Below are 72,089 nucleotides of genomic sequence, written 5' to 3' on the forward strand. Positions count from 1 at the left end.
AGAGTTAAGAGATAAAATCATTCTGAGTTAACCTCCCTCTTTCAGTTTTTTTAGAGAAAATTGACTGTTTTCTCTAAAAGTAATGGTCTTGTCCCTTAAGTCCAAACAAGCTTTTGTTCTTCTGAACTGTTCCAGACTTCATGAATCTAAATATTACATACTTCCAAACAGAAAAACAGTAAGAGGTAAAAAGTACAATTACATCACCAACATCAAGTTATACACCTTAAATGTGTACATTGTTTATTTGTCAATTATACCTCAGTGAGGCAAAAAAACAAGGTGTTAGCTGCTGTATACTATATTTTCAGTATATAGCAAATGACAATATTTTATGTACTTTTAAAATTATTTCATGGCCTGTATTATATTCTCTGTAATATTGATACCAGATTTTTTCTTTTTTCATTCAATGCTATTTTGCATGTGCTTTATTTGGTTGAAATTTATCTATTTAAATGGTTTTACAACTTTGGTAAGAACATTTAACATGACATCTATTTTGTGGCTCAGTAGTAAAGAATCTGCTTGCCAGTCCAGGAGACGAAAGAGCTGCAGATTCAATCCCTAAGTTGGAATGATCCCTTAGAGGAGGAATTGGCAACCCACTCCAGTTTTCCTGCTTGGAAAATCCCAGGGACATAGGGGCCTGGTGGGTTACAATCCATGGGGTGACAAAGAGTCACACATGACTGAGTATGAGCATGCACACACTTCAAAACTTAAATGTACTATTTTGTTAACTATGTTTTACAGCAAATTTCTAAGATGAAATTCATTAAATAAGAATTTAGTTTTAACACATTTTTATGAACTATTAATACAGCTCAGTTTATTAATTCAATTGAGGCTATAAATTATCTCTTGGCATTTTCAAATGAGCAAAAATATCATGTGTTATGCTTAGTCACTCAGTGGTGTCCAACTCTACGTGACTCTATGGACTGCAGCCCACAAAGCTCCTCTGTCCATTGGGATTCTCCAGGCAAGAATACTGGAGTGGGTTAAAATGCCCTGCTCCAGCAATCTTCCTGAACCCAGGTCTCCCTTATTGCAGGCAAATTCTTTATCATCTCAGCCACCAGGGAAGCTCATGAATACTGAAGTAGATAGCTTATTCCTTCTCCAGAGGATTTTCCTGACCCAGGAATTGAACCAAGGTCTCGTACCTTACAGGCTGATTCTTTACCAGTTGAGCCACCAGGGAAGCCCATACTTTCTTTCTTAGATTTCATGCATTTACAATTTTGAATTTGAAGGGTACCAAGCATACATACAAGAAAAGTAAAATGCAGAAAAAGCTTATTTTTCCATTTACTGAAGTTTGTGTCTGATCATTGTTTCCCAGCTCCTTCTTGGAGTAGAAGAGGCTTGTGTGTGACATGGCATTGCTTTCAGCATGGGTGCTGCCTCAGTGGTAGCACTTCTGTCTCTTGGCAGAAGGTTGTTCAAGGGACCGGGAGCTGAACTCATGATGAACTAGGCTGGGACACTCATTTTGGGGATTGTCGGGAAATTTTTTTTCTCAGTTGAAAGGTGGTATTTGGCAAGGTTGAGGCTCAGATTATGGTATAATTTTCTTGTTTTGAGCAACTTTATTGAGGTGTAATTGGTATACAAACCTGCACTTATTTATACAGTCTGATGAGTTTGGACATACGCATTTACCTGTGAAACTATCACCACAATCAAAGCAATAGGTATATCCATCACATGCAAAAATGTCCTTGTGTTCCTTTTTTTTTTTTTTGTAGTAAGACACTTAATCTTGACCAATATTTATGTCTATAGTACAATGCTGTTAATTATAAGGACTCTCTCTGCATTCTCATTTTAACTAAAGCATTCTCACTACTGCCAAGATACAGAAACAGCCTAAATGTTCACTAACAGATGAATGGATAAAGAAAAAATGATGTATACACATCATGTGACAACATGGATGAACCTTGAGGACATGATGCTAAGTGAAATAAGCCAATCACAGAAGGCCAAATACTGCATGATTTCACTTATATGAAATGTTTAAAATAGCTAGTCTCATAGAAGCAGAGAACGGTGGTTTCCAGGGCCTACGGCAGGGGCAGAGTGATGGGGGGAGGAATGTGAAGTTGTTGCTCAAATTATAAATTTCAGTTAGGCAAGATAGTAATTTTTTGCTATTTGGGATTGTACTTTTAGATGAATTTTCTGATACATCCACTAAAATTAATATGTGCAGGAGTCTTGAGTTTTCATAGCATAAAGAGAAAATTAAGTGAATAACAACCTTGTTTATTTTTTTTAAATTTTTAAATGAAATTTAAATTTAAATTTAAATTAAATTTAAATTTTTAAATGAAACATTATTTGACACACTCCAGGGAAGATTTTTGTTTTTATGGTGTTCCATCCTCTTATTCAAGACTGACAGTTATAATAAAGCTGTATTTGGGAAGAATGTCTACAGACAGCTTCCTGAAGCCAGATTTCATTCATTAATGAATATTCTATTTCTTGAGAAGGTTAAAATGTAGCAGCTGCTCTGAAGTTCAGGTCAGAACATGTCCACTCAGTGGCCAGTGATCAGGACACATAAAGCAAGTCCTAACATGGTGAACTTGCACAAGCCAGATGTAAGCTATTAGATACAATTAGTGATTCTGAGTCCAAAGAGTATTTTTCTGTGCTGATGGCAAAAATGGAAGATATTAATTGCGCTGCTTAGAGTTTGAGCCTCTTCAGCTAAATGAGATGTTTTGCGATTTCCCCAGGAGCATGCAGGCTTGAAGCTGAAATACATTTCATGACAGATTGACAAATAGGGCAGCTTTTAAAAACATATTTTAGATTCCAGAGTATAAAACAAGAACAAATAATAAAGGGTTTTATTTTCTCTCTCCAGTACAAGTAAATTATTTGTGAAGAATTCTTTCCTTTTATAACATTTTCAATTTTCTTTTTTGCAAAAAGGTACTTGTTTTTCATCTATTTTGCTTATTTATGGAAGTACATTAACACCATATTTTAGGAGTTTTAAGGGAAGCAGTAATCAGCTATAATTATAATTTATGGATATTCAGGTTGGGAGTACATATGAAAAATAGTCCAGTGTTTTACCTTATATGATATTAGTTGTGGTATTTGTTATGAAATATGTGCTGTATAGCAACTACCAAAGATGTCCAAATAGAATCAGTGGAACCTGTGAAGATATTACATTATATGGCAAAAGGGACTTTGCAGATGTCATTAAGGTTATAGACCTTTAGATAGAAAATTATCCTGGATTATTTAGTTTGAACAATCTAATGGTATGAATCCTTTAAAGCAAAGGAATTTCTCTGGCTGGAGTAGAAGAGAGATGTGGTAGAAGTCAGGTATATTCCAAGATAAAGGGAATAGGGGGAATGGCTATCCTATCCAGTATTCTTGCCCGGAGAATTCCATGGGAAGAGGCTACAGTCCCTGGGGTCTCAAAGAGTCAAACACAACTGAGTGATTAAAAAAATGTGACTTTGGGATTTAGGGGCTTAGGAGCCTATGCTCAAGGACTGTAACATGACTTCAAGGGATTAATCATGGTTCCCAGATGGTATGGGCAAGAAATGAGATTCTGCTAACCAAAGGCTTCCCTGGTGGCTCAGACAGTAAAGCATCTGCCTACAATGCGGGAGACCCGGGTGTGATCCCTGGGTCAGGAAGATCCTCTGGAGAAGGAAATGGCAACCCACTCCAGTACTCTTGACTGGAAAATCCCATGGGAGGAGGAGCCGGGTAGGTTACAGTCTATGGGGTCACAAAGAGTTGGACACGACTGAGCGACTTCACTTTCTTTCTAACCATGTGCATGGACTTTAAAGTAGATTTTTCCCCCCAGAGCATCTTGATAACAGACCAGTAGTAGACACCTTGATTTCCTATAACCTGTGTAACCTCCAGAGGAAAAACTAGCCCAGCCAACCCAGACTTCTGACCTATGGAACAGTGAAATAATGAATCTGTTGTTTGTAGGTGCTAAGCTATGGGTAATTTGTTATGTCAGCTATAGAAAACTGACACTAATTTATGTCTTACCTCCTTTCAAAAATGATATGAGGTCAATTTTAATAAACAGAAGCATGAATAGGTTATAATGAAATATTTTAATAATTTAAGGTTAATGAAATATTTAATATTGATAAGGGGATAATTGATTTAATGTAAAATCAGCAATAAATGCAGTTAACTGTAAACATATCAATTTTTCAGAAGGAATGTGCTTTTCCTTAATTTGAAAGTCAAAAAGCATATTTTTCATTAATTTTAATTAGTTTATTTTAACATAATTGTCAAAGAGCGCATAATGGGCTTTACCTATTGGTAGGATACACAGGAATCATGAAATAGCTACTTTTTACAGAGTTTCTCAGTAGATTTAAAGATGATAACCACAATTCAGAGATAGTTCTTCATGAAGTATAAATTGGCTATGGTTTTTCCAGTGGTCATGTATGGATGTAAGAGTAGGACTGTGAAGAAAGCTGAGCTCTGAAGAATTGATGCTTTTGAACTGTGGTGCTGGAGAAGACTCTTCCGAGTCCCTTGGACTGCAAGGAGATCCAACCAGTCCCTCCTAAAGGAGATCAGTCCTGGGTGTTGATTGGAAGGACTGATGCTGAGCCTGAAACTCCAATACTTTGGCCACCTTATGCAAAGAATTGACTCATTGGAAAAGACCCTGATGCTGGGAGGAATTGGGGGCAGGAGAAGGGGATGGCAGAGGATGAGATAGTTGGATGGCATCATCGACTCGATGGACGTGAGTTTGGGTAAACTCTGGGAATTGGTGATGGACAGGGAGGCCTGGGGTGCTGTGATTCATGGGGTTGCAGAGAGTTAGACATGACTGAGTGACTGAACTGAACTGAATATACATGCTTTATTGGGCCTAGTAAAAGGTAAACTGATAGTGGAGAAACTTATTTCAAGTGCTTTTACCTGGAGTTTCCCAGATAAATTGATATAATTTAATAGTAAAAAATAGCAAGCATAATGATCATTCAATAGGGTTGTCATTTTTAGTGAAATAAGATGCTAAAACCAATTTTTCACTGATGAACATTTTTTCATGACCAAAAGAGAATTAGCATCAAAATGTAGATACTTAATCACATAAAGAAATAAAGCAACATTTATAACTTTAAAACATTTAAATATATATATTTATATGTGTTCTTTGTTCAACTATATAACATAAGTATATGATAAGTATTAATAAGACCTAAAAAAGTATAAATTGAAAAGTCTACTCTTGCTCTTGTGTCCATATACCCCACAATCCCTTTCCTTAAATAGGACCTCATCACTGTTTTTATGCAGATTGAGGCAAGTACAAATATGCTGTACATTCCTTTGTGCTCCTATCTTCTTTCACATAAGGCAGGACACTATGTACTTTCTATACCTTAAGTTTTATTTGTCATTTAACTGTTCATATGAGTACAAAAATTTTATGGATTCTTTCTATAGCTACATAGTATTCTATTGTATGGATGTAGCTTAGATCTTTCATCACTATAATTAAAGATGCAACAATTGCTTTGTATATATATTTAAGTGGGTTTTTAATTTGTTTTTGGTTTTGTTTTATTTTTTATTTATACTGTTGTGTCGGAAAGATAAAACTCCAGAAGAGGGACTCTTGAGTCAAAAAATAATTGGGTTAGGCTAACAAACACATGAAATGATGCTCAACATCACTCATTATCAGAGAAATGCAAATCAAAACCACAATGAGGTACCATTTCACGTCAGTCAGAATGGCTGCCATCAAAAAGTCTACAAGCAATAAATGCTGGAGAGGGTGTGGAGAAAAGGGAACCCTCTTACACTGGTTGGTGGGAATGCAAGCTAGTACAGCCACTATGGAGAACAGTGTGGAGATTCCTTAAAAAAGTGGAAATACAACTGCCATACGACCCAGCAATCCCACTGCTGGGCATACACACCAAGGAAACCAGAATTGAAAGAGACAAGTGTACCCCAATGTTCATCACAGCACTGTTTATAATAGCCAGGACATGGAAGCAGTCTAGATGTCCATCAGCAGATGAATGGATAAGAAAGCTTTGGTACATATACACAATGGAGTATTACTCAGCCATTAAAAAGAATACATTTGAATCAGTTCTAATGAGGTGGATGAAACTGGAGCCTATTATACAGAGTGAAGTAGGCCAGAAAGAAAAACACCAATACAGTATACTAACGCATATATATGGAATTTAGAAAGATGGTAATGATAACCCCATATGCGAGACAGCAAAAGAAACACAGATGTATAGAACAGTCTTGTGGACTCTGTGGGAGAGGGTGAGGGTGGGATGATTTGGGAGAATGGCATTGAAACATGTATAATATCATATGTGAAACGAATCTCCAGTCCAGGTTTGATGCATGATACAGGGTGCTCAGGGCTGGTGCACTGGGATGACCCAGAGGGATGGGATGAGGAGGGAGGTGGGAGGGGGTTCAGGATGGGAAACACATGTACACCCGTGGCAGATTCATGTCAATGTATTGCAAAACCACTACAATATTGTAAAGTAATTAGCCTCCAATTAAAATAAATAAATTGATATTTAAAAAATAAAACATCAGACCTAAAAAAAAATAATTGAGTTAGTCATTTTGATAGTAGTTCCTCATGTTTCTTCCCAAAGACTATGAAGAAATTGTGCAATTCTAACAGCAACATATTAGAGCATCTAATGCACCATACATTGATATCGAGAAACTTTTGCAGTTTTTCCTTAGATTTGGGGGAAATGGCATGTCAGTTTAGTTTTAATTTTTCTTTTTTCTTAATTGTGAGTGAAGTGTCCATCTTTGCATATATTAGAGATTCGTGCATTAAAAACTTTTCCCTATCACTTGTTTATGGATTTGAAGTTCTTTATATTCTAAATACATATTCTTTCATGTATGCTCAGTCACATCTGACTCTGTGACCCCATGGACTACAGCCCACCAGGCTCCTCTGTGGAATTCTCCAGGCAAGAATACTGGAGAAAGTAGCCATTCCTTTTTCCAGTGGATCTTCCAAACCCAGGAACTAAACTCAGGTTTCTCACATCGCAGGCAGATTCTTTACCATCTGAGCCACTAGGGAAGCCTCGCTTTCATGTATATATGTGTATGTAAATACAAGAGTAAATAAATAAACATATATATAAAAACAAAACTAGCAGCATCTCCCTGTGTGGCTTGTTTATTGTGTAATTGAATAATTTTCTTCCTCTGGGTGGTTGAACATTTTCTTCTAATATCTAAGACTCCAGACACTTACATTCCACCATCCACTTGTAATGCAGTAAATACTACCAATCAATTTTCAAATATTAAGCCAATACGGCATTACTAAAATAGAGTTCATAAGATAAGGATGTATTATATTTGGTTGTAGTTACCAAATTTAATAAAATTTATATTTGAGGAGGTTATTACATTTGTAATCATAAAAGAGATTTGTTGGTGTCCATCTGAAAGAGATGGGAATACCAGACTACCTGATCTGTCTCTTGAGAAATTTGTATGCTGGTCAGGAAGCAACAGTTAGAACTGGACATGGAACAACAGACTGGTTCCAAATAGGAAAAGGAGTACGTCAAGGCTGTATATTGTCACACTGTTTATTTAACTTATATGCAGAGTACATCATGAGAAACACTGGACTGGAAGAAACACAAGCTGGAATCAAGATTGCCGGGAGAAATATCAATCACCTCAGATATGCAGATGACACCACCCTTATGGCAGAAAGTGAAGAGGAACTAAAAAGCCTCTTGATGAAAGTGAAAGTGGAGAGTGAAAAAGTTGGCTTAAAGCTCAACATTCAGAAAACAAAGATCATGGCATCCGGTCCCATCACTTCATGGGAAATAGATGGGGAAACAGGGGAAACAGTGTCAGACTTTATTTTTCTGGGCTCCAAAATCACTACAGATGGTGACTGCAGCCATGAAATTAAAAGACACTTACTCCTTGGAGGGAAAGTTATGACCAACCTAGATAACATATTCAAAAGCAAAGACATTACTCTGCCAACAAAGGTCCGTCTAGTCAAGGCTATGGTTTTTCCAGTGGTCATGTATGGATGTGAGAGTTGGACTGTGAAGAAGGCTGAGCACCAAAGAATTGATGCTTTTGAACTGTGGTGTTAGAGAAGACTCTCGAGAGTCCCTTGGACTGCAAGGAGATCCAACCAGTCCATTCTGAAAGAGATCAGCCCTGGGATTTCTTTGGAAGGAATGATGCTAAAGCTGAAACTCCAGTACTTTGGCCACCTCATGTGAAGAGTTGACTCATTGGAAAAGACTCTGATGCTGGGAGGGATTGGGAGCAAGAGGAGAAGGGGATGACAGAGGATGAGATGGCTGGATGGCATCACTGACTCGATGGACGTGAGTCTGGGTGAACTCCGGGAGTTGGTGATAGACAGGGAGGCCTGGTGTGCTGTGATTCATGGGGTCGCAAAGAGTCGGACATGACTGAGCGACTGATCTGATCTGATAATTGCTTTTTCATCTTGCTTGGAATTTGATGTTGAATTTTTTGCTGCTTTCTGAAATGAGTTGGAATTGGTCCCTATTTTCTGTATTATAGAATAATAATTCTATATATTAATACATATTATTAATTAATAATATATGATATTAATTATTATAGAATAATTTGTGTATAATGTTGTTTTCAAATGTTAGCAAGAATCCATTGAGCAAATGTATATTGAGTCTTCTGTGGGAAAATATTTAAAAGAAATTCAGTTTTTCTAGTAAGTACTGGACAATTTCTAGTAATTATTGTACAATATATTAATATACATATCATATTAATAATATAATAATGTATAGATAATAATTTGGGTATAATATTATTTGTTTTCAAGTGTTTGCAAGAATCCGTTGAGTAAAGGTATATTGAGTCTTCTGTGTGGGAAAATTTTTAAAAGAAATTTAGTTTTTCTTTTAAGTATTGGACAATTAATTTTGGAAAGTAGTATTTCTCTGAAAATTTGGACATATCATGGAATTTTTAAAAGCAAATTGACATAAAGTTGTTTTATATACTCTGGTTAACTATTTGATGTCTAAGAATAGTAGTGATATACTCATTTTTGTTCTTGACTTTGATGAACTATATTCTCTCCTTTCTTGCTATAAAATCTTTCAATATTAATCAAATTTGTGAGCCTACTCAACTTTTTTTTTTTGCTTTCATATGTTTGTTTCTATTTCATTTTTGTCTTCTATTATTTTTCCTACTTTATTGTGAGGTTGTTTTCCCCCTGTATCTTAAAATAATATATGACTTCCTTCCTTTTGATTTATTTTCTAACATCTGTTTAAGGTGATTCACTTGATTATATCACTACTTTTAGCAACATGTATAATGTTTGAGGCTTTTTTTTTTTTTAATTTACGCTGTGAAGAATTTTTTATTTGTCATACATTGTTTACATTTCTTTTACTGTCTGCCTTGCCTTCTTTTGGATGAGCCAGTGTTCTAATATTCTACTTTTCTCTTCTATTAGCTTGATGCAATATACGTCATATAGTCTTTAAGAGGCTTCCTAGAGATTAGAACATTCATCATTGACTTGTGACAATCGAATAAAAAGTACTATTTTTGACAAAAAATACACTTTTCAAAATCAGATTTCCAGGGTTATAGGAGCTCTTTACCAAAAATCAAGCAACAGAGAACAATATACATATGCATTTTATATGATTTTTTTTGAGCAAGTTGTTTTCTTTAAGAGCTTATATTTCAAGTTGGGGGTTAGCTTATTAGTTATTGCCTTTGTATTTTCCAGGCTTTTTATTAATTTCATTTTTAAATATATGATTGTTCTAGAGTTGTTGCTGTTCAGTTGATAAATCATCTCCTACACTCTATGACCCCATCAACTGTGGCATATTAGGCTCCTCTGTCCTCCACTCTCTCCCAGAGTTTGCTCAAATTCATGTCCATTGAGTCAGTGATGCCATCTAACCATCTCATCCTTGGTCGTCTCCTTCTCCTCCTGCCTTCAATCTTTCCCAGCATCAGGGTCTTTTCCAATGAGTCAACTCTTTGCATCAGGTGATCAAAGTATTGGAGTTTCAGCTTCAGCATCAGTCCTTCCAATGAATACTCAGGACTGATCTCCTTTAGGATGGACTGGTTGGATCTCCTTGCAGTCCAAGGGACTCTCAAGAGTCTTCTCCAACACCACAGTTCAAAAGCATCAATTCTTCGGTGCTCAGCTTTCTGGTCCAACTCTCACATCCATACATGAGTGCTGGAAAAACCATAGCTTTGATGAGACAGACCTTTGTTGGTAAAATAATGTCTCTGCCTTTTTTTTTTTTTTTGGAGCCCAAGCAAATAAAGACTCAGTTTCCATTCTTTCCCCATCTATTTGCCATGAAGTGATGGGACTGGATGCCAAGATCTTGGTTTTTTGAATGCTGAGTTTTAAGCCAACTTTTTCACTCTCCTCTTTCACTTTAATCAAGAGGTTGTTTAGTTCTTCACTTTCTGCCATAAGGGTGGTGTCATCTGTGTATCTGAGGCTATTGATATTTCTCCCAGCAATCTTGATTGCAGCTTGTGCTTCATCCAGCCCAGTATTTCACATGATGTTCTCTTCATATAAGTTAAATAACCAGGATGACAATATACAGTCTTGGCATACTCCTTTCCCAGTTTGGAACTAGTCTATTGTTCCTTTGACTATATGGACCTTTGTTGGCAAAGTGATGTGTCTGCTTTATAATATGCTATCTAGTTTTATCATCGCTCTCACCAAGTTAGGTCAAACCAAGTCAACCTGTAAGTTTCTGGCATTGTGAGCATGTGGTGACTGTTATTGGCTTAGTCAATATTTTTATTTTTTTTTCCATAAGATAGGACAGAAAAACCCAAACAAAGTTTTTGGCTAATCCAATGAAACAGAACACTTCTGGGATCTACCTGAATGCTTTGTGTGTTTAATACAGTCTCTCCAGTTTGAGTTTTAAGAGTTAAAGTATCTCCTGGTCCTGTGTGTGCTGGAGAAATTATTTTATTTTTTATATCCCCTTGTTATTTCCCTGACATCTTTCACCCTAAATATTATAATTTATTATTCACCAGCACACTCTGACAGGAGACTTCTGTCTGTGTAGGTCCTTTCTCCACACTAATCTTCCCCATCAATTCTAGCCACTTTAGCCTCCAAGGATTTTGAAAATCTGGCTCTTCACTCAGTCAGAGCATCATCCATGCTGACTTTCCTCTCCCTGTGGTGCAGTCAAAAATTGCCTCTAAGAAAAAATTCAATAGTCATACACCTCACTCATTTATTTCCTTTATATCATGAAATGAAGTTCTGCAATGCCTTTGCCCTATATCTTAAAGTTTTTGCACCTGTCAAATTGTTTACAATGGGCCAGCAAATCCTATAGTGGATCCCCCATCATAGCAGAAGGGGAAGCCCCCACAGCAGGGTAATTTTTAATTGGAATTTTTTACAGCCTCTTCTTTGAAATAACGCTTACATCCTTATTGTTTGGAACTTTGTTCACGCTGTTGCCTTTTCCAAGGATGAAAAATGATGAAGAGATTTGTTTTGAAAATTTATCTACACCTTTGAGAAGTCTTGGCCAATGTGCGACTTTTGAACCTGCAATGGGAGAATTATTTCATTGCCATCGTGATTAAAGTCTTTCACTGACTCCTCTCCCAGGTAGAACAATCAGGGACTTAGGTTCAATAGAATTGTAATGGCAAATGTCAGGCTATAAACATGAAGGAACAATGAAATGTGAGGAAGTGGGAGCATTATATATTGACTACTGCTTTTATGAAATTTTTTACAAAAATGAAGGAGAGTGGTACCTTTTGATGGGATATCTGAAGTGGCAGGATTGGAGAAAAATTGCTTCTGTTTGAGGTAAGAGGACATGTATATGCTTTTAGACTGAGGGAGTAAATCATCTGAAAGCAAGGTAGGAGATGGGGAGACAAATATTTGACAGAGGAGAACCCAGCAGAGTTAGAATCAAAGAGGGAATAGGGGTTAGGAGTGAAATTCACTTTGAAAGGAATAAGAATATTACTTTATCTCACTCAAGAGGGAGAAATACAGAAAAGAAAATATTTGTTACTGATATCTTACTATGTATTAGATATCATGCATACTAATTTAGTCAATGCTCATGGGACACCCTAGGTAACAGTATTCCTATTTCAAACATGAGAAACTGAGATTGGAGAGTTTAAATAATTTGTACATTCTCTAGTAATAACCAGTGTGAACCTTTTACTGCAACAACTACAGTCAGGCCATTTTTCTACTCAACACCTCCATAGATTCCCCATCCTGAAAGAAAAAAAGTTGAAGTGTTTGTCGCTCAGTCACGTCTAACTCTTTGCAACTCCATGGACTGTAGCCCACCAGGCTCTTCTGTCCATGGAATTCTCCAGGCAAGAATACTGAAGTGGGTACCATTGCCTTCTCCTAGGGATCTTCCCAACCCAGGGGTAAAACCCAGGTCTCCTGCATTGCAGACTGTTTCTTTACCATCTGAGCCACCAGGGAAGCCCTCTCCATCCGACACAGAATCAAAACCAATATGGTCTGGCTTACAAGGCTCACACAACCTGGCTTCCACAAGTTGGTCTGAGCTCATCTGCCCACTCTTTTCCATGATGCATTCTGCTTTTGACATTCTTTCTTTCTCTTCTTCAAACTCCCAGAGCCCCAGTCCTTCCAGACCTTTACACTCACTCTTCCCTCTACCAGGAATTTCTGTGAACTTTTTTTCACTCCTCAGTTGTGTTTTGGCTCAAATACTATTTCCTCAGATAGGCTTTTTTCTGCCCATTTTATTAAAAATTGTATTCCTATCATATTTTCCCAATGTATTTCACTTTTGATATCTATCTAGCTGCCCATGTAATGGATTTGTTTCATTTCTGTCATATCCACTAGAATGCATGTTTCACAAGGAAGATGATATATTGTTTGATTGGTTCACTATTGTGACCCCAGAATCTGGTGGGGTACCTGGCACATGGTAGCTACTCAATAAAAACACACTGGATGAATAAATGAAATGAGACCCATACCAAATAAATCACAAGAACCTTAATTCTATTTATTTTTATTCCAGCCAAATAAGGGAGAGTGAGGATTCTCATATCAGGTGAAAAAAGTATGAAAAATTTTAAATAGCAAAATCAGGAATAGCATTTTCCTTATGGGAACAGAAGCAGAAAGTTCAGTTCAGTTCACTTGCTCAGTCGTGTCCGACTCTTTGCAACCCAATGGATTGCAGAACATCAGGCTCCCCTGTCTATCACCAACTCTCAGGGTTTACCCAAACTCGTGTCCATTGAGTTGGTGATGTCATCCAACCATGTCATTCTCTGTTGCCCCCTTCTCCTCCTGCCTTCAATCTTTCCCAGCATCAGGGTCTTTTCAAATGAGTCAAATCTTCACATCAGGTGGCCAAAGTATTGGAGTTTCAGCTTCAGCATCAGTCCTTCCAATGAACACCCAGGACTGATCTTTAGGATGGACTGGCTGGATCTCCTTGCAGTCCAAGGGGCTCTCAAGAGTCTTCTGTAACACCACAGTTCAAAAGCATCAATTCTTCGGCACTCAGCTTTTTTTATAGTTCAACTCTCACATCCATACATGACCACTGGAAAAACCATAGCCTTGACTAGACGGACCTTTGTTGGCAAAGTAATGTCTCTGTTTTTTAATATGCTGTCTAGGAAGAAAGTTTGTGACAACTTTTTTTGTTATGGTGGTCACAATAAAAGCTAAACTTAATTGAATGTTCCACATAATATGGCCTTTAAAATGGTGATTAATAGATATGTAAGAAATTATTAGCTTTGTCGACTGGGAAAGAAAATGAAAGGGCAGAATCCAGGTATCTGAACAAAGAAGCTATATTCCAAATTTATATTATGGGAAAATAAAAATTTTGTTTTAGGATTTAATTTGAAAACAAAGTGTTTCAATAAACTTACTTTTCAATTTGTAGCACTCTGAAGGTTACTTAGATTGCTTAATTTTTTTTCATATATATATATATATATATATATTTTTTTTTTGCATAGGAAGATACTGCTTTGGCATAAAATGTATTTTCCTAGATAATGTTTATCGCATTATATGAGGGTTTGCAGAGGACAGGTCAGGCTGACAAATAAAAAAGCTATACTAGATTATACATCTGCAGAAATCAGTAAGTACATAAACAAAATCACCTTTCGAAACTAGGCAGATCTGTTAACACATCAGTGCTTCATTTACATTTCGGTTTTTTTATGATAAATTTACCTTGAGGTACTCACCACCTTAATAATCTTTTCTACTTCAAAAAAGAACAAAGAATTTGCTTAGCATATGAAATAAAATTGTTTTACTTTTCATGTGCTTTGATTGTTTTTGAATTTGGGTGTTATTGATTATGGTGGATAAACACTAAGTCACAAAGCAGTTTATCCATGAGCACAGTAATTCTTCATCCTGTTTATTGAGGGCAGGTTTGAAATTGAAATGCCATACGCCATTATAAGGAACCAGCGGTTTATGCATGAGGGCAGGCTAGAATAGTTTGCTGGGATTAATGTCATGGAAACTCTTGGAACTCTGAAGAAATTTGTAGTTTTTCTACTCTCATATTTTATCCATTGTTACATATTGATTTAAAAAACTAAACTTAAGAATAATAATCATAAAGATAACATTAGATTAATAATCATTCTTGCTATTTCATTATTTCACAAATTTATCAAGGGAGGAAAAAGTTAGTGCTATATCTTTCTATTGACTTCTTGGGCTCATAAAAAGCCATAATATTATAGCCATATAATCAGCACAAATCAGGAGAAGTTAAGTAAATCAGAAATAGACTGAGGTCAATTTGAATTTTCTTTTGAAACTTTAAAGAATTATTGACTTTACCTGACCTGATTTAGAGAAAAAGCTAAGAATGTGTTTTTCCATTCATAAGAGATCTCACATATATATATATATATATATATATACACACACACACACACTACCAAACTTCAGGGAAAAATGCATTTCTAAATACTGTTCCTGATTCATGTAAATGACCAAATAAATTTAAGGAAGGGAAAAGAATATATGTTAATTACTATTCAGTTAAAAACTAATCCTAGGTGTTTACATCTGAGGGAAAAAAATGTTAAAATACAAATTCTAGTTGTCACTTGTTCAGGTTAAATTTGATTTCTTTGGTACTAGAAATATTTTCTTAGATCCATACTCAAGAAAAAATTTGAAACCTAAATGTTTTGTTCTCAAATTATGGTTGAATTGATTCTGATGTTATATAGATCTATTAAAACATTATATTAATCAGAGTGTAAACAAAGAGCTATAGATATAAACTACCAAAAAACGTTGGTCATAATTTTTTAAAAGGGGGTGGGAAAGGGAAGGGTTGGGAGTTTGGGAAGGGATCGAACCCAGGTCTCCTGCATTGCAGGCAGATTCTTTACTGTCTGATCTAAGAGGGAAGCCCATGTATATATAAATTTAATTACTTTGCTGTACAGCAGAAATTAACAGAAAATTGTACACCAACTATACTTCAGTAAAAACTTTAATTCCTGAGATAAGGGTTACCTGGACTATGACTGTCACCCCTTAAAAAGGTTACTTTTAATTCATTTTCACCTTGGGAAAATTATTAAGTATCTCTCTACCTGTTACCTCATCTGAAAACTGGGTACAATAATATTTTTGCATTTCAATGATATCTTTAAGAGAATCAAATAAAACTTTTTCAAAAGATGTGAATAAAGACTCAATGAGGACATAGCTGTAAACGCATTGATAACAGGTGGCCATGGAGGTATTATAGCAGCTCCAGCAGATGGATTTCCAGGAGGTGCTGAGAAAATAGAGAACATTCATGGAAAGAAAACCTTCAGAACAATGGTTAAGATGTCCTCTCTTACCCATCAGAAGAAAATATGAACCTTAAAGGGTAAAAAAAAGATAAAACTGAGTTAAGATGGAGGAAAGGAATAAAAAAGGGATGTGGAGAAATGTGAGCAAACAAAAGAAAAATATTATGTTGCAGATTATTGATAATGGAAGAAGAGGAAAAGAGAAACAAAAGTAGCAGTGTTGATGAGTGTCCAAGAGTCTGTGAAGTGATGAGTGTCCAAGAGTCTGTGAAGTGATGAGTGTCCAAGAGTCTGTGAAGAGCCAGTTTTCTGAAAGCGCCATGAGATACGGTAGGTCCTTCATCATTGTAAACTGAAGTGAACCAAAGGAAAATGTTTGGTTACAATTTCTTTAAAAATTATTTATTCATCTGTTGCAAGTATATATAATCATTAAATTGAATTAGGGAAATATTTAAATCACTTAAGTTTTCATGTATTTTGAGAGGTTACTGTCTTTCTTAGCTGGAATGGATTACTATATTTAATGGTTTCAATCACAGCATGTATTTAATAATTTGATTTTATGCAGAATGAATTAATATTTTCAAAAGCTTCAATCGTAATGTGCATTTATAAGGATTTTTAAAATAAGTTATTCACTTATTTCGCACAGTTTGATTTGAGGTTGGTTTCTGCAAATCTTAAGTGTTTTTCAGTGTCAATAGTGTCTTTTAGAAAAGGCAGAGGAACCAGATATCAAATTGCCAACATCCGCTGGATCATGGAAAAAGCAAGGGAGTTCCAGAAAAACATCTATTCCTGCTTTATTGACTATGCCAAAGCCTTTGACTGTGGGATCACAATAAACTGTGGAAAATTCTGAAAGAGATGGGAATACCAGACCACTTGATCTGCCTCTTGAGAAATTTGTATGCAGGTCAGGAAGCAACAGTTAGAACTGGACATGGGACAACAGACTGGTTCCAAATAGGAAAAGGAGTACATCAAGGCTGTATATTGTCACCCTGTTTATTTAACTTATATGCAGAGTACATCATGAGAAACGCTGAGCTGGAAGAAGCACAAGCTGGAATCAAGATTACCGGGAGAAATATCAATAACCTCAGATATGCAAATGACACCACCCTTATGGCAGAAAGTGAAGAGGAACTAAAAAGCCTCTTGATGAAAGTGAAAGTGGAGAGTGAAAAAGTTGGCTTAATGCTCAACATTCAGAAAACGAAGATCATGACATCTGGTCCCATCACTTCATGGGAAATAGACGGGGAAACAGTGGAAACAGTGTCAGACTTTATTTTTCTGGGCTCCAAAATCACTGCAGATGGTGACTGCAGCCATGAAATTAAAAGACACTTACTCCTTGGAAGGAAAGTTATGACCAACCTAGATAGCATATTCAAAAGCAGAGACATTACTTTGCCAACAAAGGTTCGTCTAGTCAAGGCTATGGTTTTTCCAGTGGTCATGTATGAATGTGAGAGTTGGAATGTGAAGAAAGCTGAGCACCGAAGAATTGATGCTTTTGAACTGTGGTGTTGGAGAAGACTCTTGAGAGTCCCTTGGACTGCAAGGAGATCCAACCAGTCCATTATGAAAGAGATCAGCCCTGGGATTTCTTTGGAAGGAATGGTGCTAAAGCTGAAACTCCAGTACTTTGGCCACCTCATGCGAAGTGTTGACTCATTGGAAAAGACTCTGATGCTGGGAGGGATTGGGGGCAAGAGGAGAAGGGGACGACAGAGGATGAGATGGCTGGATGGCATCACTGACTCGATGGATGTGAGTCTGAGTGAAATCTGGGAGTTGGTGATGGACAGGGAGGCCTGGCGTGCTGCGATTCATGGGGTCGCAAAGAGTCGGACACGACTGAGTGACTGATCTGATCTGAGTGTCTTTTATGGCATCACACACAGTAGGAATTAAGATATTTCAGTATGCATATGGACACAAAAGTAAATCAAGGTGGCAGAGTGATAAAGAATAGGACAAGGAGAAAACTGTCAAGCTGTGTGACATGTTATTAATAGAACAGGTTCTGGGTGGGGCAGGGATGGGGTGGGGAAAAGGGGCTATGGTTAGTTGTTTTTTGTGCTGGCTCTTTCAAGTATTATCTACTAATTTGAGTAAACATTTTAATCTCATTGAACCTCAGTCTTGCCATGCGTAAAATGGGAAAATGCTTTATGTGCCCTCTACCAGCAAGAGACAGATGATGTGTATTGAAAATACTTTGTAATCTATGAAACACTATATGTATGTAAGATGACATAATCTTTCCTGGAGCAACTTTGTGCTGCTGCTATTTAGAGGCAGTATGAAAAGTTTCTGGTAGTCTCTTTAGCATGAACTCGTTGCTAGAGATGGCATTCTTATAGTGCCATGACAAAATGATCCTCTAATATTTTGGAAATTCCAGAGAAAAGATAGGATAGTTTGAGATTTGAAATGGAGATTATACATGGGAAAGAAAATTTGTGCACAGCACGTGAAGGATGGAGTTAACCACCTGTCAGGTTTGAGCCCCATAAGCAGAGAAGGATTATGGTTCTACAGGGGACACTCAAAGACATGCTGTAAATGTGACTCAGAAAATCATTTGAGTGTAAATGTGAATTCAGGAGAAGTGTTCCAGTGTGGAGGACAATATGTAGCTGTGCTTTCTGGGAAAGAGATTTTGGGATAATCTCTGTGAGGAAGGAAGGTCATACATAAGCAAACTATTCAAAAACTTATTTTAATCACCCTTCCTCTAGTCGTTCATGTTTAATGAATTGCAATTCTTGAAAATCCTCTTTTGACTTAGATTGACTGACATTAACTGTTTAAACTAGGGAAACTTTCATAGGATCCTATCTGGTAAACCAAATTGTAGGTGCTGAAGACAACTTGATTTCAATTTATAACTCATTGCTGCTAAGTCACTTCAGTCGTGTCCAACTCTGTGCAACCCCATAGACGGCAGCCCACCAGGCTTCCCTGTCCCTGGGATTCTCCAGGCAAGAACACTGGAGTGGGTTGCCATTTCCTTCTCCAATGCATGAAAGTGAAAAGTGAAAGGGAAGTCGCTCAGTCGTGTCCGACCCTCAGCGACCCCATGGACTGCAGCCTTCCAGGCTCCTCCATCCGTGGGATTTTCCAGGCATGTATACTGGAGTGAGTTGCCATTTCCTTGGTAATGCCCTGGGGGTGGCATGGTTATTCTTCTCTATAACCCTGAGGATCAGAACCTTATTTCAGCAGTGCCATAGGCAGCAGTGGCAGCAACTAGGGCATTTTGTAGGGTCTTAATGAGTCGTGTGATTTCATAAGCATGGCTCTCAGTAATTTTCACATGGTGACTGTTCCTCAAAAGTACCTGCTCTTCCTACACATGAGCCACCATCTGAGAGTCCCTGCCATTGCACAGGGCTTGGTCTTTCCTCTTCAGCAACTCTATTAGAAGGGGGGCCAGTGCGTGATTGAGACACAGTCTGTCACAGAGTGAAAGTCATTCCCCTGACTCTGGCATATTTACCGCTTATGCTACAATTAACATACATGGTTCATTCTAAGACATGTAGTCCTAGACCAGAAGATACGGCCCGGGCCACTTTTAAGAGAGATCCAATCCCATACTCTTATCCCTACATGTTAATTTGTTATCAAAACTCATGACATAGCTCAGTTAGATTTATAATAGAGGATCAGTAAAACCCAGGAAATGCAGCACAAAACACCACAATGTGAGGCTCCAGCCATCATGCAACAGGTATATGCTTGTCACCAGGCCAAAATGAGCCAGTTTGCAAGTCAGCATAAGAGAAGAATGACCCTGGTGGTCATGGCTGTTATGTAGACAATCATGTTCACAATGCCAATTGTTGTGACCACTCTGAAGAATTAGAATGCTCTCCGCTTCAAAATTTGGTTTGGAAATGAAGAATTATGACATATACTAGGAAGATCTAAAAAGGTTTACCACTTTCATGATGAAACTTTGGAGAACAGAGTATGTCTCCTAAGTCACTCTGAGAAAGGGTGGAGAAGACTGAGAAGAGAGATGGACCTGGGTTTTTATTGTGAATGAAGTGAAATGAAAGTCACTCAGTTGTGTCTGACTCTTTGCGACCCCATGGACTACACAGTCCACAGGCCAAAATACTGAATTAGGTAGCCTTTCCCTTCTCCAGGGGATTTTCCCAACCCAGGGGTCGAACCCAGGTCTCCCACATGGCAGGCAGATTCTTTACCAACCGAGCCACAGGGGAAGCCCTTTAGGTGCTGCATTTGACCAGAGGGTTCCTTGGCACAGGCTGAAGCTTCTGTCCTTGGAAACTCCCACTGACACCACAGGAGGAAGCACTCAGGCTTTCTGAAGAGCTTGCCAAGATGTGAGGCAGAGGAAGAAGAGGGAAGAGGGGTGCTAAAAAGCTGTTAGCAAACATCAAAAATAGAGTCAGACTCTTTTTTACACCTCTAAAGTGATTCAGAGATTTTATGCATGCACAGTCAAAAACCTATCAGGGTTTTTGGTAAACATCTAAAAACTAGTTGTGTTCAGTCACTTAGTTGTGTCTGACTCTTTGCTGCCCCAAGGACTGTAGCCCTTCAGGCTGCTCTGTCCATGGGATTTTTCCAAGCAAGAATACTGGAGTGGGTTGCCATTCCTTTCTCCAGGGGATTTTCCTGACCCAGGAATCAAACCTGTGTCTCTTGCACTGGCAGGCAGATTCTTTACCACTAGTCCCACCTAGGAAGCCTCAGACCTAGTTATGTATAGGAAAAGCCAAAGTACCTAAAAAGGGAAAAAAATTTTTTTTAAAGAATAAAATTAGAGGGCTTACATTCGCTGATCTCAAGACCTAATATACAGTGATTAAGAACACAGTATGGTATTGGCATGGACAGAGGAGCCTGACAGGCTATAGTCCATGGGATTGCAAAGAGTCAGACACGACTTAACCATTAAGCACGCATGCAAGCATGGTGTTGGTGTAAGGCTAGACATACAGATTAATGGAACAAAATAGACTTTCTTGAAATAGGCCCGCATTTGTATGATCAAGTAATGTATGATCAAGATGCCAATGTAACGCAATTAAGAAAATATAGCTTTTTCAACAAATGGTGCTGAAACAACAGGCTATGTATATGACAAAAAGTAAACTTGACCGTCACCTAGCATCACCCATAAGAGTGTGAATCACAGCCCTAATTGTAAGAGAGAGAATTTTTACATTTCTGAAAGAAAACTTTGGAGAAATCTTGGTGACATTGAGTTAGGTAAAACTTCTTACATAAGAATAAGAGATGTATATGAGCTATAAACAGAAAAACAGTTGTTAAGTAGATTTCATCAGGATTAATGACTTTTGTTCTTTAAAAGATATATTTGATAAATGAAAAGGCAAGCCATAGAATATATTTCCCAGATTACATTAAATAAGAGCCTTTTATCGAAAACATACCATTGATAAATGCAGAGTTCAAGGGTACTGATCATGTGTTATAATTATAGTTAGCCCTCTGTATCCAGGGTTTCTCAAAGTGATAATCCCACAATATCTTTGGTTTCACATCCAGGGATTCAGGCAACTGCTAATCCTGTACTACTGTAGTATTTACTATTAAAAAAATTTTGCGCATCAGTGGAGCTGTGCAGCTCAAGCCTGTATTGTTCAAGGGTCAACTGTATAAATCTTAAAAATCAGTAGTAGACAATTCAATTAAAACTGGAAAAAAAGTTTGGAGAAAAACTTCACTAAAGACATATAGTGACCAATGAAAATATGCTTAATTACATTAGTCATCAGAGAATTACGAAATAAACTACAATGGGATGATGAAAAAAAATTCTGAAAGATATGGGAATACCAGACCACCTGATCTGCCTCTTGAGAAATTTGTATGCTGGTCAGGAAGCAACAGTTAGAACTGGACATGGAACAACAGACTGGTTCCAAATAGGAAAAGGAGTACATCAAGGCTGTATATTGTCACCCTGCTTATTTAACTTCTATGCAGAGTACATCATGAGAAACGCTGGACGGGAAGAAACACAAGCTGGAATCAAGATTGCCGGGAGAAATATCAATAACCTCAGATATGCAGATGACACCACCCTTATGGCAGAAAGTGAAGAGGAACTAAAAAGCCTCTTGATGAAAGTGAAAGTAGAGAGTGAAAAAGTTGGCTTAAAGCTCAACATTCAGAACACGAAGATCATGGCATCCGGTCCCACCACTTCATGGGAAATAGATGGGGAAACAGTGGAAACAGTGTCAGACTTTATTTTTCTGGGCTCCAAAATCACTACAGATGGTGACTGCAGCCATGAAATTAAAAGACACTTACTCCTTGGAAGGAAAGTTATGACCAACCTAGATAGCATATTGAAAAGCAGAGACATTACTTTGCCAACAAAGGTTCGTCTAGTCAAGGCTATGGTTTTTCCAGTGGTCATGTATGGATGTGAGGGTTGGACTGTGAAGAAAGCTGAGCACCGAAGAATTGATGCTTTTGAACTGTGGTGTTGGAGAAGACTCTTGAGAGTCCCTTGGACTGCAAGGAGATCCAACCAGCCCATTATGAAAGAGATCAGCCCTGGGATTTCTTTGGAAGGAATGATGCTAAAGCTGAAACTCCGGTACTTTGGCCGCCTCATGCAAAGAGTTGACTCATTGGAAAAGACTCTGATGCTGGGAGGGATTGGGAGCAAGAGGAGAAGGGGACGCCAGAGGATGAGATGGCTGGATGGCATCACTGACTCGATGGACGTGAGTCTGAGTGAACTCCGGGAGCTGGTGATGGACAGGGAGGCCTGGCGTGCTGCGATTAATGGGGTCACAAAGAGTCGGATATGACTGAGCGACTGATCTGATCTAACAATGGAATGCTACTATACACTCATTAGATTAGCTAAAATTTAAAAGGCTGACAAATACCTACTTTTGGCAACAATTTGGAATAACCAGAATTCACATACAGTGCAAGTGGAAATACTAACCACATTGGAAAAAAGTATAGTGATATCTTTTTTAGTGGAACATATATTTATTACATCAATCAGGAACCCTACTCTGATATTTTCCACAAGAAAAATATGAAAATGTTTGTCCATCTGAAGATTTCTGTATCTATTCATTCACACCAGCATTATGTCTAACAATTAAAAGAAAAAAAAAAAAGGAAAGCTAAAACAATTCAAATGTTTCCTAACTACTGAAAGGATAAGCAAATTGTGAGATTACAGCAGGAGAAAAGAAAATATTTACAAGAATATGACTAAATCTAAAAATATGATCAATAAAAACAACTGCACAAGACTGTATCCTGTGTGATCCATTCATATGAAGTAAAAGAAGAAAAAATTATAGAGACAGGAAATTGATGGCTGCTTTGGCTGGATATTAGGAAAGGAGATAGTCTGTAAAGGGTCATGAGAAAACTTTTTAGGACAATGGAACTCTTCTTTTTTACTTCGTGTTAAGAGTTAAGTGATAATATAAAACTACCAAAATGCCTCAAACTATATATGGTACTGAAATGGGTAAATCCAATTTGAACAATTTAAAAAGCACTAGAGAATTGGGTTTTAGTTTCACCTTTGCCAGTTTTTACTTTTGTTTCTTTAAGCAAGTTATTTTCTGTAAAAATGGAGAAAATGGTGCCTACTTTGCATGGTTGTTGTTGTGGTTAGTGTCATATATACAGAGGGCTAGTAATTGGGCAGGTCACACAATTTATTATATAAAAGAAAATAAGAATGTTTACTTTTATCACTGGCATAAAACATCTTGAGTAGGAAGGGAAAACCTTGGGTTGTTTTGTGTATCAAATTATTTGGTCATAAAATCCAAAGAATTTTCATATTAATATGTTAAAAATGAAGATTATTTAAATGCTTTTTAAAGTATAATTATTTTAAAAAGCTTAAATTCTCCCACAAGTATTTTGTAAAACTAAATGAATTTGATGAGTACCTACAAATTCATGGAGTAATTCAACTCCACGTTTTTTCATTGTTTTACAAAATTAAAACTGTGCCCTACACCAAAGAAAGGTTGACAAGATGAGAGCCCACAGAAATGGAGTTTAACATTATTTTTCATGGAGGCATCATCATGGAAAAAGCAAGAGAATTCCAGAAAAACATCTATTTCTGCTTTATTGACTATGCCAAAGCATTTGACTGTGTGGATCACAATAAACTGTGGAAAATTCTGAAAGAGATGGGAATACCAGACCACCTGACCTGCCTCTTGAGAACCTGTATGTAGGTCAGGAAGCAACAGTTCGAACTGGACATGGAACAACAGACTGGTTCCAAATAGGAAAAGGAGTATGTCAAGGCTGTATATTGTCACCCTGCTTATTTAACTTATATACAGAGTACATCATGAGAAACACTGGACTGGAAGAAGCACAAGCTGGAATCAAGATTGCTGGGAGAAATATCAAAACCTCAGCTATGCAGATGACACCACCCTTATGGCAGAAAGTGAAGAAGAACTAAAAAGCCTCTTGATGAAAGTGAAAGTAGAGAGTGAAAAAGTTGGCTTAAAGCTCAACATTCAGAACACGAAGATCATGGCACCCGGTCCTATCACTTCATGGGAAATAGATGGGGAAACAGTGGAAACAGTGTCAGACTTTATTTTTCTGGGCTCCAAAATCACTGCAGATGGTGACTGCAGCCATGAAATTAAAAGACGCTCACTCCTGGGAAGAAAAGTTATGACCAACCTAGACAGCATATTGAAAAGCAGAGACATTACTTTGCCAACAAAGGTTCGTCTATCTGTGACGGATTCATTTTGATATTTGGCAAAACTAATACAATTATGTAAAGTTTAAAAATAAAATAAAATTTAAAAAAATAAAATAAAATCAAAATCAAAAAAAAAAAAAAGGTTTGTCTAGTCAAGGCTATGGTTTTTCCTGTGGTCATGTATGGATGTGAGAGTTGGACTATGAAGAAGGCTGAGCACCAAAGAGTTAATGCTTTTGAACTGTGGTGTTGGAGAAGACTCTTGAGAGTCCCTTGGACTGCAAGGAGATCCAACTAGTCCATTCTGAAGGAGATCAGCTCTGGGATTTCTTTGGAAGGAATGATGCTAAAGCTGAAACTCCAGTATTTTGGCCACCTTGTGCAAAGAGTTGACTCATTGGAAAAGACTCTGATGCTGGGACAGATTGGGGGCAGGAGGAGAAGGGGACGACAGAGGATGAGATGGCTGGATGGCATCACTGACTCAATGGACGTGAGTCTGAGTGAACTCTGGGAGTTGGTGATGGACAGGGAGGCCAGGCGTGCTGCTATTCATGGGTTGTGAAGAGTCAGACACGACTGAGCGACTGAACTGAACTGAACTGATAGTAGATTTTGTGTCTGGTGTGTGTATGAGGTGAGGATGATAGTGATGGTTACTCTTTGTTAGATTATTTTATTCAGGGATTTGTAACTCCATTTCCAGAGCTAAGTGCCTAACGGTATCAAATAGAAAGAATGTATCTTTGGCTTTTTGTTTAGTGACTAAACTGTGGCGAACTCTTTTGTGACCCCATGGACTGTAGCCCTCCAGGGTCCTCTGTCCGTGGGACTTCCCAGAAAAGAATTCTGGAGTGCGTTGCCATTTCCTTCTCTAGGGGATTTCCCAACTGAGGGAATGAACCTCTGTCTCCTGCATCGGCAGGCAGATTCTTTGTCAATAAGCCACCAGGGAAGCTCATATCTTTGGCTAGGTATATCTAAACCATTAGTATGAAGACAGAATGATGGTGATAAAATAAGATTCATGTTGATGTATGGCAAAACCAATACAATATTGTAAAGTAAAAAATAATAATAATAAAAAAATGAATGATGGAAGGGAAGAGAGATTGAAGAGAGAATAAATGAAAATACCTCAGATGTTATAAAATGTCCTCAATTATTTGCTCTGTGATCTGAAGTAGCTGTTTCAATGATTTAAAAGTAAGTCATATAGCAGTATGTCATAACTGATGATTTCAATGGATCTTATGAGTTGGCATGTGAATCACATTCATAATATTGTCTGAGAGTTAAGGGGAAATCTCCAGAATATTTCTTAGGATTACCCCTCATGATTGTCTATTCTAGACAAAGCGACAAGTATTAATGTGACGCTAACATCATTATCCTAAATTCCCATCAGCCACACCTTGGATAGGAAATTTTGTTCAATGCTTTGATCATCTGTGGATGCTGTGACAAACTGCTAGGTCGTGTGGGGAACTTTTCTGCCCCAAGGACCTGCCTTCACTCTTCATATTTTCTTTTTCATTCCACACTACCACTGCATTTTTCTCTGGCTGCCCTATCGATTATGAGTTTTCTTCTTGGTTTTTTAAATTAAAGCTACTCTACTCTTTCTTTTTCTACCTATATCACACTGTAGAATGGAGAGAAAGAGTAGAAGTTATGGGTAAAACGAATTTATGTTACATAGAAAATTTGTCCAGTTTGGTGTTTGTCTAAATAATAGACTATTTCATTTCAGAAGTATATAATTCTACTTCCTAAGAAATACAATTGGCTTGGGCCAGTGTTTGTCTTGAACAGTGTGTTTTTCCTCTTCATTAGTCATATAGTAATTTGTGAAGTTCAGTATTCAATAAAGAAATAACCACTTAAAACACAAAGGCTGTTTCTCTAAAAGTAAGAGGAAATTATAAAATTCAGTGCTGACAAGAGTGAAATGAGATGTGCTCACTCATGTGTGGCTATTGGACATAAGACCCATGATTTCGATCATATTATTAATCTCCATTTATGGATACAGAATGTATGATTGTATTCATTTTCCTATTTCCCCATCAATATTAAGTTCATCTTTTTAACTTTTGCCAGCCTGATAAGTACGAATTGTAACTGTTTATTTTAATTTATGGGCTTCCCTGGTGACACATTGGTAAAGAATTTGTCTTCAATGCAGGAGACAGAGGTTTAATCCCTGGGTCAGGAATATCCCCGGGAGAAGGAAATGACAACCCACTCCAGGGCTTTTGTCTAGGAAATCTCATGGACAGAAGAGCCTTGTGGGCTAAGTCTTCGGGGTCCCAAAGTGTCTGACACGACTTAGAGACTAAGCAAAGACAGCAACAGCTCTGCCTGGAGCGGAAGCTTGTGCTGCGCTCCTGCAGGCCAGCTGTAGTCCTACAAGGTGAATCTGGGCTTCCCAGGCCACGCAGTGGCAAAGACTCCATTTGCTAATGGAGGAGACAGAGGGAATGTAAGTTTGATCTCTGGGGTAGGAAGATCCTTTAGAGTAGGAAATGGAGACCCACTCTAGTATCATTGCATGAAAAATTCCACGGACAGAGGAGCCTGGTGGGATAGTCCAGGGGGTCGCAAAAAGTTGGAAATGACTAAGCACTTACGGAGCATTTAGGAACACATACTATACACTGTAGAGACTTCCTGGTGGCTCAGATGGTAAAGTGTCTGTCTACAGTGCAGGAGACCTGGGTTTGATCCCTGGGTTGGGAAGTTCCCTGGAGAAGGAAAAGGCAACCCACACCAGTACTCTTGCCTAGAAAATCCCATGGACGGAGGAGCCTGGTGTCCATGGGGTCTCAAAGAGTCGGACACTACTGAGCGACTTCACTTTCACTTTCTTTCACTATACACTACAGTGTACACCAGGCTTCCCTGGGGCTCAGTCAGTAAAGAATCTGATCTGTGGTGGCAGAGTATACCCATGGTTCTGACAGGTGTCATATCATCGGGCAACACCAGTTTACATAATATAACATTGTCCTTTCTGCAGTTTGTAAGGAGCTCAGCAGAGAAATCAGAGAAGGCAATGGCACCCCACTCCAGTACTCTTGCCTGGAAAATCCCATGGATGGAGGAGCCTGGTAGGCTGCAGTCCATGGGGTCGATAGAGTCAGACACGACTGAGTGACTTCACTTTCACTTTTTACTTTCATGCATTGGAGAAGGAAATGGCAACCCACTCCAGTGTTCTTGCCTGGAGAATCCCAGGGACGAGGAGGGCCTGGTGGGCTGCCGTCTATGGGGTTGCACAGGGTCGGACACGATGGAAGTGACTTAGCAGCAGCAGAGAAATATCTGTAATGTGCTTCCAAACCAATAGAAAATAAGGCTTTATTTAAATCTATGCAGTTTTATTTCTTTATATTTTAGTTTTATTTAGATCTATGAAGTTTTCTCTTGCCAAAAAAAAATATATATATATATAAGTGTAAAGCAAACAAAGATGAGTGACAAGATGGGAAATAGATGGTTCACAGGGGCAGTAGGATAAACTTCAGAGCAGGTAGATACTGGCTTATTAATTAATTTTCTCTTTTATTATACCTATTCTCTATGTTTTGTACCCTACTCCAAGCCAGGGAAGCACTTTATGAATAATAGTACCCTAAAATGTAATATAGGGCTTCCCAGGTGGTGCTAGTGATAAAGAACCCGCCTGCCAGTGCAGGAGACATAAGAGATACGGGTTCGATCCCTGGGTCGAGAAGATCCTTTGGACTAGGAAATGACAACCCACTCCAGTATTCTTGCCTGGAGAATTCCATGGACAAAGGAGCCATGGACAATCCATGGGGTCGCAAAGAGTTGGACGTGACTGAAGCAACTTAGCATGCCATGTATAATGTGGAACTGCACTCTTGAAACTTCAATGTAGCAACAGATATTCCATTACACACACACCCTCTAAGATGAGGGCAGCTGGGGACAAGGGGTTAGTGGTGGACATGTGAGAAGTTGTCAGGTATGGGTGTGTTTTGAAATATTAGATACAGGATTTGCTAGAGAAATTGATTGTGAGATGTAAAAGCAAGAGGAAGCCAGGATCTAAGACTTGGGCCTGAGTGACTGGAAGAATATAGTCACTGAGATGGAAAACAGTTAAATGAGATGATGAATAAAGATAGAACAGCAGGCATGGAGTAGGAGCAGAAGATGCAATTTCAGCTTAGAAGGTAATAAGTTTGAGATGCTCATTAAACACTGTGATAGAGGCAATAGGATATATGAGACTGGAACATAGATGAAGGATCTCAGCTGGAGAAATAAATTTGGGCATCTTCAGTGAATGGATGTAAAACTACATAGTACTTGCTTTGCAGATAAATGCTTTGAACATTGAATTAGTTTAGTGTTTGCTCTCATGTATTGGTTTAGTTGCTAAGTCATGTCCGACTCTTGCAACACCAAGGACAATAGCCCACCAGGCTCCTCTGTCCATGGGATCCTCTAGGCAAGAAGACTAGAGTTGGTTGCCATGGCTTTCTCCAGCTCTTTTGTATTAAATAATTTCTATAAAGTCCTAGAGTTTTTGTGAAATGATAGGACAAGATTAACTTCTGTTATGGAGAGCATTTTAGGAGCATTTATGGACAATAATAAGGCTAGGCTTTCAAAGGATTGCAGATAAAAAAGTATAACAAATTCCTTGTGATATTACTGCAGGTGAAAGAAATACTGTGCTGAAAGGTTATATAGATAATTTTACTATAGATTTAACAATGATGAACTAATATGGAATGTTCAGTATAACATGGAAGAGCTATTTGCTTATGTATAAGAATGGCATTGTTTTTAGGATGCTTTGACTTAAGATCTTTTTGTGATCAGGAGCAATCCAAAATTGTAGAAATTTAAGATTATACTCCTTTCACCGAATTTAAAATTTTAATTGTGTTCAGTTAAATTGAATCCACACAATTTATTTGGAAGCACTAGGCATAAGGCAGAAAAGTTAATATATATCAACTTAAGTACTCAAAATAGAAGATGATTAGCTGGAATTTTTTATTGACGTATAATTAATCTACAGTATTGTTTTCAAGTATATAGCAAAGTGATTCAGTTATACATACACATAAATGGATTTTTTGGATTCTTTTCCATTATAGATCATTGCAAGATATTGAGTATAGCTCCCTGTGCTTTACAGTTGGTCCTTGTTGTTAACCTGTTTTATATATAGCATATATATATATAAATCCCCAAAGTATCATTGTGTTAGATTCCACACGTAAGTGAAATCATATGATATTTATTTTTCTTTGTTTGATTTACTTTTCTCAGTATAATCTCTAGGGCCATCCATGTTGCTGCAAATGGCAGTATTTAATTCATTTTTATGGCTGAGTAATATTCTATTATATATATTTGCTTTCTATAATATTTTATTATGTATAGGGCCTTCTAGGGTGGCTCAGATGGTAAAGAATCTTAAGAATCTGCCTGTAAGGCAGGAGACCCAGGTTTGATAGCTGGGTTATGGAGATCACCTTGGGAAGAGAATGGCAACCCATTCCAGCATTCTTGCCTGCAGAATTCCATGCACAGAGGAGCCTGGCAGGCCACAGTCCATGGGGTTGCAAAGAGTTGGACGCAACTGAGCGACTCACACATCCACATCTTCTTTATACACTCATCAGTCAGTGGGCATTGAGGTTGCTTCCACATCTGGCTATGTTGTAAATAGTGCTGCCATGAACATTAGTGTGCGTGTATCTTTTCTAACTAGAGTTTTCTTCGTAAATCATGCCCAGGAATGGATCATATATTGAGTCTAATTTTAGCTTCTTAAGGTACCTTCATGCTGTGTTCCATAATGGATATACCAATTTACACCCTCACCAACATGTAGGAGGGTTCTCTTTTCTCCACATCTTTTACAGAATTTATTATTTGTAGACTTTTTAATGATGATCATTCTGACTGGTATGAGGTGATAAAGCATTTGTTAAATCTATTTTGTAATATGTCATGCAAACAAAACTTTTATAAAACTTCTATAATAATTGCCTGTGAAATAGTCCAAGAGAAAATTATAAATAAGAATGTCACTGAGCACAGTTGAAGGAACTGGAGCAGAAAATACATCATATACTGTGTGATTGGAAATCTCAGGGATTCTACATATCCCCTTTCTGTCTAGTTTATAAAATAGGTTGATTCATCTCCTCCTTTCCAGAGCACAGTCTTTGGAGATGTATATGAAAATCCTCTTGTCAGTTTCTATCAAGTAAGAAGCTGCTTGTTTTGCCTGCCAAACAGTTTTTCTCAACTGCAGGTACCATCAGAAAATAATAAATCTGGGGTTTTGTGAATTAATTGGGCTTATAGATCTTGGGGAAAAAAAGCATTTCTTTGTAGCAATTTTAAAACACAATGAACATGGTTATACCTGATCAAGCAAGAGCTTCTCTTTGTCATTGGTGTCTAGGTTTGTTATTTTCTATTCAAAATTCACATCCTCATGAACACATATTTGTGTACTTATAAACACAGGGCAATATGCTTAGTGTTCAGAGAAATAAATAAGTTGACTAAATGTCTCCTAACCTCAGAGGATTTATGATTTTTATGAACCAATAGGAAGTAAGTGAGAGAAAATGAATCTTGACAGTAAGAGGGTAACTAAGTATCATGAGAGTGATTAGGCAATTAAAAAAAGAAGTTGTTAGTAAAATTTGAAAAAGATTTGTGTAACATTTGAAATTGCTCATGTAGAACAGATAATGACTTAATAGATAGGGTAAAAATCATTAAGAATATTCCATTTGGGAAAAAGCATACCTAAAAGAACATGCATTAAGCTGAATGTAGAGCAACCAATAAGACAATTTGTCTTATAGGAATGTCATATAGGAGTACAGTAATAAACAAGGGTAAACGTAGGACTTAGACTATGATAGACCTTGATTGCCAGTTGGTTTAAATCTTATTTTCTATGTCTTGAGGAACCACTGAAGACTTTTGGATCAAGAATGCAGTGCCCATAAAGCAGAGTTTTAGGAAGCTTAACCTAGTACAGGTTTATAGTCAATGGGGTAACAGTTAGAAGTGAAGGACTTAGGCAGCAAGCTTAGTGCAGAAACTGTCAACACTCAAGGTAAATAGTGATGAAAATCCAGTGGGAGGGACAACACCAAAGACAGAATGAAAACAGATTTAACATTGAGTACTTTCATTTGAAGGCTTATTAAATAAGAAGCTTAGACTATGATCTGGGCTGTAATATCAGTCAATCCATAAGAAATATTCATAAATTTTATTTTTTATACGAGTGAGGCATTTACAATGTTGTGTTAGTTTCAAGTGAGTCAGTTATACATATACAGGTTCACGGGCTTCCCAGGTGGCTCAGTGAAAAAGAATCCACCTATCAACGCAGGAGACATGGGTTCGATCCATGGGTCTGGAAAATCTCCTGAAGAAGGAGGTGGCAAACCACTCCAGTACTCTTGTATTGGAAATCTCATTCCATGGACAGAGGGCAGGCTACAGTCCAAGGGGTCACAAACAGCTGGACACGACTTAGTGACTAAACAACAAAGATACATGTCATATATCCACTGTTAGATTCTTTCCCCATAAAGTCCACTGCAGAGTGTTGAGTAGAGGTCCCTGTACTATATAGTGGGTCCTTCTTAGTTTCCGCTTTTATATATGTGCTCTGTGTTTAGTCGCTCAGTCATGTCCAGCTCTTTGTGACTCCATGGACTGTAGCCCCCGAGGCTCCTCTGTCTATGCGGATTCTCCAGGCAAGAATACTGGAGTGGGTTGCCATGCCCCCTTCAGGGGATCTTCCCAACCCAGAGATTGAATCCAGGTTTCCCACATTGCAGGTGGATTCTTTACCATCTGAGCCACCAAAGAAGTCCATTTTATATGTAGTAGTATGTATATGTCAATTCCAAACTCCGAAATTATCCTTCTCCCTCTTCCCCACTGGTAACCATAAGTTTGTTTTCTACATTGGTAACTCTATTTCTGTTTTGTGGATATTTTCATTTGTGTCCTTTTTTTTTCAGAGTCGACATACAGGTGATAAGTGATATCATATAATTTTTTTCTCTCTGTGTTTAACTTACTTCACTCAGTATGACAATCTCTAGGTCCATCCATGTTGCTGAAAATGACAGTATTTCATTCTTTTTCAATGTCTGAGTAATATTTCATGTATATATGTGCCACATCTTCTTTATCCTTCTCTCTGTTGGTGGGCATTTAGGCTGCTTCCTTGTCTTGGCTATTGTAAGTAGTGATGCAATGAACACTAGGATGCATGTATCCTTTCCGGTGATGTTTTTCTCTGGATATATGCTCAGGAGAGGGATTGTTGGATCAAATAATAGCTCTGTTTTTAGGAACATCCATACTCTTTTACAAAGCGGCTGTACCAAATTCACATTCCCACCAGTGGCTAGAAGAGTTCTCTTTTCTCCATATCCTCGCCAGCATTTATTATTTGTAGAGTTTTTGATGCTGGCCATTCTGATTGGTATGAGGTGATACCTCATTATAGTTCTGATTTGCACTTCTCTTATAATTAGTGGTGCTTGCCCACTCCAGTGTTCTTGCCTGGAGAATCCCAGGGATGGGGGAGCCTGGTGGGCTGCCGTCTGTGGGGTCACCCAGAGTCGGACACGACAGAAGCGACTTAGCAGCAGCATCCTTTCCTGTGTTTTTTAGTTATCTGTATATCTTCTTTGGAGAAATGTCTATTTAGATATTCCTCATAAATTTTACAAAATAACCTTGATAATGGAAGTTTATTTTAGGCATACATGGCAATGTGGGATAGCAAATAGTCTATCTGGGTCTATGTGCTGTGTGGCTCGTGAGCTTCATGAAAAAACAAAACAGTTATACCTCATCTTCTGAAATATAACTTAAAATGCCCTTGGTTTAGCCAGGTTTTGATGAAATTAATGAAGGTTAATTCTCAGTGTCTCTCACTTAACCTTCCTTTAATGAGCCCTGCATTGCATTTAGAATTTAGGAATTCATATCTATTTTTTATTTATAAATATCCCCACAAAGTGCATCAGTTTCAGATCCCATAGAATCTGTGTATATCAATGCAGCACAAGTAATAGGAATGCTTGCTGAAAATAAGAGCTTTATGTCATTTAAAATATCTGGGGAGATAGAAAGTACTTGCACAATTAAGAACTCCTCCTGCATCCAGTTCAGTACAGACCATTAAGAGAACCATTTCTATGGGTGAATTTCAGTGAAGGGGTGAGTGGGTGCATTAGTTTTGATTGATTTTGACTATCTCCTTAGAATATAAGGAGATAGTCTATATATAGCAGAGAGGAACACTGCACAGAAACAGGAGAAAGGCCAGAGCAATTCAATTCTTCACTGCTGTTCTTGGCTTTAGTTCAGAACTGTCTAATATCTGAGTGCTTATTCTGATTTGAAAGCGGTGTCCCGACAAAAGGCAGACTCCAAATCTTTGCATGGTCTGAAGTGGGATATCAGAAAACTTTTCATTTGCATTTGACCTAACTTTTTTCATTCAAAGTTTTCATTTGAATTTTGAAACCCTAATTCTGGAATCCCTGGGGATTTGGTTATTTCAGAAGAGTACTTCGCAGGTGGTGCAGTGGTAGATAATCTGCCTGCCAATGCAGGAGGTACAAGAGACATGGGTTTGATCCCTGGGTAGGGAAGATCCCCTAGAGTTGCTGTTGTTCAGTCCCTGAGTTATGTCCAACTTTTTGTGACCCCATGGACTGCAGCATAGCAGGCTTCCCTCTCCTTCACCATGTCCCAGAGTTTGCTCAAGCTCATGTCCATTGAGTTGGTGAGTAGGAAATGGCAGCCCGGTCCAGTATTCTTGTCTGGAAAATTCCTTGGATTGAGGAGCCTGGTGGACTACAGTTCTTGAAGTGACAGTCAGACATGACTGAGCATACACATACATGGAGAATACCAGTTAAAGGGATACCTGTGATGTTTCTAACATGGAGTCTCAGGAGGCAGTACGATTCTCTTCTATTAAAAAAAGAATCCTTCTATCTGTGCTCATGAGCCCATGCCCTTCCATTTCCACAGGGATATTATCAATATATGTGCTCTCTCCTGTGTATTCAATTTTTTCTCTCTAGTGATTTCTTAATAAAGATTTTAAGGATCCCAACATCTTCCTGCACATCAAAAATTTAGCTTTGTTATCTGTTTTTTCCATTGGCTACATTCTTATTTTTCATCTCTCATACTCCACTAAATCCTTCCTAATTTTCATATCAGGGAAATGTACAAGAAAGCCAATCACTTCCCCCTAAATTCTTGCACCTCCTGCTCTCTAATCTTATCAACTGCTTTTGGGCTTAAGTTACTACCAATCAGGGGATCACACTGATCACTGCAATTGATGATCTTACTAACTCCAGTGGATTCTTTCCAGGGATCATTGTCTTTTCATATCTGTACTGTTTGACAATATTAACCATGGGATTCTTCCTTAATTACTACTTTTCTTTTGGCTTCTACCTATGGATTACACCTGGTTCCCTTTCTATTTTTCTGATGCTTTCTTCACAGAATTTTTGTAGGTCATTTACCCTCTGTCTACTCATAGATGTTGTGATCTTCAAAATTTCTTTTTATTAAGTTTCTCCATTTGTATTCAAACCCAGTGGTCATATTTAATACTATGGCATTTTCCTATGAAAATCTAAAAGGTTGTTCTGGCCTGTTTCTTTAGATTGACCTCACATGAGGTTAGCCTTTCTTATGCTTCATTCCACAGATAACTGATCAGTAAGTCTTGTTGATTTTGCTTCCAAAATATTTTACCTGTGTTTTTCTCTACTTTCCTATTCCGTACCCTCATTTTCTCTACTGTAAAATAGTTTCGTATCAGATATCTTTGCCTTTACTCATTTATCCTTTCAATCTACCATCTCTGTTTTTTTTTTTTTTGAAACTAAACAGGATGGTAATTTATTCAACAGATTTAATTTCATAATCTTATGTAATTGCATTCTAGATCCCACATTTTACATTTAACCACAATGTGTATCAATAAATATGATTAACGTATTTGTAATCAAATACATATCATATTGATAAACCCAGGATTATAATTTACTTTAAATATTAACCAAGTGATAAAATAATTCCAAATACTTTTAAATGCAAAGAAAATCACAAACATGACTAGTCATATTTCAATTATAACACCTTGTTTTAAATCCAAACCTCTGCTTACTTCATATTCTCTCAATGTTTCCATATAGATGGCATCAATGCCTATTATTTCAGGGCTTCAGGATTATCTTTATTATTCTGTACAATCTTGGTTGCCTTTCAAACAAATGCTGATTTTCAATTATTCCAGGAAACAAGGGAATGCAGTTTAACATACTAAATCACATGAAACTTATGATGTCTTAAGAGTATACCTATAATTCAGTGCTTATCCACATGTATTAAAGATAACACAAAGACTGTCTTGTCTAAAATGAGAAATATAAAAAGAGTGGAAAAGAAATGCACAAACCAAAATCAATATGGATCACTTTAAAAAAAGACATTAGTATCTGTAAGAAAAATAAGAAGCAGCTAAAATACTAAACAGTTTGCACAACAATGCATATGCTGTAGAAAAGGAAACAAATGAACTATACCAGGTTACTACTGAGAATAAAGGACAGTGCATTTCTATTTAAAACAGCAGAGTCCCCCATCAAGCTACAATGGCACATGTACCTTTTACTGTCAAGATGCATGTGCTTTCGATATCGGATGCTTGGGGCTGGCGCACTGGGACGACCCAGAGGGATGGCATGGGGATGGAGGAGGGAGGAGGGTTCAGGATGGGGAACACATGTATACCTGTGGTGGATCCATTTTGATATATGGCAAAACCAATACAATATTGTAAAGTTAAAAAAAATAAATAAAAAAAAAGGGGAATCAGGGTTCGATTCCGGAGAGGGAGCCTGAGAAACGGCTACCACAACCAAGGAAGGCAGCAGGCGCGCAAATTACCCACTCCCGACCTGGGGAGGTAGTGACGAAAAATAACAATACAGGACTCTTTCGAGGCCCTGTAATTGGAATGAGTCCATTTTACCATCTCTGTTGTAGTCATCTTTTAAAAACATAAATATAACCATCCTACCCTTTTGAATGAGTCCTTATCAGGTATAGAACATCAGTATATTCCAGAATTTAATACCCTTCACAATTTGGTCCTAACATAAATTTCTAAACTATACTTATGTGTTTGTATAAACATAATACCCTGAACAGCCACCTGATGAGGAGAGCTGACTCATTGAAAAAGACCCTGATGCTGGGAAAGATTGAGGGCAGGAAAAGGGGATGACAGAGGATGAGGTGGTTGGATGGCATCACCAACTCAATGGACATGGGTTTGGGTGGACTCCGGGAGTTGGTGATGGACAGGGAGGCCTGGCGTGCTGCAGTTCATGGGGTCGCAAGGAGTTGGACATAACTGAGTGACTGAACTGAATACCCTGAACACACATACAATTAAGGCAATTTTCTTGGTGTTAAGAACCCTGTATGATGGATGCACAACCATAGAAGTTTATAGTCACAAAACATTAGGCCAAATATAATTGAGACAAAAACACTAAAGCTTAGAAATGTAATTTGAGTTTCTATTTGTGAAATTTGTTGTTGACAAAATAAGAATCAAAACTTTAGTCTAATTCATTGGAGGTATTAGTCTCTTACTTGGCAGTGCAACTATATACTGCTGCTGCTGCTAAGTCGCTTCAGTCGTGTCCGACTCTGTGCGACCCCATAGACGGCAGCCCACCAGGCTCCCCCGTCCCTGGGATTCTCCAGGCAAGAACACTGGAGTGGGTTGCCATTTCCTTCTCCAGTGCATGAAAGTGAAAAGTGAAAGGGAAGTCGCTCAGTCGTGTCCGACTCTAGCGACCCCATGGACTGCAGCCTACCAGGCTCCTCTGTCCATGGTATTTTCCAGGCAAAAGTACTGGAGTGGGGTGCCATTGCCTTCTACTACAAGTCTATAAAACTATGACATTGTTACTTAGGTACAGATACTCTGGGCAGCAGAAACATACAATGATTGTGTTGATCTACTTGTTGCTGCTTGGTGACTGTCAACTGTTCCATCTAGAACCCGTCTTAGAACGTCTAAAAGGAAAGGAAAGTGAAAGTGAAGTCGCTCAATGGTGTCCGACTCTGAGACCCCATGGAGTACAGCCTACCAGGCTCCTGTGTCCGTGGGATTTTCCAGGAAATAGTTCTGGACTGGATTGCCATTTCCTTCTCCAGGGATCTTCCCGACCCAGGGATGGAACCCAGGTCTCCCGCGTGGTAGACAGATGCTTTACCGTCTGAGCCACCAGGGCTCTGTCTAATATGTGTAGTTAAAAAATCTTTATGGAAGCAGATTATTTTTCCTTTGTTCTCTTTAACTTTTAATGGAAAATGAGGTGATTATATGATTATAATTTCATACCGAGGCTCTGAATATTGACCAGTATTAAATAATAGAGGAATTCATGCTAGTCATTAAATGTTTTAGTATTAATGCAGAGTTAGAGTGAGGGGGAAAAATGAACTATTAATTCTTTCTTCTCACCATTCTCTTCCAGCAAGCTTGCTATCTCTTCAATATGAAATTACCATAAATGTTGTAATGTTTCAAATGCTTATTTTTGTTCCCTTGTTTATTGACTACAGGTTGTTCGGTTGTGTTAACATGGAAAGCCAAAACTTAAGTCTTCTGAACATAATAAGCATTAGATAAATGACTTTATTATCCTTTGGTTGTAAAGATAGGAGGAAGGATAATTTCAAGATTTTCTTACTACTTCGCGTATGCTTTCTTATTTAAATCAGAATTTGGCAGGCCATCCCCTTATTTGCTTTGCATGGTGAATAATAAACGGCCAAGACAATTTCTTCATCTTGTTTGAAACAGTGAAATCCCATTTTTAAAGTTATTCATGGTTAATAGGTTGAGAGGAGGTGTGTCCTGTCATCAGAGATAAACTATTCATTGAAAGGAGTTTTTAAAAAGAATTCTAGTGAACCTCATGGTATTTTTCAAGCATTTCACAAAAATAACTTACTTTCCCTCCTGGTTGCTTACTGTGGAATTGATAGATAACAGAATCTTTGTGCTTTGGGTCCTGGAATATACCATGAAATTTGCCTAACAAAGCTTTGGATGTTAAAGGGTTCGTTCTTTCGCATTAGTTAATAACTGATGGGCATAAGCCTCAAAGTGCTATTTTCTCTGCATAGATTATGCATTTTGGAACTCATTGCTCTTCAATTTAGCTTTCTAAATTAACTCATATCATAGCCATTATTGAGGGAGATGACCACCTGCCACCCCCATATGTTGACTTTAATTATAAATATTTCCATTTGAAAGTCATAGAACTTTACCCAGTCCTCTACTCTGTATACGTTCAAACCAGGAGGACCAAAATTTCATGAAACATTTTTGAATAAATAATACCTCATTATGAGGGTCTTCATGTCAAAGACAGGATGATGACTTGTGAAAAAGGTAATATCAGAAACACAGCAGATGGCTCATAGTAAGATATCTATATATATATATATAAAATTTTTTTTTTGGTTTGCTTAGTTCTGGAATAATTATTTTTGCCCCTTTCTTGCCCCTTCTTGCCCTCCTTTCCTTCCTTCCTTCTTTCTTTGTGTGATGTATCAAGCAACAAACACCACTGAATAAAAGTTAGCTTTAGACAAAATTTCCTAAGCAAAATTTGTTGTCAGCACTTGGCTTTCAGTTTCCCCATCAGCAGCTATTATTTTCCTTCTGTTTTATTTTTCAGCAGGATTTATTACACTGTTTTTATGTTCCAGATACTTTATAGTTGCTGAGGATACAAACAATATTAAAACATGATTCTTTCATTCAGTGACCTCTCAGGGTAGAGCTGAAACAGACATGTCAACATAAGTGTCCCAATAGGGGTACAAATAAGCTATACAGTTATTACTAGCAGGAAGCACTTACTGGCCTGGAAATATCATGAAATTTGACATTAAAAATGTATGGGAAACAACCTGAAAGATGCTTAGGAATTTACTAGGAAGACCCATCCTGATGGAGATGGGAGTGCAAGAAGAAATGAGAATTTCCTAATGTTGACACTTATTCTCTTGGGAAACTTACCTCTGCCATATTTTGTAGGAAATCAGTGTTGTCTCTTTCAACCTAAATTTTAGCTGAGAGGTTTTATTAATCTGTCTCAAGTGCTTTCTGTTTTTACAGTGCTTTTCTTAGAAAACTAAAAGTCCTATAAAAGAAAAATGGTTTCAAGCACTGTAGAAAGCATTTAAAAAAAAAAAACTTATTAAAGGCCGAGAATTATTTCCTTTAAACCTTTCTACAGTATTATTCCTTGGAGTAGGAAATGGCAACCTGCTCCAGCATTTTTTTCTGGATAGTTCCATGGAGAGGGGAACCTGGTGGGCTGCAGTTCATGGGTCAACAAAGAGTCGGACATGACTGAGCACACACACAAGTATTTAAATTATGATATTTACTTTAAACCTTTCTACAATATTATTAGGGATCAGTTCAGTTCAGTTCAGCTCAGTCGCTCAGTCGTGTCCAACTCTTTGTGACCCCATGGACTACAGCACACCAGGCCTTCCTGTCCAACACCAATGTCCAGAGTTTATTCAAACTCATGTCCATCGAGTCTGTGATGCCATCCAAACAGTTCATCCTCTGTCGTCCCCATCTCCTCCCACCTTCAATCTTTCCCAGCATCAGGGTCTTTTCATATGAGTCAGTTCTTTGCATCAAGTGGCCAAAGTATTGGAATTTCAGCTTCAGCATCAGTCCTTCCAATGAATACTTAGGACTGATCTTTAGGATGGACTGGTTTGATCTCCTTGCAGTCAAAGAGACTCTCAAGAGTCTTCTCCAACACCACAGTTCAAAAGCATCAATTCTTTGGCACTCACATTTCTTCATAGTCCAACTCTCACATCAATACATGACTACTGGAAAAACCATAGCTTTGAGTTGACGGACCTTTGTTGGCCAAGTAATGCTCTGCTTTTTAATATGCTATCTAGGTTGGTCATAACTTTTCTTCCAAGGAGCAAGTGTCTTTTAATTTCATGGCTGTGGTCACCATCTGCCGTGATTTTGGAATCCCCAAAATAAAGTCGGTCACTGTTTCCATTGCTTCTCATCTATTTCCAATGAAGTGATGGGACCAGATGCCATGATCTTAGTTTTCTGAATGTTGAGTTTCGAGCCAACTTCTTCACTCTCCTTTTACTTTTATCAAGAGGCTCTTTAGTTCCTCTTTGCTTTCTGCCATAAGGGTGGTGTCATCTGAATATCTGAGGTTACTGATATTTCTCCAAGCAATCTTGATCCCAGCTTGTGCTTCATCCAGCCCAGCATTTCTCATGAAGTGTTCTTCATACAAGTTAAATAAGCAGGGTGACAATATACAGCCTTGACATACTTCTTTTCCTATTTGTAACCAGTCTGTTGTTCCATGTCCATTTCTAACTGTTGCTTCTTGACCTGCATACAGATTTCTCAGGAGGCAGGTCAGGTGGTCTAGTATTCCCGTCTCTTCAAGAATTTTCCACTGTTTATTGTGATCCAAAAAGTCAAAGGCTATGGCATAGTCAATAAAGCAGAAGTAGATGTTTCTCTGGAACTCTCTTGCTTTCTCAATAATCCAAAGGGATGTTGGCAATTTAACCTCTGGTTCCTCTGCCTTTTCTAAATACAGCTTGAACATCTGGAAGTTCACAGTTCACATATTGCTGAAGCCTGGCTTGAAGAATTTTGAGCATTACTTTACTAGCGTGTGAGATAAGTGCAATTGTGTGGTAGTTTGAGCATTCTTTGGCATTGCCTTTCTTTGGGATTTGAATGAAAACTGACCCTTTCCAGTCCTGTGGCCACTGCTGAGTTTTCCAGATTTGCTGACATATTGAGTGCAGCACTTTCACAGCATCATCTTTTAGGATTTGAAATAGCTTAACTGGAATTCCATTAACTCACTAGTGTTGTTCGTAGTGATGCTTCCTAAGGCCCACTTTACTTCACATTCCAGGATGTCTGGCTCTATCATGATGGTGATAATCACACCATCATGATTATCTGGGTCATGAAGATCTTTTTTGTACAGTTCTGTATATTCTGGCCACCTCTTCTTAATATCTTTTGCTTCTGTTAGGTCCATAGCATTTCTGTCCTTTATTGATCTCATCTTTGCATGAAATTTTCCCTTGTTATGTCTAATTTTCTTGAAGAGATCTCTAGTCTTTCCCATTCTGTTGTTTTCCTTTAGTTCTTCGCATTGATCACTGAGGAAGGCTTTCTTATCTCTCCTTTCTATTCTTTGGAACTCTGCATTCAAATGGGTGTATCTTTCCTTTTCTCCTTTTCCTTTCACTTCTCTTCATTTCACAGCTATTTGTAAGGCCTCCTCAGACGACCATTTTGCCTTTTTGCATTTATTTTTTTAAGATGATCTTGATCCCTGCCTCCTGTACAATGTCACAAACCTCTGTCCATAGTTCTTCAGGCACTCTGTCTATCAGTTCTAATCCCTTGGATCTATTTGTCACTTCCACTGTATAGTCATAAGGACTTTGATTTAGGTCATATCTGAATGGTCTAGTGGTTTTCCCTACTTTCTTCAATTTCAGTCTGAATTTGGCAATAAGGAGTTTATGATCTGAGCCACAGTCAGTTCCTGGTCTTTTTTTTTTTTTTTTTGCTGACTGTATAGAGCTTCTCCATCTTTGGCTACAAAGAATATAATCAATGTGATGTCCATGTGTTGAATCTTCTCTTGTGTTGTTTGAAGAGGGTGTTTGTATTAGGGGTATTTTTTACAACTGAGTAAATTGTGTGATATATCAAGTAAGTGACACAGAAAAGTTTGAGATTATTGCAGAGTTTGATATTAAATCAAACTAATTTGTTTTCCTAAAATGGAAGAAGATCATAAGGCATAGCCTTTGGCCCTTTGATTTTCTTGTTCTTTCTTGTAAAATTTTTTTGAAAAATTCGTCTGAATGTCCTCTTTCCTTTTTTTGTGTCTGCTATTCTCCCATCATTGTCACACAAATTGCCCTAGGTGTTTCAAACCTCAGGCCAAAGATATTTTCTCCATGAAATATTTTCTGATTACTCCTTACAAAATATTTTCTTTCTCTGAGTTTCTAAATGATTTGCCTCTTTTGCCTATGAACAATGATCAAGGCCCTGACTAAGTAAATAACTTGTGAATTCTAATACCACAAATGAAAAATTTTAGAAAACAAAATTTTGTCTCACTTCCAGCAGCATCTACTGTTCATGGCAAGCATTCCCACTTTCATGGAACTAGAGAAGTCCAACATAATGATGTGATTTATCACCATGAAGCTGGATAGGCCTGCCTCCTTTAAGACAAACCCTACTGAACTAAAGATACCACTTTGCAATAAGTCTCCATGAGAATACCCAGTTCTCTTAAGAACACTCTTGGTTACTCTTTATACCACTAAAGTAGCCTCCTTTGCTTCCTCTTATTCTATCTTGAAAATAAGATCTTTGACAGACTTTCTGACCTTCAGCAACAATTCCCTACTCACAATAATAATACATTCTGCTATAGCTGAACTACTTGACTTAATATGTCTGCATATTCCAACTCTATTTGGAGTTGAGATCTGCAAAATTTCCATTATTGATCATTTCATCGAAATACTTTCTTGATTAACCCATCTTTGACCAACCCATCCTTGACCACTTGCCTGGTGTCAGGATCATCTTGGTTAAGTAGTCATATCAACCACAGTTTAGAGGCAGGAAATAGAAACTGCTTTACTTTAAGCAAAACGGATGTGGGAGGCTGCCACTGAAATTACTGTCAAAGCTATAATCCAGTGTCTGCTACCACACCTACATGTCCTTGCTATATGGACTAAACACTGGTCCCAATGTCAAAATGTTTTGTTTTGTTTTTTTGTGGTATGTTGGTTTGTAATTCTCAAAGGAATGTGGCAATACTTTTGCTTTACTATTTTGCTAGGGAGAGAGAATTTCAGAGACTTTCACTTGGAACTTTCTACCAAATAACCCATGGACCAGGAAGTCATTATTAGTGATATTTTGCTTGTTAAAATATGTGTAAATGCACAATAAGTTTATAGAACCATTAAAACAACTGTGAGGTGGTTCTTGCTTATTAGCTTTGCAGTAAATCACATTTGAGACACAAGACATATTAAGGGAAATCACATGTAAACTACATCCTTTTAGACCCACTCAAAGCTGAAGACACCTTTTTACTTTTATGTTTTGTTTTTTGTTCAGTAAGTTTTTAAAAACTGAGATATAATTCATATATTACATTATATTATTTTCATATGTAAATCATAATGATAACCACTGTAAGCATAGTTAACATTCAACACCACACATAGTTACAGTTTTTTTCTTCTTATGAGAATTTTAAAGATGTACTCTCTTAGTAACTTCTAAACACATAATACAGTATTATTAGCTATAGTCACCATATTATACATGATGTTCCTAGAAATTATTTATCTTATAATTGGAAGTTTGTATCTTTTGATCTCTTTAACTCATTTTGCTTATCATCAACCCTCTGCCTCTTGCCATCACCAATCTTTTTTTGTTTCTATAAGTGCATTTTGCTTTTGTTATTTTCTAAGATTCCAAATACAGTGAGATCATATAGTATTTATCTTTCCCTGTCTGACATATTTTACTTAGCATGATATCCTCAAAGTCTATCCATAGGGTGGCAAATGACAGGATTTCTCAATTTTCCTAATGGAGTAATATATATCTATATCATCTGTATCTATATTTATATGTCTATCTTCTATGTCTGTCTATCTTAAAACTTCTTTATCCATATCCATGCCATATCCATGTCAATTCATACTTAGGATGCCTCCATGTCTTGGTTATTGTAAATAATGTTTGCTATTAACAATGGGGTGAAATTATCTCTTTGACATAGTGTTTTCAGGTTTTGATTCCTTCAGATATATTCTCAGAAGTGCAATTGTTGGATCATATAGCACTTCTCGGAGAAGGCAATGGCACCCCACTCCAGTACTCTTGCCTGGAAAATCCCATGGATGGAGGAGCCTGGTGGGCTACAGTCCATGGGGTCGCGAAGAGTCAGACACGACTCAGTGACTTCACTTTCACTTTTCCCTTTCATGCATTGGAGAAGGAAATGGCAACCCACTCCAGTGTTCTTGCCTGGAGAATCCCAGGGACGGGGGAGCCTGGTGGGCTGCCGTCTATGGGGTCTCACAGAGTCGGACACAACTGACGTGACTTAGCAGCAGCAGCAGCATAGCAGTTCTATTTAACAATGTTGAGGAAACTCTGTAATTGGCTATACCAATTTAAATCCAACCAACAACACACAAAGGTTCCCTTTTCTCTACAGCCTCACCAGTATTTAACTCTTTCTTTTTGATAAGAGTCTTTCTAACAGGTGTAATATACCTGTGACTTTGATTTCCATTTCCCTGATGAGTAATGATATTGTGCACCCTTTCATGTACCTTTTGGCAATTTCTATATATGTTTTGGAAAAAAAATGTCTACTCAGGTCCTTTGCCCATTTTATTTATTTATTTATTTTTTAAAATTTTATTTTATTTTTAAACTTTACAAATTGTATGACTTTTGCCAAATATCAAAATGAATCCGCCACAGGTATACATGTGTTCCCCATTCTGACTTGAATTATTTGTGTCTATTACTATTGGCTTGTACGCATGCTTTTGTGGATATTAACTGCTTGTCAGATACATGGTTTGCAAGTATTTTTCCTATTTCACAAGTTGTTTTTTCCTTTGTTGATTATTCCTTTTGCTATATACAAGCTTTTTAGTTCAATATATTCCTAGTTGTTTTTTATTTTACTATTTGTGCATTAGGTGTCCTATCCAAAAGAGCTACTGTCCAGACTCATGTCAAAGACCATTTTTTTTCTATATTTTCTTCTAGAAGTTATATGGTTTCCAATGTTACAATTAATTCTCATCTATTTCAAGTTAATTTTGATGAATAGTGTAAGATAGGAGTCTAATTTTATTATTTTACATGTGAATATCCAGTTTTCCAAGTATCACTTCTTGAAGACACTGTTTTATTGAGTATTCTTGGCTCTTTTGTCAAATACTTCTTGACTATATATGCATGGACTTATCTGCAGGCTCTCAACTCTGTGCCACCAGTTTATGTACCTGTTTTTGTGTCTGTACCACACTGTTTCAATTCGTATAGCTTTACAATATATTTTGAAATCAGGCGAGTTGATGCCTCCCACTTTGTTTTTCATTTTTTTCTACTTCTATAAAAAATATCATTGACCTCTTGTTAGGATTGCATTGAATATATAGATGGTTTTGAGTATTTTAACAATATTAATCATTTCAGTCCATGAACCTGATACAGTTTTCCATTTATTTGTATTTTCTTCTGTTTCTTTTATCAATGCCACTGTCCTGTTTTTAGTGTAAAGATCTTTTTCCTCCATGGTTGAATTTATTTCTAAGTATTTTATTGTTTTTGATGTTATTGTAAATGGATCATTTTCTTTGTTTTCTGTTCAGATACTTACTTACTATTATATAGAAGCACTCCTGATTTTTGCACGCTTGTTTTGCATCTTGAAACGTTATTGAATTTGTTCATTAAATCTGGGAGTTTTTTGGCGGACTCTTTAGGAATTTCTGTATATATGAATGTTATCTGCAAATAGAGCCAATTTTATTAATACCTCTTTCTTTCCAATTCCGTTTCCTTTTATTTCTTTTCTTGCCTAACTGCTTTGTTTAGAACTTCTAGTACTATGTTGAGTGAGAGTGTGAAAGTAAGTACCTTTGTCTTGTTCCTGATCATAGAGGAAAATCTTCAAGTCTTTCACCATTGAGTATGATGTTAGTTGTGGATTTTCCTATATAGTTTTTATTTTATTGAGGTGCATTTCTTCTGTACTTAATTTAATAGTCTTTATCATAAATGGACATTGCATTTTGTCAAATGCTTTTTCTATGTCCACTGAGAAGATTGATTTTTTTCCTTTTATTCTATTAATGTGATATCACATTTTTTGATTTGTGTATGTTAGAACACATTTGCTTCCCAGGGATAACTCCCACTTGATAATTATGATTGATGCTTCTAATGTGCTGCTAAGTTTAGTTTTTAATATTTTATTGGAAATTTTTGCATCTATATTTATCAGGGATATTAGCCTATAGTTTTCTTTTCTTGTAGTGTCCTCTTATGGCTTTGATATAAAAATAATGGTGGCCTTGTAAAATGAATGTGGCAGTGTTTCCTTCTTTTTTTGTGTTTTGGAAGAATTTGAGAAATATTAGTATTAAATGTTTGGTAAAATTCACCGGGGAAGCCATCTGGTTCTGAGCCTTTCTTTGAGCAAGAATTTTGATTACTGCTTCCCTTTTCTTAATACTTGGTCTGTTCAGATTTTCTATTTGTTTCTGATTCGGTTATAATAGGTTGTAGTTTTCAAAGAATTTCCCCATTTCTTGTAGATTATCCAGTTTGTTGCCATATAGTTGCTCATAATATCCCCTTATAATTCTTTGTATTTCTGTGGTATCAGTGTAATGTTTCCTTTTCCAGCTATACTTTCACTGATTTGGATCCTATCTACTTCATCACTGGTACTTATTCTGCTTGATCAAGTCTGCTTTGAAGCTCTTTATTGAGTCCTTCAATTCAATTATTTAATTTTGCAGCTCTGGAATTTCTGGATTTGTTTTGGTGGTTGTTGGAGTTATTTTATGGTTTCTTTTTCTTTGCTGAACTTCTTGTTTTGTTCACGCATTATCCCTCTAAGTTTGTTTAGTTGTTTGTCTGGGTGTTCTTGTAGTCCACTGAACTTTTTAAAGAGGATTGTTCTGAATTCCTCATCTGACAATTCATAGACTTCCAGTATTTTAGGGTCAGTTATTATTGGAGCTTTATTGGTTTCCTTGGTGATGTCATGTTTAACTGATTTTTTTATGATCCTTGATTCATTATGTTGGTATCTGTGTATTTGAGCAAACAGTTTACTCTTCCAGACTTTACAAGTTCACTGTGGCAAAGACAGTTCTCATTAGTCATCTTAGTTTGCATTTCTGGACATGTCCATTGGTAATGTACTTGGGCAGATAGGGCTTGCTATCAGGGCCTATTTTTGAGTAATGTCGTTGCTCAAGCTCTGAGCTCTGGAGGGGAGGGTACCGGTGGATGCTAACTGTTGGATAGGATGGCTTACTTGGTCCTCTGCAAGCGAGTGAGTCTGTAGGAAGGGCTTGAACGTTGCCTGCATTCTTTGGTCAGCCTAACTAGGTGGGTGGGACTGGGTACTGTATTCAGTAGTAGGTAGAGTTATAAATTAATTACTCTGTCCTTATAAGGAATAGAACAGGTTCCAGGATCTGCACAGATCACTGTTTGCAGACTTAAATCAGGCAAGACTATGGACCGAATTCCCTGGTCAGACAGGGCCGGAGGTTTTGCTCTATAAATGGAAAAATCCATAGGCTATGTTCTCTACTCAGGACTGACAGTAAGCAGGGCTGTTGGGTGGGTTATGAAGCTTCCTGTGTGCTCTGTTATGTTCCATGGTTGGGAGGGATGAAGACTGTTTCCAGGAATAGGTGGAGCTATAAATTAGTCCCTGCCTAGGAAGGACAAGCGAATTGGCTCCAAAGTCTGAAAGACTCTTTGTTTGTGGTCTTGACTCTGAGCTGATCCATGTCACAAGTTCTCTGGACAAACAGTGCCTCTGACTTTAATATGTGGATGCTCATCTCTGCCTGCTGTACTCTCTGTTCAAGCATTTCAGGACTACACAACTTCTAGATATTCTGGTCAGCCTTTCTATTCAGGTAGGGCTGGGAGCTATACTCAGCCCTCGACTGAGCTATGACTTTGCTCCCCAAACTGAATGAAAATAGATGAGGATCCAGTGCTGGAAAGGCTTTTTGCTTGGGGACCCAAGTTAGGCAGACTTGCACCCCACCAGCTTCCCTAGTTAGATGGTGGATTGTATTGGCTCTGCAGGTGAGCAAAGCTGCTGGTTAGATACTTGGGCATGAGAGGTATGAATTTGTTCTGCCATAATCCAAGTGCTGATGTTGCAAGCCTTCTTTCTTTTCCACTATAATCAGATTTCTTATGCTCAATCCCTGTAGATTCCCATGCAATCCATATGGGGGTGAGATCACAGTGGGGACTCCCAACAATTGACACACAACTGTAGGTGAGCTGGATATCCCACCCTGGGCTCTCTTTTCCCACAGGAGAACCTTTAGGTTCAGTGGAGACCATTCAACACTGGAACTGGTACAGGGGCAACACAGTCAGCCTACAGCTGCTCCTCTTATCCTTCTAACGCCATCTGTTTGGGTCTCTGTGGAACAGAGGGGTGCTTTAGCCTCCCCTCCATATTCTAGAATTTTTTTCAGTGGAGTCTTGTCTGTGAATAATTGTTAATTACTATTATTTTGAAAGGAAGCGAAGTCAGGAGCCATCTGCGTCACCATCTTGGTGACGTCACTCTGTTTCTTTTTCTTGCTCTAACAGTAAAACTTTCGTGGCTTTGGTTAAGTCCTTGGCATTTCTCCACTTGAATTTTTATATATATAAAGAAAGGTGAATGATCTTGATGACTTCTGAAGTTCCTTTTAACTTTAACGTAGTGTCTTTTGTGTTTGTTTTTACTTCTCAATGCATCCTTAAATTTAGTGAACATACTTAGTCAACTGTTTCTGCTGGTCTGTGTGTTTCCCACTATAATGTAGGCTCCATAAGGATAGAGAAGATAAACACTTTGTTTATTGATAAATGTCCATAATGCTTTAAATATTATTTAAATTATTCATTCTTGATTATTCAGTTATACTTAAGCTGTATTTCTTATACTTAAGCTATATTTCTTATACTTGAGCTATATTCATTCATTCAATATATGTCAATTTACTTAGCAAATACTTAATGATCACTTCATCATCTTCTTTTTGACTCTCTGAATCCTATCTGCTTTCAACATCAACTGTGCTTCAGCTTTTCTATTAAACTCTGCTGAACATTCCAGCTATAAAGAATCTCTATCTTATTTGAACTCCTTCCACATACATAGTAGTTATCATGGACTTAATAATAAAATCTTCAAACGTTTATTGGTATTCTGCTCATTTATAGTATGCTTATTATTACTGTACTATTAAGAATATAGTATACTGCTAATATTCTGCTTATATTATGTATGCTACTAATTAACATATACTTTAACATTAATGATTTTCTCAAGGTCTGTGGATTTTTCAAAGTCAAGGATATTAAAATACATGTTTTCTAAAATTTACCCATGGCATGTAATATCAGTTAGAAATAGAATCTTAAAATTTTAATTTAACACATTATCTTTTTCTTTCCTCTTCTTTCTCTTTTCCTTTCTCCCTCTAACACTTGTGTAAGCATACACATATATACATACAATTTTGAATGGCACTTTAGTATTCTTGATTTATTGTGATAGAAATTGAAACAGAAAAAAAGGAAAAAGTGATATTGAATAGCCAAGGAATGGATATTCGCCAAGAAACGGCTACTGAATTTTTATCTAACTTATGGGAATAATGTTTAATTCATAACTACCTAAAGTATATCATCCCATTTCTTGGCTTTGATTATAATATGGAAATGTTCTTTCTTTCTTTGTCTTTGCAACCATTTCTCTTTTTGTTGTGAGAGAAGCCAAGTAGTCTGCAGTTATGCTGGTGCACAAAGCATTTTAAAATAGCCTTCATTTATGAGCGATCATCTATGAAGGACTAACATTTAAGGAACCTTGCTGTGTCCTTTTCTGAGATTACAGCTTCTATACAAGTGACAAATATATTTAGACAGAGCATAAAGAGTTCTCTGTACAATTTTTGATTGGTATTGTTAGCATTCATGGGGAAATGTTGAAGAATACTAATAACTACAAATAAATAACTAAAATAGTTGTTGTCCCAGAAGGGTGACAGCAGGCCATACTTCTGGGGAATATATTTGGATACATGATTTATGATTCTTTTCTGAGAAAATATTGTTAATAGTTTTTATGATTGCACATTTCCCTATTCACTTAAAAAATTCAGAGCGAGATGAAGAAGAGAGAGAGAATGAAAAAGAGAGAGATACTCTCAACAGGTTGTTTTGTGTCTACTCCTTCTGTTAATAGATGAATGCTGTCTATGACAAATCTCAAAACAAAAATAAATTTATAGTAATGTACCAATACTTCCCTATTTATGTATTTTTTTGGCCAAAGCTCTACTTATCTGATAAACCTCTGTTAAAAAGAACGTTACATAAACCATTCCTAATCATAAGGATGACAAATAGACAATTATATAAAATATAGGATCAAACTACATCTCTCTATTATTCTTACTTAGGAAAGATTATAAGATCTCACTGAATTTGAGTCTTCTCCATATTATGAAAAATTAGCAATATTCTGGATAGGAATAAATAAAAATGAGAACTCTCTCTGTTAGGAGAAAGTTGCTCATTTCAAGGTCTGCTATATAACCTTTGTTAAAAATTTGGACAAATGCCAAAACTAAAAATAATAGTGATCACCTTTAGCACAACACAGGAGATTTATGAATATCGGAGTTGGAGCCTGAAAAAAGATAAATATTCAGGCTAAACAGAGCCTTAGAAATCATCTCATGACTCATATCTGATGATTTTGAAGCCCAGGAAGGTGCAGTGACATGTCACAGATTTACACAAGAACCTAGAAATCCACAATCCAGATTTCTGAGATATACAGTGTCCTTTTCTTTTGATATTTAAATTGATTAGTTGAAGCTCAGTAGGTATTTTGAAGTACATTTATTTTTATTTATAATTGTATTATTATACAATTCTCCTTTTGGAAAGTAAATTAAATGCTAAATTTAGTGCCCTTTCAAAACTCACCAAAACTAAGCTCCTAATGTAGCTTTTGTATTCTTTGTTTTTCTGTCGATGATGTTGCTGCAGTAAATACATGTACCAAAAATTTTCCCATTTTAGTCATTTTTATGTATACACTTCTGAAGTATTAAGTATATCCCCATTGTTCTGCAACCATCACTAAAATCTCTAGAAATTTTTCATCCTCCTCAACTGGAACTTTGTACTCAAATCACCAACTTTCCATTTCTACCTTCTCCCGGCCCCGGAAGCCATAGATCTTTCTATCTCCATGAATTTGGCTACTCTAGCTATTTCATATAATTGGAATCATACAGTATTTGTGCTTTAGTGACTGGCTTTTTTCATGCAGCATAGTGTCCTCAAGATTCATCTATATTGCTATTCGTATTTGTTTTTTATAAGACCTATTTTATTTTTTTCCCCAAATCTACTGAGGTATATCTGACAAATAAAATTATATATATTTAAGGTATAAGTAAGTAAAGTCACTCAGTCGTGTCCGACTCTTTGCGACCCCATGGACTGTAGCCTACCATGCTCCTCCGTCCATGGGATTTTCCAGGCAAGAGTACTGGAGTGGGTTGCCATTTCCTTCTCCAGAGGATCTTCCCAACCCAGGGATTGAACCTGGGTCTCCCACATTGTAGGGAGATGCTTTGCCATCTGAGCTACCAGGGAAGTCTATATTTAAGGTATACAACTTGGTATTTTGATATATGTATATATTTTGAAATAATCACTAAAATTAACATATCAATCATCTTGCATAGTTATCATTTTCCTTGTGTGTGTGTGTGTGTGTGTGTGTGTGTGTGAGATTTCTTGGTTTCTTTTCTTGGTGTATGGTAAGAACACTTAAAATCAATCCTCTTAGCAAATTTTGAGTACATGATGCAGTATTATTAAATATATGCACATTGCTGTACATTCGATCTCAAAAACTTACCTTGAAAGTGATAAACTTATCGAGATACTGTTTATATATCAATCTTGTTCCTCAGGTCCCATAAATTGTATGTGAAGGTGTCAGATACATTGCACTCAACCCAGCTGAGGATCCCTGAGTTTAGGGAATTCGAACTTTTTCTGTTAGGCTGCAAGTAAACCTGATCATTTCCCCAGAGAGAGGTATTATCTTTGTTACAGTGGATTATAAGTAAGTTTCTCCTTTGTTTCTTAGAGATCTCCATTTTCCAAGGCTGTTGACTCTACAAACATCTTTGAGAAGACAGTCTGGGGAAAAAAGGATGTCAATTCTTCACTCACAAGACATGCAAAAGACATGGAAACTGACCTTTCTATTGTTTTTTTTTCACTTATTAATAGAATCATTAATGTATTCACTCATCCTTCTCCTCCCCTTTTTCTACAATTTATTCAGTGAATATTCCATCTCTTTGCCAGAGACTGCCCTGTTCCTCCATAACATTCTATTTCAGCCAAATGGAACAGATCTTTCTATTTTAAATGAACCAATCCACTGATTTTTTTTACACAATGACAGTGCCTTTTCTGATGCTCTTCTTTCAACATAAATCCTCTACGATTTACTTCTCCAAACTAAAACCCTCTGCTTCTCTCAATATATTATAATACTTTATTCATTATCCACTTGTTTTTTTTTTTCCCCTGATTCTTATGATTGGAACTAAGCATCTACTTTTGAGTTTGTTTAGCAACACAGCTTACACTCTTAGAACACTTTTTGGATTCTTGCTTTCTTTGACATTTGTCAGAGTTAACTTAGATAAATACTAACTCCCTCTCTTGGAGGGTAAGTTCCATGGGAAGAGAGCCTGTTCAGTCCTCACATTGTTAATACGCTGTGGTGCTTTGTAGTTTCTTGCTCAGAGTTGGAGCCTACATTCTAATTAAAACTGATATATTTGGAATTTGGTCTGTGTTGCAGCTGGGCTTTTGGTATGCAAAATTACAGTGATTAACAAGTGGTTACATCATTTCACATTTTTGTCAATGCACTCTCGCTTTTATAGAGTATATACAATATATAATATGTGTATCATACATATATATATTTTATGTAAAACACAAATAGCATAAACAGATAGGTACAGGTATATCACTGTATATATGCCATATGCATTATCTTTCTATCATCTACTTATATGCCTTATATGTAAATTACTTAAGTTTTTGAAGAAGGAGAAGGAAATGGAACTGTGATTTTGGTAAAATGAGCAAAGCCTGAGGCCTAGGACCTGGAGATTGGAAAATGCTCTGGGCATAGTTCATATTTTTGGTATGCTGCCCAAGGTAAGAGGTGAGGTACAGGATGAGAAAATGCTGGAGAGAGTTATGGTTTACATTGTAAAGGGTTGAGAGCAATTCAAGGAAGCACAGAATAGATCCTAAGTCTAAATATGAGGAAAGATTCAGATAAAATAGAACTAGAATTTCTTTGTATGCAGTTTAGGGAAATAGATGTGCATGTTGAAAAAAATCAAAGAATGAATTCTCATACTAATACTTGAGCTGAGGCTATAAACAGAGATCTCATTAGCAACAGTGGAAGTCAGTAAATAAAGGTCTTATATCTTCAATCATTAGAAAAGTAGTAAAAGTCAACCTAGCATTTTAGAGGGAATACACTTACCAAGAATAAGAAAAACAACACAGTTTCAAAAAACAACAAAGGAGTTTGCTATTAAATGCCAGTTTAAAAAAAAAAATTACAAAGGGTATACTGTGTAAGATAGGATTACCTAGTGGCTCAGACAGTAAAGCATCTGCCCACATTGCAGGAGACCTAAGTTCAGTCTCTGAGTCAGGAAGATCCCCTGGAGAAGGAATGGCAACCCACTCCAGTACTCTTGCCTGGAAAATCCCATGGATGGAGGAGGCTGGGGTCGCAAAGAGTCAGACATGACTGAGTCAGTTTCTTTTCTTTTTGGACACTCTCTTTCGCTTTATACTGTGTAAGATAAAGAGTATAAGATACAAAGAGTATACTGTGTAAGATGGAGAAGGAAATGGCAACCCACTCCAGCCTGGAGAATCCCATGGACAGAGGAGGCTGGAGGGCTACAGTCCATGGGGATGCAAGAGTTGGACATGACTGAAGTGATTAGCCTTTGACTGTGTGGATCACAATAAACTATGAAAAATTCTGAAAGAGATGGGATTACCAGACCACCTGCCTCTTGCGAAATCTGTATACAGGTCAGGAAGCAACAGTTAAAACTGGACATGGAACAACAGACTGGTTCCAAATAGGAAAAGGAGTACCTCAAGGCTGTATATTGTCACCCTGCTTATTTAACTTCTATGCAGAGTACATCATGAGAAACTCTGGGCTGGAGGAAGCACCTCAGATATGCAGATGACACCACCCTTATGGCAGAAAGTGAAGAAGAACTAAAAAGCCTGTTGATGAAAGTGAAAGAAGAGAGTGAAAAGTTGGCTTAACGCTCAACATTCAGAAAACTAAGATCATGGCATCTGGTTCCATCACTTCATGGCAAATAGATGGGAAAACAGTGGAAACTGTGGCTGACTTTATTTTTCTGGGCTCCAAAATCATTGTGAATGGTGATTGCAGCCATGAAATTAAAAGACACTTGCTCCTTGGAAGGAAAGTTATGACCAACCTAGATAGCATATTCAAAAGCAGAGACATTACTTTGCCAATGAAGGTCCATCCAGTCAAGGCTATGGTTTTTCCAGTGGTCATGTATGGATGTGAGAGCTGGACTATAAAGAAAGCTGAGTGCCAAAGAATTGATGCTTTTGAACTGTGGTGTTGGAGAAGACTCTTGAGAGTCCCTTGGACTGCAAGGAGATCCAACCAGTCCATCCTAAAGGAGATCAGTCCTGGGTGTTTATTGGAGGTACTGATGTTGAAGCTCAAACTCCAATACTTTGGCCACTTGATGTGAAGGGCTGACTCATTGGAAAAGACCCTGATGCTGGGAAAGATTGAGGGCAGGAGGAGAAGGGGATGACAGAACATGAGACGGTTGGATGGCATCACCAGCACAATAGACATGGGTTTGGGTGGACTCTGGGAGTTAATGATGGACAGCGAGGCCTGGCGTGCTACAGTTTATGGGGTTTCAAAGAGTCAGACACGACTGAGCGACTGAACTGAACTGAACTGAAGTGAAGTGATTAAACCACCATACTGTGTAAGAAGCGTGATCAATATTAGGAAATTGGAGATATATGAAACATGGTGAGAAAATAAATTGATGTGAAAAATTTAAGCAAGTATTGATTATTTTTAACTACATAAAATAATTATGTCATAGTATTGATAGAAGAAGACATTAAAATACTTTAATAGTAAGGAAAGTGAAAAGTGAAAGTGGAGTCACTCAGTCGTGTCTGACTCTTTGCTACCCTATGGACTGTAGCCTACCAGGCTCCTCAATCCATGGGATTTTCCAGGCAAGAGTACTGGAGTGGGCTGCCGTTTCCTTCTCCAGGGGATCTTCCCAACCCACCCACCTGGGTGTCCTGCATTGCAGACAGGCGCTTTACCATCTGAGCCACCAGGGAAGCAGCCCTGGTGGCTCAGATGGTATAGTAAGGAGGATTGAGATAAAAGATAATCATTCTAAATTTCTTGTATTTTTCAGGAGAGTAAAACATTGACTAATTATATAGACTTCATTCTATATAATGTGCATATTAAACTTGACTAAAATAACTTGATAGAGTTAATTTCATTGGGGGAGTGAGAATGCAATATTAATAAAAACAATAATTTTATTGTGTAAAAAGGTAAAATTACAGATATAAAAAGAGCAAATATGAACATTTAACATAGGTGCAATATTACTATATATATTACCAACCACAATAACAGTAAATAGATAAAAGTCTTCCATTAAAAGACAAATCTATTTAGGTTAGTGTAATGAAACACGTATGCTTAGTCACTCAGACTTTTTGTGACCACATGGACTGTAGCTCAGCAGCCTCCTCTTAAATGGAATTCTTCAGGTAAGAATGCTGGAGTGGGTAGCCACTCCCTTCTCCAGGGGATCTTCCCAACCCAGGAATTGAACCCGGGTCTCTTGCAGCTCAGTTGGTAAAGAATCCGCCTACAATGCTGGAGGCCCTGGTTTGATTTCTGGGTTGGGAAGATCCCCTGGAGAAGGGATAGGCTACCCACTCCAGTATTCTGGCCTGGAGAATTCCATGGACCATATAGTCCATGGAGTCGCAAAGAGTCGGACACGACTGAGTGACTTTCACTTTCACTTCACTCCTGCATTGCAGGCAGCTTCTTTACCATATGAGCCACCAAGCAAGTTCAATAAAACACATATCATCTTCTAAACAACTCGAGTCAAGGGTGAAGTATAATTGTCTATAAAAATATTTAGTAATAAATGTAAATAAACTATTGATCAAATGCTGAAAATGATGCTAAATATTTTATAGGGGAGATATTTACACTTAAATTGCTTAACCTTGCTGCTGCTACTGCTGCTACTAAGTCACTTCAGTCGTGTCCGACTCTGTGCGACCCCATAGACAGCAGCCCACCAGGCTCCCCCATCCATGGGATTTCCCAGGCAAGAGTACTGGAGTGGGTTGCCATTGCCTTCTCTGACTTAACCTTAAAATGTATACCTGTGATGGATTCATTTTGATATTTGGCAAAACTAATACAATTATGTAAAGTTTAAAAATAAAAAAAAAGAAATTTGTCCATTACATTTATAAAAAAAAAATGGTCCAAAATTAATGAGCTAAGTTTTATGTTAATGTATATTATAGAAACCAGTCAATCTTAAAGGAAAGCAACCCTGAATACTCATTGTAAGGGCTGATGCTGAAGTTAAGAGCTCCAACACTTTGGCTTCCTGATGCAAATAACATTGGAAAAGACCCCAATGCTGGGAAAGATTGAAGGCAGAAGGGGAAAAGGGCAGAGGATGAGATGGCTGGATGGCATCACCGATTCAATGGACATGAATTTAGGCAAACTCTAAGAGATGGTGAGGGACAGCAAAGCCTGATGTGCTACAGTCCATGGGGTCAGAATGAGTCGGACAGGACTTGGTGATGAAACAATAACAATATTACAGAAATAGAAGAAATCTGAATGACATAGAATAAAGAAAGAATAGTGATAGCAGAAGGAATAAAACAGAAAACAATCATAATATAGAAAAGACCAACCAAGTATTATGCTAGTGCTTCGAACAGATTAAAGAGATGAAATATTAATAAATGAAAATGAAATAATATAACAATTTATTCTGTAAAAGAGGACATACCTACTGATGTTGAAGAGATGGGAAATGTTTTAAAAAGTTATAATTTATGTCAGTAAATGTATGAACTCTGTGAAGAAAAGCTTTTTAAACCTTAGTAAAATGAAACTTACCAAAGCTGACTGTAGATGAAATAGAAAACCCACAATTTATAGCCATCAATGAAATTAGTTTATTATTTAGATGTGTTACCTCCAGGAAATCATAAGACTAATAAACATTATTTATATCAGTCAATCATGATAGACTTCAAATCCTAAGTAAATTTTTCCTTATGGTAGAAAAATGGGGAACTGTCTATTTAAAAATGCTAAGATAACTTTGATGCAAATCCAAATAGGGGCAGTACAAGAAAGGAACAAAATAGATTAAACTAAGTCAGGGTAAGAGTATAAAAACCTAAACCAAATATAAATAACTGAATTGAGTAATATATAAAAATAAATACATCATGAATACTTTGATTAACACTAGTTTAATGCTAGATGATAATAATTCTAAAAATGTAATCTACATCAAACCCCTGGAGGAGGAAATGGCAACTCAATCCACTCCTGCCTGGAGAATCCCATGGACAGAGGAGCCTGGTGGGCTTCAGTCCATAGAGTTGCAAAGAGTCAGACATGACTGAACATGCATGTACCAGATGAAATGTTTAGGAGAAAAGGCTAAATTTCCTAAAATAGAGAAGTGTTCCACTGCTATATTTAAAATGGATAAGCAACAAGGAGCTACTGTATAGCAGATGGAACTCTGCTCGCTGTTATGTGGCAGTCTGAAAGGCAGGGTAGTTTAGGGGAGAATGGATATGTGTATATGTAAGGCTGAGTCTCTTTGCTGTTCACCCAAAACTATCACAACTAGTTAATCGGCTATAGTCCAATACAAAATAAAAAAATTAAAATTAAATTGGAGAAATGTTTTAAAAAATAAAATGAAGAAGTGTTCAATAAATTTGAAATGAATTTAAAAGTAAAAAACAGAAATTTACAAATTCATTGGAACTTTTTTAGCTTTATAAAGGGAATCTATAAAAAAGTTACAGCAAATGTGATAACCAATGGGGAAATACTGATAGTTTTCTTTGGATCAGGAAGAAGATAAATATGCACACTAATCCAATTTCTATTTAACATGGTAGAGATTTACAAAACAAGACTACAATAATCACATAAATATAGTACCATATGATACAATAAAATATGGCTTGAGGGAAAAAAACTAATTATACACAGATGTTAAAATTGTTTATAAAGACATATAAAGGGATAATAAAATATTTTATAGAATTAAACTTTATTAAGATTGCTAGAAACAAAGTCAATATGCCAAAATTTACATTTTTATGTAAAAGGAAAAAAAATCTCAGCATGAGAATGTAATTAAAAATATATGATTTAAAATAACAGATTATTTTCAGTACCTGAAAAAATCTAGTAAAAATATTTATATTTTTATGGAGAGTATGTTTCTACTTTATGACAATAAAAAGAGCTTAATGTATACCTGTGGCAGATTCATTTCGATATTTGGCAAAACTAATACAATATTGTAAAGTTTAAAAATAAAATAAAATTTAAAAAATAATTAAGAAATATGGAATGCCATGGATTGGAATATTTCATATCATAAGGATATTAATTCTGCCCAAACTCATCTACACTTAATGAATTTTATTTGATGTCCTAATGGTTTTGTGTATTTGAAGGCGAGAAAGAGGGCTTGAAAAATTCATGCTGATTCCCAGATGTATGAAGAAAATTCAAGAGGCAAGCATCCAAGGAACTCTTGTAGGATAAAAGCAAAATCTGGGGGATTTCTCTTAAGTACTTTTATATTTTTAAGGGGTTTTAGTAAATAAGGCAGTGATATATTGATAAATAGACTGTTCAGATTTGAAAGCAGTAAAATGGAGCACACAATAAGACTCCAGAAATAATCTAATGCAACAGAACTAAATGGCAGGCCAATCAGTGAGGAAGCAATTGGCTTTTCAATAGATGGCTCTGGATCAAAAGATAATCACACACACACACACACACACGTAAAGTTCAACATATATAGTTAATATATATAAGAGAACCTTGCACCATTCACAAAAATCTAACTTTGGGCAGATTACATAGTAAAATATGAAAGATAAACCTAAATTGCTATTATAAGGATATGTATATTAGCTCATTTAATCCTCAATAAACATAGTATTATTTGTATCTTTTGTTATTCATAATTTATAGATAAGCAACTTGAAACAGAGATAAGTGAAATATCTTGCTTCAAGTCATTTAGCAGTTAAGTCCTGAAACCAGAATTTGAACACGTGCTGTTTGTGTTTTGAATCAATTTTGTTAGCTATCTTGGCCAAAATGTATCAGTTTGATACCTTGTTCAATATAAAATTTCCTAACCATATTCAAAACATGCAGAAAAAAATGGTAAATGTAACTACACTGAGATAAAATAGTAACATATCTTCAATAAAAAGGTCTATAACCAAGAAGAATATATTTGCAGTCATTTTATGAATTTATTATCCAGAGAAGTTAGATTCTATGAATCTACTAAAAAGAAAAGACAAGCACTTACATAGTAAAATTGACACATGGACAGAACAGACATTTTCTAGAAGGAAAAAGCTAATGAGAATTTCAAAATTCAATAACTATGAAATGCCATTTTACTAACAGTTTATAAAACTTATAAAATTCCTACAAGAGTAAATATTGTGAAGGTGTGAAACAGGAAGTCTCATTCCCTCATTGTAAGAGAATAAACTAAGCTAAGCGTTCTGGCCACCACTTCAGCATTGCCTAGAGGAACATAATGGCCCAACAATGCCAATGCTTTGTGTGAGCAGACCCACCCAACAGAAGTAGAACACAAACCACAGACATAATTTCAAATTTTCCAGTAATAGTCGTATGCAAGTAAAAAGATGAAGATAACTTGACAAATATTTTGACTCAGTATTTACAAAAGGTTATCTTTTCATGATGCAATCAATATAAAATTGTTAACAAGATAGTTCACATTTTTGTCCTGCATTTGAAATCCACATCTCAACACTGACTAGCCACATTTCAAGTGCTCAAAAGCCACACATGGTTAGTGCCTACCACATCATAGAGCACTGCTCTAGATAAGCTTGCCTCAGATTTTAAGGTGCCTACAAATGCCATGGAAATCTTGATAAATGGAAGATTCTGATTTGGGGGTCTGGACCAAGTGTTCTGAATTTCTGATAAACTTTAAGTAATGCTAATGCTTCTCAGTACATTAGTTAACAGTTGACTAGCAAGTTTGTAGAAGACATACCAGGAAAGGTGTACAAGAATGTTCACATTAGGATGCTTGTTTTAGCAAGGGAAAAAAAAAATAAATTGGAAACAAGTCAAATGTCCATCACAGAAGAAATGGTACTTTTACAAGTAGAATTCAATTTAACAGGGAAAATGAACCTTAGTTGCAAGCATGCCTGTAACAACATTCAAGTAAATAACATATCATTTAAAGATATCTTCATTCACAAGAAAATTGAAACTAAAATCAAGGAAATTATTATCTGCATGCCCACATTCATAGCAGCATTATTTATAGTAGCCAAAAAGTAGAAACTGTCAAAATATCCACTGGATGAATGGATAAACAAAATGTAGTCTGAATACACAATGGAGTATCATTTCAGGCTTGTAAAGGTAGGACATTCTGACACACACTACAATGTGGTGAAACTTGAAGACATTATGCTAAAGGAAATAAATGACAAATAGTATATGGTCCTACTTACACGAGGTTCATACAGTAGTCAGTCTCCCAAAGATGGAAAGTAGAATCCTGGTTACCGGGGCTGGGAGAAGAGGTGGGGAGTTGTGCAATGCTGTGCTGTTTCAGTCTTACAAGATAAAAACAGTTCTGGATTGACTATACAGCACAAGTGAACTTAATACTGCTGCTGCTGCTAAGTCGCTTCAGTCGTGTCCGACTCTGTGCGACCCCAGAGATGGCAGCCCACCAGGCTCCCCCGTCCCTGGGATTCTCCAGGCAAAATACTACTGAACCATATATTTAAGTTGGTTAAGTTGGTAAATGCTACAATATATGTAGCTTATCATAACTGAACACAAAAAACAATAAAATTATTAATGTTAAATTCAGAATAGTAGTTTCCTTTGGGAGGATGGTGTTCCAGAAGCAAAGATAATTTTCTATTCTCTAAACAACCATGACTACTTTTATTAACTTAGCTATACAAATACATCATGTGAAATATTACATAATACATTTTTAAGAATGGTGGGAGTTAAAGTTGCTAATCAGAAACTATGCTTGCTTCCCTTTAATTTGATTGATGTTATTTTTGACTACTTTTTTAAAGATTTTTTTTTCTTTTTCTTTTTTATGTTGGAGTACATTTGATTTACAATGTTGTGTTAGTTTCAGGCATACAACAAAGTGATTTAGTTCTATATAAACATATATCTTTTTTCAGATACTTTTCCTATATAAGTTATTACAGAGTATTGAGCAGAGTTCCCTGACCTAAAGAGTAGGTAGATCCTTGTTGATTATCCATTTTGTATATATTAGTGAGTGTCTGGGCTTCCCTGATAGCTCAGTTGGTAAAGAATCTGCCTGCAATGCAGGAAACCCTGGTTCGAGAAGATCCCCTGGAGAAAGGAAAGGCTACCCACTCCAGTATTCTGGCCTAGAGAATTCCATGGACTGTATAGTCCATGGGGTCGCAAAGAGTTCAGGCTTATAAAGGACATGACTGAGCAACATTTACTTTCACAGTGTGTATCTATTCTATATAATCTTGTTATATATTCATTATATATGAATGTTAATCGTCACCTCCTAGTTTCTCTCTCCCCCTACCTTTCCCTTTTGGTAACCACAAGGTTTTTTGTGGGTTTTTTTGTTTGGTTGGTTTTTGATGTCTGTTTCTGTTTTGTAAATATGTTCATTTTAGGTCCCACATACAAGTGATATCACGTGATGTTTGTCTTTGGCTGACTGGCTTCACCTAGCATGGTAATTTCTAGGTCCATCCATATTGCTGAAAATGGCATTATCTCATCCTTTTTGTGGCTGAATAGCGTTCCACTGTGTATATGTGTCAATCTTCTTTATCCATTCCTCTTGTGATGGACATTTAGGTTGCTTCCATGTCTTGGTTACTGTAAACAGCACTGCAGTAAACATTGGGGTGCATGTACCTTTCAAACCATGTTTTTCTCCAGATATATGCCCTGGAGTAGGGTTGCTGGATCATATGGTAACTCTATTTTCAGTTTTTTAAGGAACCTCAATCCTATTCTCTGTAGTGGTTATACCAGTTTACATTTTCACCAACAATATAGAAAGATTCCCTTTTCTCCACACCTACTTCAGTATTTATTGTTTGTAGGCTGTTTTTGGGGGGGCTTTTTTAATTAATTAATTTTTATTGAAGGATAATTGCTTTACAGAATTTTGGTGATGGCCATTTGATGTGAGGAGATACCTCACTGTAGTTTTGACTTGCATTTTGATAATAATTAGGGATGTCAGGCATCTTTTCATGTGCCTCTTAGCCATCTGTATGTCTTCTTTGGAGAAATATCTATACAGATCTTCTGATTGAGGGTTGTTTTTTTTTCACACAGAGCTGCATGAGCTCTCTGTATACTGTGGAGATTAGCCCCTTGTAGTTTGCTTTGTCTGCAAAAGTTTTCTTCCACTCTTTGGGTTGTCTTGTCATTTTGTTTATGGTTTCCTTTGCTGTGCGAAAGCTTCTGTGACAGGGCTGTACCGTGCTGAAGGAGCTCTGATGTTGAATGTACCCGCATCAGTTTACCTCGTTTGCTAGCCGTGCTGAATGGTCAAATGATACAACTTCTCCAAACCTCAGTTTTGTCAAATGTGAAATGTGCAAAGTAATGCCCACCCTTTAGCTCCATCAGAGAACTGATAAGGTTTACACTACTGTAAGGAAGTGCAGTGACTAGCTCAAATATCTGTGTTGCTTGCATTTCCTTCCCTATGTTCCCTTGGAATATTATGTTTACTAATATTTTATATTCTTGTAACATCCAACATCCTCTTTTCCTAAACATGTTTTTGTGTTTTCCTGTACTAAAAAGGACATGCTCCATCTTCTTTTAAGCAGTAGTTGAGTGGTCTTAGTGCCGGTGCCTGGTGATGGCTCTTAATCATGCTGAGCTCAAGGCTACTGGTTACCTTGATCCAGATTGAAGTGTTTAAGGGTTTATTGGAAGGAGATACTACTGCTAGTACTACAAACAGTGTGAAAGCACGAATGCTTTTAATAAATGCAATGGGGAGAGGCGGGCCCAAGTGAGAGAGAGGCTGGGGAATTGTGGGAATTGTTGAAAGGCGAGGCAATATGGAGAGAGATTTACCTCCATAAATGTTTGTGGAAGTTTATTTCCTATGGGAAGTGTTTGAGATTTTACATTTTCTACTAGGTCAATAAAGTAACCTAAGTATCCTTAAGACAAGCCATTACAGTTCCCTCGTAACTCCACAGGGCTCATGAGTACTAAAGAAACCTTGAGGATAACAAGAACAACCACTTGGTATTGTTTTGATAATAGATAGCACATAGGAAGAGAGCTAACGAGCCATCTTGCAGCAGGTACTCACTTCACATTAAATTATGAATAAAACCCTGGGATTTCTTTGGAAGGAATGATGCTAAAGCTGAAGCTCCAGTACTTTGGCCACCTGATGCGAAGAGTTGACTCATTGGAAAAGACTCTGATGCTGGGAGGGATTGGGGGCAGGAGGAAAAGGGGACGACAGAGGATGAGATGGCTGGATGGCATCACTGACTCGATGGATGTGAGTCTGAGTGAACTCCGGGAGTTGGTGATGGACAGGGAGGCCTGGCGTGCTGCAATTCATGGGGTCGCAAAGAGTCGGACATGACTGAGTGACTGATCTGATCTGATCTGATATATGATGTATGAGAAATAGAATATTGAGCTATTGATATAAAATCTTTCTTTTCCCTTTTTAATCCTCACAAAAGCCCATGACATGGCCAGACACCTCTGTGTCTGCAGAAGGGAAGAAGCTGCAGGTAGTGGATAAATAGCTCAGGAAAGTTATTATAAAAATAAGAAAAACCAAAACAATCTAATTATGCAAACATTAGTCATCATGGAGTTCTAAAAGTGAAGAAGACTACACAGGGGCCATGCACATCCTGATAAGCTGAAATAATGCACTGGAGCAGGGAAAATTAAAGAAATCTTTTCATCATTAAAGGAGATAAATCCAACATACCTTAGATTTCTTGGAACTTTTATATTCTCTAGCCCCATAGAGATCATTTTCAACTCAAGACAATTTGGCTGTGAAATTCCACCCATCAGTTATCCTTTACTTAGAATGGTATGGGAACCAGTATCATAGAACTGTTAACAGTCTAAAGAAAGATTCTTTGAAAGTTTAAGTCCTGCTTTACATTTTAATAGCATGTGACATGGGACAAGCCACTTCACCTCTCTGCTTTTCATTCCTTCATCTATGAAGCATTAAGAATGATGAGTACTTTCTGCATAGGGAAGGCATGAGAACAAAAAGACAGTCTAAGAAAAGCCCATGGCCTGCATTCTCTAAATTTCCTATTCCTATTACCCAGTGAGCAGAAGGATTCTGCCAACACTGAGAAGGGCTCTTCAAATTAGAGCTGAAATCTTATAGTTCCCATAACTTCTACCGTTCATCAAGTCACTTCAGTTGAGGTTATTAATCTATTTCAGTTGATTGGCACTTGCACAGTAGTCAGATATTTGATTTATAATTTGGACTGAGTTATTGAATTTATAATTTGGACAGAGCTCTAAATGCATTTTTGATTTATGTGTATCCCCCATGCAGTTACAACAAATCATTGGTGGTTGAGCAACATTTACTGTAAGACATGCACATTTAGCAGTGGATTTTAAAGGGCAAAGAAATTTATATTTCTTCATGTAAATGTAGGGAATCAATGCTGCAGATAACTGCAAAGGAAGCAATGTGATCAAGAGAGAAAAGTCATACCACTTCATAAGCCCAAATTCTGTTTATAATTTTGTCCCTGTCTAGGCTGCATTATAGACTTTCAGAGTTATGCCAAAATATGGTGAACATCCAGGTCAGAATTTCTGCTTTACACACAAGAGGGCTAATGTGCTCAAGGGCATCAAGTACTTAGTGGTTCAGTTAGAAATTTAACCAACTTTCCAGATTCTTGCTTAGAAATCTTTGCACTATTACAGTTTTTTCTGTATTTAAGCTTCTTTCTCAGAAAAATATAAGGAAGCCATGGTGTTCAATGCAGTATTTTTAAAATACATTAGACTATGCACTTCAAAGAGCTTTACAATATAAAAATACTGTACACATTTCTACCTAGACCCAAACCTTGATTCCACTGGCATGAAAAGATGGATTATAAGAGGTAGAGTCAAGAGTTCCTATTTATCAAGAGGCTACTATTAGCACAGGGCTTCCATCTCCCACCTATTTTCAGCTTTAATTCTCACAAGACACCATGACATTTTCTTATTTTCAGATGATGAAACTGAGGCTCAGAGAAGTTAAGGGGATTGTCAAGCTAGGATTTCAGACACTCATGGCCTGTCCTTATGTCATGGCTGCAGTGCCATTGGATACACCGAAATAGGATCTATCAGGCTCCTTAAAGGGAGGCTGAATTTAATGTTTTCCTGCAGAGCAAGCACACCTGCCTCTTTAAGGTCTGACCCTAATTGTAAAACAGTTTTCTTCTTGCTGCAGTATTAGGTGTCATATTAATCTTTCTTTCTGACCTCATTCTGGCAAATAGTCTTGGAGAGAGGAATAAATAATGTTCCTGTAAATTGATTTATATGAACTCTAGAGATATGATACTAGCAAAAAATACCAGGCCATGTCTGGGCCTCAGTCGGTAGATCAGAGATGCCTCCGCCTTATTTGTCTCCATATCAAGTTCAGAATGATTCTGAAATGCCTACTTTCCTAACACCATGTCTTCAGTCAAGCACCCTGCACTTGGACTTCCACTGATCTGGCCTCAAATATGAAGCAATAACATCTTGCAATAGTCAGGAACAACCAGCTGTAGGAATCTGAACTTGAAGTGAAATGTCGGACTGGAGCTCCCAAGATGAGCAATCAGAACAAGGAGGATCAACCTTTAAATTTCTCAAGTCCCAAAATGAACTCTGGAAAAATATCCTGTTTTAGAGCATCTTTGATTCTGAGATGCATGACTAAAGCCTGATGGTTTGGTTTCACTTTTCATATCCCCTTTGTTAGTAACGGCAGCTTTCATCCAGCTCAGCAGATACCCAAAGCAGAAGAGATCAGTTCAGTTCAGTTCAGTCGCTCAGTCGTGTCTGACTCTTTGAGACCCCATGGACTGTAGCTTGCGAGGCCTCCCTGTCCGCCTCCAACTCCCGGAGTTTACTTAAACTCATGCCCATTGAGTCGGTGATGCCATCCAACCATCTCATCCCCTGTAGTCCCCTCTCCTTCTGCCTTAAATCTTTCCCAGCATCAGGGTCTTTTCCAATGTGTCAGTTCTTCTCATCAGGTGGCCAAAGTATTGGAGTTTCAGCTTCAGCATCAGTCCTTCCAATGAATATTCAGGACTGATTTCCTTTAGGATGAACTGGTTGGATCTCCTTGCAGTCCAAGGGAGTCTCAAGAGTCTTCTCCAACACCACAGTTCAAAAGCATCAGTTCTTCAGCAAAAGAGATGGTGATGTCCATAACCTGGCAACTGTTCTAGTTATTCTCTCCTCAGTGGTAATTGCTTCACCTTTAATTCGGCGGTCATTATCCTCTTCTACTCAATGCAGAAGGTAGTTTTTGAACTCCTGGTATTTGATTAGTAGAAAGGACATACTCATTGGCCTAAAAATTGCTAGTATTTTATTGAAGGAGAGAAAAGTAACATGGCCAAAACATGAAATGCAGTGTGGGATCGTGTGTTAAATTAATTGTTACATGTAATTTCAATAGAAAATGAATGACGGAGGAATAAAAGTTTAGGAAAGCATCCCAGAAAACATTTGTATGAGAGTTTGATAAGCTAATCAGATGAGAAGACATGCATATCTAAGAAGACAAGTAGCCTGGCTAGGTGGATGGAGGCGTACAATTAACACATTTAATTGAAAGGCATTTGGGATGAGGCACTAGTTTGCGAAATGAGTGGGACAGGAGTTGAATAGAAAGATGCATTTAATTAAGAAGGAGCCTGAAAATTAAACTAAGAATCTGGCTGGCCTTCGTCGTGAGGGTACCAGAGAGCACTGGAAGATTTTAGAGCAGATACTAAGGACATGGCAGAAAGGTTTCAGATGGCAGGCACAAATATGTCAGATAAGAATGACTTGTGAGAAAGCAGAAGGGAACATATGTATTAAAAATGGTCCAGGAGTGACAGCAACAGTTGAAGGGACTAAACAAAATAAGAGAAAGAAATTGAGGGAAAGAGAAAGGAAAAAAAAAAAACAAGCAGGTCTTTTTGGGGAAGCCTGATAGAATCTTGGTAATAATTTCCTGCTAGTGTTGCCAGAGTTAACAAATAAAAATACACTTAATTTGAATCCAAAATAAATAATTAATATAGTTTTGATACAGGTAAGACCCACATATGCATAATTACACAGGGTTATTTGTTAGTTATTTGAAATTCAAATTTAACTAGGTATCCAGTATGTTATCTGGCAAGTCTGTCTGGGGAATCTTCCTGTACTAATACTACTGCATATTACAGAATCATGCAAAGAGCAATTGTTCTGGTGCTACAGAAAAAATATGAATTTATATATTTAATGTCAGAAGTACAGACCAGACTTAAGTAAAAAAAAAATGATGTATACAAATAATAAATACTGCATATTGAGACTGAACTTGCATTAGGGAAGTTGCAACAGTCATTTAGGTAGGACTTTCTTAAAAACACACATTTGACCAGCAACTTTAAGAGGAAAAGTGGAAATTGTACAGTTTTAAGGGAGAAGATATAATTACCTAGAATTTGTAGTTTCAATATGATGCCAATAAATTGTATTTCAGTGTTTTGAAGAGATTATAAGAACTAAAGTGAATTTGGATGTATTTTTACAGCATAATGATGCCAATCTGACTAAACAACAGGACTGCCCAAGAACGGAGGTAAAAATAATTTGTTGTTTACTCTTCCATATTTTGGAAAGAAAATGATGATTAAATGTAAGTGTTAGGGAAATAAGTACTTGAAACTTCCTTAAGAACTAAGATTATACTAAAATTTCTAAGAAGCTCAAGAGTTTATGTCAAAAGTTAAAAAGTGGTCATAGGCGCAACAAAAACATTGAATAGTACTTGATCAAAGAGCAATGCAGAAAGAAAAAAAGACTTAAATATATTTAAAGAGAGATCACTTCAATTTTGTATAACTTATGTAGAACATTTAGGAACAGAGAAAACCCATACAATACAACTGGCAGGCTATAAAGAGTCGTTGGTGGTAGGATACATGCTTGATATATGAGGTTTTCTTAGAAGACTTGAAAGTGAATGACAAAAGGTCTTGGTTTTAGTTGTGAAATTTTGACATCTATTTATCCCTTCCCACTTTCAGCATAACCAGGTTCTATTCCCTCATATCACACTCTTGTCATCATGCAAACTTTCTGGATTACTCTCACCACCATTAATTCTTCTCCTTTCATAAACTCTCAAAACCTATTTTACTTATTTTTAAATGATGGCCTACAGCTGTATATGCTTCATTTGCCAACTATCTTCTTTCACCTTCATGAGAACAGGGATATAGTGATTTTATCCTTTGTATGTAGTTCTAAACATGTAAGAGTCGCTTCATGAACACTCAGTAAATTCAAGAAAAAGATATGAAAGAAAACATCATAAAACCTCAAGTATTTATTGAGTTTTGATTTAGGAACTAAATAGAAAGCTCATTTGTCTGAGGGCTTGAAACATGGAGGTTTGACTTGGAGCATGTTGTTCATATAGGCTTCTTATAGTACAAGAAAACTGCTTTGAAGGAAAGGGTCCCCTCTGGTGAAGGACAATAGATAACAGACAGCTTGAAATGTTGCTCCTTCTTGTCTATATACCAGAGCAGTTTTTAAAAATCCAGCATGACTGCCATATGACTTTCTAATGAAAGACATTTTCATTTTGATTGCTGTCAATTATTGAATAGTCATTTTCATAGAAAGAAACAACAGAACAGTTGTAGCAGTCAGAACTTTACATGAAATGAAATGTGATACCTAGAAGAATCCAGTCATTCCTTCAAATCACTAGTTTTCAGAATCATTTGGGAACAGATCAAAAGGAAAGATATCCAAGATCTACTGGTCATAATGTATTTTTTTTTAACTCATTATTCCTAACTAGATGAATGTTGCAATTTCCCTAATCTCATTTTAGGTTCAATGTGCAGTACTATTTATAGACATTATTTTTTTTGCACTTAACTCTATTTCTGATATTAGATAAATATTATTAACTCATAGTTTTTATAGCAGCAAACCAATTGTCCCTAGACTGTCTCTATTTTTTAAGGCAATCATTGTCATAGGGAAACTCCCCAGATGTGGTCATCAGATTCTTTAGGTGTCAGATGGAACCCAGGAACCTAAAACTGAAAGAAAATAAATCTCAAGGTGATTCTGTTCATCAGCTGTATTTGGGAATCACAAATCATTCTGTTGCCATGACTTCATATTTAAAGAAATTGAGACCTTTGAAGGTTAAAGAGATTTCTGAGTGAGTATCATTAAGTTTTCATTGTGGAAACTGAGCTTAAGAGTTCAACTAGCCTTTCAGCATCCTGGAACTTTTGTGTCTACACTTCTCCTGTGGTTATTTTCTTGGATGAATAAATCCTGTCTGATTGATAACCAAGTTCCTTTTTACATAAATGTGGCTGGGAATTAAGTTGAAGAAACCATGACAATCTGTCCCCTGGAAGCAATATTTTTGAAAACAGAAAAATTCATAGGATTGCTGGAAATCACGCATTAAAGAGCTATTTAAAGGTGAGATGTGTATTAACTCATTTAAGCATTTTATTAATATATGAAAGAATGGGCAAAATCTTCTTATCACAATGTGGGATCAAAATCCTATAGTCCCAGCTAGAGTTCATTTTTAAAGCTAAGTGTTGATAATAACTGGAATACACACACACACACACACACACACATATATCAAGATTATGTATCTGATTAATTCCAGAATATGTTATTACCCTACCATTAAAAACAAATAACCCCTCCAAAAACCAAATGTGTTCCTACAATACCATAGTGTATTATTCTCCACAGATAAGAAAATCCAAGATTAGGGATGGACAGCATTTAGTGAATAGTAGATCCAAGAGTAAAATTTATTTCTTTCGTCTTACTGTCTCTAATATCTTACTTATTGATACACTTAAATTTTTCTTCCTTCTTTGAAAAAGTGTGTAGACTCATTGGATTGTGTTAGTCGCTCAGTTGGGTTCAATTCTTTGTGACACCATGGACTGTAGCCTGCCAGTCTCCTTTATCCATGGAATACTCCAGGTAAGAATCCTGGACTGGGTTGCCATTCTCTTCTCCAGGGGACCTTCCCAACCTAGGGACTGAACATGAGTCTCCTGCATTGCAGGCTGAATCTATACCATCTGAGCCACAGTGGGCTCATGGTAAACTCATTTTATAAATATATATATGTATTCTATACAGTCTAAAATTATACATGCAAATATAAATCCACTTTAGATAGAAAGTATTTGACTAGCAAGTGCAGGAAGTGTTTTGTCTGGGTCCGAGCTGATACTCAAAATACACCATGAAAAGAGATAGGTGACATAAGGATGAGTTCCCCTGTATATTTATTGAAAAACCAAACAAAGCAACAATGGGTAAACACATCAAAAAATAACAATAAGGAAGAAAACAAAAGAAAAAAAAAGACTTCTTTATTTTCATATAGCAACAGGCAAATATCTGTTTCATCATAGTTCCTTATGTACTTAGGGCTCAGAAATCCCAAAGAAAAGAGCTCGGGAGTAAACATTGAAGAGAGC

Source organism: Bos javanicus, chromosome 4 (assembly GCF_032452875.1).
Source record: "Bos javanicus breed banteng chromosome 4, ARS-OSU_banteng_1.0, whole genome shotgun sequence".
Lineage (NCBI taxonomy): Eukaryota > Metazoa > Chordata > Mammalia > Artiodactyla > Bovidae > Bos > Bos javanicus.